Genomic DNA, 72,089 nt, shown 5'->3' with positions numbered 1-72,089 from the left:
ATTCAATGACATGTATAGAGTTTACTGATTATCAATCAGCTACACAACAGAAGGAACTGTAATATGTGACAAAATCACGAAGGAACAAACTATAGGGATGGAAAATTAACATAATAGATCAATCAGGAGAAAGCATCCACTGTCACCAACCCACCACACCTTAGACTCTAACCCACTTGTGACGTCAGCACCACAACAGGGATAAGAAGCAATATGCCCAGAGATCCCCAAACACATCCCTGAGGAAGGCTTGAAAGCCGAAATACATTGGATACACCAACTAACTACCACCAGGTTCAAAGAAAGAATCATCACGCACAATCTGTGGGAATAGAGACCAGACAGCCATCCAAGCATCACGAGACTCCAACCTGGAAGTCTTGCATGGTCACTGAGGCACCACACCAGTGAACGCATTCCACACTCACCAGAATCAAGAGCCTGGACATGGGAGTTTTACCTCCCAGGGACTCACCATCATCAGCAGGTTGGGTATGAATTGCCGGCGAATGGATTCCCAGCAGATGAAATCCCGATGGTGAAGTATCCCGCCAGGGGCCAGTAACCCTCCCCCCCTAACTCTTCCTTGGTGGTGCCTAACCCTAACCTCCCTCCAGTGGTGCCTAACCCCTCTGCACGCACCCTAAACCTAACCCTCCCTGGGGGAGGTGCCTAACCCTACCCCCCCAGTAGTGCCTAACACCCCCTCCCACACTCTAACCCTTCCTGGGGGGGTACCTAACCCTAAACCACCTGGGAAAGCTCCTAAACCTAACCCGCCATCCCCGGCATAAGCTAATACTTACCCGCAGCGTCCTCATTTGGGATGCTGGTGATCGGTATGCCAGACATCGCTACAGTATCCTGATATCTTCATTATGCCAGGCGACGGGATTCAGGCGTCGGTATATCGATGCCCGTGATCCCGTCCGCTGGCATATTCAGCGTATACCTCATCAGCACCCCTAGCACTCCCAGTGGAGAGAGGGGAAAAGACTCGCAGCGGCCCAATGACTCGCCATCATCAGCGCCCCCAGCACTCCTGGTGGAGAGTGAGGAAAAGACTTGCAGTGCCTCCAGCCATCAGGCAGGTAACAGAGAGAGGACCCAAAGGACAATCCACATAACAGCGGGCAAGAGAGTCAGTCATGGAGGGATGGACGCCAACCTCCTGACTACTCATATCATTCAGAAACAGTCACCACATATTAATTACTCTGCACCGACGGAGGTATCCACATTGGTGGAAGACTATCAGCACAAGAGACTGCATTCTCATTGTTGTGTTTGATATATGTAAATGATTCATTGTATTTTAACCCTTACCTCTACTCAGTATTTACATTTTTTTTCTTTTGTTCCTTTCCACATTGATATATAGGTATCAGGTTATACAGTTGTTGATATACTTTATTATTTCCACCAAACCCAATTCCTGCCTCAACACAGATAGCAGAGCGCAGTCAATCAAACCCTTTGAAAGACTGGCTGGAGTTCTAGAAGTTTATTAGGAAGATGGTAACATACATTACATACATTAGAACAGCTGATGTATTGCAATCTGCATTTACAGTCAATAAGATATATAACCAGAGGCAGAACTGCAATTGGTGCTAGGACACAGCACTAGTCTAAGGTGAGGTGAGGGGGTAAGAGCTAGGACACAGCACTAGCCTATGATGCAGTCAGGGGGGTACAGCCAGACAGACTGAGGTGCTCCTAGAGAAGTAGAGACTCCAGGAAGAAATACAAATCCAGCTGTGGAGGTCACACTTCCAGGGAAGAGAAGACAAAGTTTGTCTAAGAAAAGCCGGAGACTGAGCGACAACAACAGTTGTGATGGACAGGCTGCTCTGTTGTGACCGGAGATCTGTTGTTATGATAACCCAGGGAGAAGAAGAGCTGCCCTCCACCTGTTTCCAGGGTGGACCCAGATAAATAAATTGTAATATATGAAGCAGTCAGATATGTATGATCTACCACTCCGTTACCCACTGCTATAACTTCTCCCTGTCACCCACTACCTCTATCTGTCCTCTCCCCATCAACCTCTGTCCCTGTTACCCTCTACCTCTCCCCATCAGCCACTGTCCCTCCCTGTCCTCTCCCAGTCACCATCTATCCCCGTCACTCACTGCCTGCCTTCCTGTCACCCTCTGACTCTCCATGTCACCCATCTCTCCCCATCACCCACAGCCTCTCCCCATTACCCTCTGCCTGCCTCCCCATCACCCACTGCCTCTCCCAGACACCCACTACCTCTCCCTGTCACCCACTTCCATGTGGCATATTATGAACATGGATTAAGTGGAGAAGAGTGGCCCAAAGCATAGTTTTACACCTGGGCCCACCACTCACAAGTTCTGCCACTGTATATAACAAAAGTAGATTGGCAACTTGTAAAATGATCAATTGTAAATTTTCTTTTAGAACTTCGTAATAGAATTTGGAACACCTATGGTCATTATAAATGCAAGTTATGCAACTACTTTTGTCACATCTAAAATATCTCATTGTTACAGAATCCTGCACAGTTGTGTAAGACCTCTAGAGCCAAGTCGTGGATCTTCCATCAATAACAGCCACCCGCTGTTCCCTTAGTGATAGAAGTTCACACCAGTACTTAGGTGGCTGCCTGGAGTTAAGCCTCCAACAGTAGAGGTTTAAACAACTGACGAGAGACCACAGGACTGCTGGCGAAAACAAGGTAAAGCTGAGAAGTGGCAGTCCTTCCACTGAAAGAAATAGCTGGAATGAGGCTGCAGGCATATCGTAACTTGCACAGGAATTATGGAAAAGGTTCACTAGCAGTGACAAGTAGAAATGGTCTCAGGTACGTCTAGGGACTATGGTGCGACTGGGTCACCAGGCATGATGTGGCTAAGCACCGGGTGAGTAGTTGCTAGCTATGGAGCAGGACCGGGACTGTGGTACCGCAGAGTTTCAGGCTATGACAGGACTTACAATGAATTCTGGTGCAGCTGAACCAGGGGCTGTGGACTGGCTGGATCATAACCTGGAATGACCAAGCCGCAGTATTGAGGATGACTGGAGTGAGAACTATGATGCAGCTATGCTGCAGCTGAGGTATGACAGGCTGTCGCTGATGCTGCTTAGACTGCATCTCGGCCTCAGCCTCCAATAAAGCATCTGCGTAAAAAGTGACTGCATGAAGAATCTCTTGCTGGAGGCTGGTCCGTGGACTGTGATGCCGCGGACTGTGGAACAACAGAACTAGGCACAATAGTGTGACTGGGCCAGGGGCATATTTAGAGAGGCTGAGTCGATTGCTGATACGGCAGAAAACAAGAGATATGGTAAGAACTTACCTTTGTTATCTCTGTTTCTACGAAGTCCATAGGGTCCACAGGGTTGACCATGGGGTATAGCTGGATCTGGATCCACGGGCACCATGCAGTTAAAGCTTTAGCTGCTCCCAGGATGCACTTGTGTCTGTCCTCCTCTATATCCCGCCTCCGAGCCACAGGCACCTCAGTTGGTAAGCAGCCAAGGCCGGAGGAGGAGACTAAACAGAGAGAAGGAAGACTGGAACACACAAGAAACCATACTCACAGAAATGGGAGACGGAAAAACCGGTGACCAGCCACACAGCCCATATGAAGCCAGATGCGTCAGGGCGGGCACCCTGTGGACCCTATTGACTTCGTAGAAACAGAGATAACAAAGGTAAGTTCTTACCATATCTCTTGTTTTCTACTTCAGAGTCCATAGGGGGTCCACAGGGTTGACCTTGGGGATGTCCCAAAGCAGTTCAACTAAGGGCGGGGACGCTCCTGAGCAGAAAGGAGAATCCTGCGCCGAAGGATGCATCTTGAGAGGCAAACGTGTCAAACGCATTAAAACCTCAAAAATGTCTGAATTGAAGACCAAGTGGCAGCCTTACACAGCTGAACAGCGGAGGTACCATGTCTAGCAGCCCAAGAAGGACCCGCAGACCGAGTGGAATGAGCCTTAACAGAGGCTGGAACAGGTAAACGTTACTGTATATAAGCCTGACGAATAATGGAACAAAGCCAATGGGCTAAAGTTTGTTTGTTGGCAGGCCAACACCTCCTGTGAAAACCAAAGAGGACAAACAAAGAATCGGACCTTCTAACCGAAGCAGTCCAGTCCACATAAATTCTGAGAGCACGGACAACATCCAACGAAGCCTCACCAGCTGTAAAATCAGGAGACTGAAAAGCTGGCACCACAAGTTCCTGATTGATGTGGAACTTAGAGACTAAAAAAACTCAGGATGAGTGCGAAGCACCGCTCTGTCCTGGTAAAAAATTAAGAAGGGGGGACTACAGGAGAGCGCCCCCAACTCTGACACCCTCCTGGCTGAAGCAATCGCCAGGAGAAAAACAGTCTTAAGTGTTAACCACTTAAGGTCAACCGACTCAAGGGGTTCAAAAGGAGGTCCCTGTAGGACCCGAAGAACCACCGCCAAATCCCACGGAGCCACTGAAAGCACAAAGGGAGGCTGGATTCTAAGAACGCCCTGGCAAAAGGTGTGAACATCAGGCAGTGTAGCTATCCTACGTTGGAACCACGCCGACAGAGCCGACACATGAACCTTCAGGGAAGCTAGACGTAAGCCGTGTCAAGAACTGACTGAAGAAATGCTAAAATCCTAGAAACCCTGAACACCTGAGGATCAAAGTTTCTGGACTCACACCACTGAAAGTAAGTGTGCCACACTCTGTGGTAAATCCGTGCGGAGGCAGATTTGCGCGCCCTCAGCATGGTACCGATGACAGAGCCTGAAAATCCCCAGGACAATAAGAAGGCTGTCTCAAGAGCCACACCGTCAAAGACAGCCGACCCAGATCTGGGTAAAGGCAGGGCCCCTGAGACAGCAGGTCCGACGCTGAGGCAGAAGGTACGGAACGTCGATGGACAAGCACCTGAGATCGGAGTACCAAGGACGTCTGGGCCACGCTGGAGCCACCAGCAGAAACTTGCCTCCGTCCTGTTTGATTTTTCTTAGTACCCGAGGCAGCAGGGAGATCGGATGAAACAGGTACGCTAGGTGAAATGTCCATTTCACCGACAGCGCATCCACCAGACTTACGCCTGCGTCCCTTGTCCTTGAGCCGTACATGGGCAACTTGTAGTTGTGACGGGAGGCCATCAGGTCCAACTCTGGCAGTCCCCATTTGTCCACGAGAAGTTGAAACACCTCCGGGTGAAGCGACCATTCCCCTGGATGCACGTCGTGATGGCTGAGGAAGTCCGCCTCCCAATTGAGGACTCCCGGGATGAAGACTGCCAAGATTGCCGGAAGGTGGCACTCTGCCCAAGCCAGGATCCGAGACACTTCCAACATCGCCGCTTGACTGCGAGTTCCTCCCTGGTGATTGATGTACACAACTGTGGTGGCGTTGTCGGATTGCACCTGAACCACCCTTCCCTGAAGAGCGGTGCCTGATGACAGCAGAGCCCTCTACACGGCCCGCAGCTCCAGAACATTTATCGGAAGAGTTGCTTCCTCCGCAGATCAATGGCCCTGAAGAGACAACGAGCCGGTCACTGCCCCCCAACCCCGGAGTCTGGCATCTGTTGTGAGCAGAACCCAGTCCGGGATCCAAAAGGGGCGAACCTCAATGAGATGAGCTGTCTGAAGCCACCAAGCTAGAGACAGGTGCACTTCCGGAGACAACACCAGCGCCTGGGATCGGATCCGGTGAGGTAACCCTTTCCATTCGGATAGAATCTGCCCCTGCAGGGGTCTGGAATGGAACTGAGCAAATTCCACCATATTGAATGCCGACACCATGGACCCTAGGACTCTCGTTGCCAAGTGGACCGACACCCTGCAACTGCCCAGGCAACTGTGTATCCTCAGTTGTAGAGAGGAAACCTTTTCCGGAGTCAGGAAGAGCCGCTGTTGACGAGAATCCAGAAGGGCTCCCAAATGGAACATCCGTTGTGATGGGATCAGAGATGACTTCTTCCAATTTATCAACCACCCGTGTGCTTGAAGACAAGCTATGGTCAGGTGGAGATGTCAAAGCAGTACCTCCGGGGAGCTTGCCAGCAGAAGAAGATCGTCCAGATACGGCAGTAGCCGTATACCCTGGTTTCGAAGGTGGGCGGCCATAATTGCCATCACCTTGGTGAACACCCTCGGAGCCGTGGAAAGGCCAAAAGGCAACGCCCGAAACTGGTAGTGATGTTGTAGAATAGCAAAACTCAGATACCTCTGGTGTGCAGGTGCTATGGGTACATGGAGATAGGCGTCCTGGATATCCGGGGAGACCATGTAATCCCTGGGCTCCATTGCCAGAAAGATGGAACGTAATGTTTCCATCCTGAATTTGGGGACCCTGAGGTATTTGTTCAGGGACTTCAAATTGAGGATATGGCGATGAGAACCATTGGGCTTCTGCAACAGAAACAGAGTAGAATAGTACCCTGTCCCACATTGAGACTGTGGAACGGGAACAATTGGGCTTCTGCATCAGAAACAGAGTAGAATAGTACCCCATCCCACATTGAGACTGTGGAACGGGAACAATGACCCCTGCTTGCAGCAAGGACTCTATAGCTATCTGAATCTGTGAAGCTTTGGTCTTGTCCAGAGAAGGACTCGTGCAAAAAAACTGGTGGGGCGGTCTGAGCCGAAAAGTACCCCTTCTCGAACCCAGGCGTCCGTGGTGGTATTGTGCCAGCACTGGGCGAATTGAAGAAGTCAGCCTCCCCAAGAGGGAGGCCCGTCCCATCTGGCAGCAGGTTTATCCTCCTGCTTGGAAGAAGGGCACCTAGCACTCCATGCCTGCTTCTTGGGCTTGGAAGCGGCCTTGGTCGCCGAATTTCTCGGGAAGGACTGACCCTTGGCCTTACCCTGAACCCGAAAGGACTGAAAAGCAGAGCTCCTTACCTTAGCCGGCGCTGAAGTTGAAGGGAGGAAGGCCGACTTGGATTTAGCCAAGGTATCTACTATTTTGTCCAAGTCTGGACCAAATAGCAACTCTTCATTAAAAGGCAAGGCCTCCAGACCCTTTTCAGAGTCCGCATCTGCTCGCCAAGATCTCAGCCACAAGGACCGATGAGCAGACCCCGCGCGCAGCCAAAACCCTAGAGGTCAGCAGACTAGCATCCAACGACGCTTCCCCGATATAGGAAGCAGCATCCCTCATCTGTCCAATTAATGCTCTCTGGATATCCGGAGCATCCTCCGGAAAGGTATCCTTCAAAGCATTAGCCCAGCTCTCGATGGCCTTAGCCACCCATGACATGGCCATGGACGGGCGAGCTACCGCCCCCGAGAGGGAGTAAATGGACTTTAAACAGATCTTTACCTTCCTGTCCGTGGGATCCTTCAAAGAGGAGATAGACGGTAATGGTAGCGTAGCGCTCTTAATCAAGCGGGTGACATGGGAATCCACCGCTGGCGGGATTTCCCATTTCCTACAATGAGCTTCAGGAAAAGGATAATTAGACGCCAACCTCCTTTGTGGCTGGAATCTCTTACTGGGCAATTGCAAGGCCCCTGCCATATGATCCGTCAACTGGTCAGACAAGGGAAAGACACTCGAAGTCACCTTAGCTTTTTTAAAGTTAGGGTACTTAGACCTAGAGGCCGATGCATCAACCTCTATATGAAGGATAGCCTGCACCGCCCTAACCAATGCCGGCACATTTATGGAGGAAGAAATGGAGATTTGCCCCCCAGCACACTGCAGCAAAAACAATACTTAAATCCTACATGATAATAGCAATTCAGAGGTATTAGTTACATACATTTGCAAATATATGAATATGCGCTCAGATCAGCTTAATTGCATAATATACTTCACCATCACCTTTTTCCCTTTTCGTGTGATTCCCTGGGGATGGCCCTTGGTTGGAATTTTTTTGGGGTGCCTTGCTTCTCGGACGTGAACCCCTTAATGCTAGGGACGCCAGTATAGAGGAGCCTTGACGATTGGCCTGGCGCTTATTCATATATTTGCAAATGTATGTAACTAATACCTCTGAATCGCTATTATCATGTAGGATTTAAGTATTGTTTTTGCTGCAGTGTGCTGGGGGGCAAATCTCCTTTTTTCTGTGTTCAGAGTAAACCCCGCCCTTTACAAGCACCTGTGTTATGCAATTAAGCTGATCTGAGCAACTACCATTTCTTTTGCAAGTTTGGAGAGGCATGAAGGCAGTCAGCATTAGGAGGATGTGCTGATGCTTATAGTGCCATGTGGAGGTTTTTTGGGGTACCTCCAAGGTAAGTTAGCTCTCAGCTTTTATATGTACTGTTATCATGCAGTACATCAATTGTAATTATATGACCCAGAGTGGGTGCTACTATTATGTAGCAATAACTATTTTGGGGTGAGCGTTTGGGAGTGGGGCCCCCAGGGGGGTTCTGACTGGGCCGTTCTCATGGCATCACCACTTAATTCACATAGAATACTTTTATCACTTTTCTATTTGTTTGTATATTATTTATGTCATTTTAATTCTTTCTCATTTCATTAACACTTACTGATTTATACTTACACATCTTTTCTTTATACTTCACTATCACCTTTTTCCCTTTTCGTGTGATGCCCTGGGGATGGTCCTTGGTTGGAATTTTTTTGGGGTGCCTTGCTTCTCGGACGTGAACCCCTTAATGCTAGGGATGCCAGTATAGAGGAGCCTTGACGATTGGCCTGGCGCTTATTCATATATTTGCAAATGTATGTAACTAATACCTCTGAATCGCTATTATCATGTAGGATTTAAGTATTGTTTTTGCTGCAGTGTGCTGGGGGGCAAATCTCCTTTTTTTCTGTGTTCAGAGTAAACCCCGCCCTTTACAAGCACCTGTGTTATGCAATTAAGCTGATCTAAGCAACTACCATTTCTTTTGCACATTTATGGAGGACTTAGTCTCCGTTTCCTGGGCCATGGTAACCGAGTCAGTGTCCTCATGGACTTCTCCGTCATCTGAAGACACATCAGAGTCCGACAGCTGTGCCGTCAAATAACTCAAGACGTGACGCTTGGACGCCCTGGGGGGCAAGTCACTCTGCAACATTGACTGAAAAGCCAAAGATGAGGCAGCCAGACTCTGTACAGAGCTGGAGAGTACATCCACCCATGGTGGAGGAGCAGTCTGAGGAAACCCTGGAAAAGGCACCACCGACTGCTGCATCACAGGGAGAGACTGAACGTACACAGGCAACCCCGCATACGGACCCACAGTTTGAGACCCCGACGGAGACTGCAATAATTGCGGAATACCCGGGGAATAGGGGATGTTCGGCTGGGGCAACGTCCTGGAAGGGACCGATGTCGGGACCGCTAAATGGTCCGCAATCGACGCCAGCACCTGGGAAAACATCGCCCACGGAGGATCCTGTGATATAGGGGGTTTTGAGAGGCCAGGTGCCAGCTGGCACCGCCCGCACAGACCATCCTGAGATAAATCCTCCCTATCAGTTCCCGCAGAAAAGCGTCTGCAGGAAATCAACACAGGAGACATGGAGTGCTCAGTCTCCTCATCAGACATGTTACAGTAAATACTTAATGAATACGTATCACAATAAGAAGTATGGTGTTAACACCATATGGTACCGTGTTGCACACAACTGTATGTGACTGACCTCACAAATACTTGCTTTATATAAGTGAGGTCCCAGAAAACGCCCTTCCCCCACACCTGACGGGCCGCAGGAGAAGGAAAGGGATAGGTATAAGCTGACAGTAAGTAGAAAAAAGTCACAGACAGCAGCACTAGCAATAGTCACATACAATGTAGGAGAATTTTAATACTCACTGCACCTTTAGCTACAATCAACCTCCCCAGATTCAGTGTCTGGGAGGGCTATAGCGCTGTGAACACAGTCCTTTTTCAGGGGAGAGGTACACAGGGGGACGGGTCCGTGCACCGCCTGGGAGATCTATGTATGCCAGTAGAAGATGGCCGCCGGAGAGCTCTGAGAAGTGGCCGTAGTAGATGCAGCACAGCGACGCCAGCACGCATGAGAGAAGGCACGCTGAGCTGAGGGGAGGAGCCGCTAAACCAGGGAAGGCTGCCTCCCCTGGCTAGTTATTAACCCCAGGGACACTGGTTCCCTTCCAGCACTTACTCCCTAGCGGACGCGCGGGGTATGCTTGGAGAGGGGGAGCCCCGCCGCCGCTACTACCGCCGCCGGTCTGTCCCCAGAGACCGGCAGCTAGAGACTGCATTTATCCCCACAAGCAACGCTGATAGCGCTGCTCGCGGCTTACCTGATCCCCGTAGAGCCCGGCAGCAGTCTGAGGGAGGTCCCGGAGTCCCGCTAGTACTGGCTCCGGGGTCCCGCTGCGATCCCCAGATTAGTACTGGCGTGACAGCGCCAGCAGGGTTGTTGGAGCGGCAGCATGGACGTCCAGATGGACAGTCTGATGCTGCCGCTCTGAAGAGTAAAAAAGAAATAAATGAAATCTTCTTCATAAAAATGTAAAATAAGCTTAGGGGCTGCTTGTGCAGCCCCACTGCACTAGGGTGACCCGACTCCGGCCGGAGGTGCCTGTGGCTCGGGGGCGGGGTATAGAGGAGGATGGACCCAAGTGCATCCTGGGAGCAGCTAAAGTTTTAACTGCATGGTGCCCATGGATCCAGATCCAGCTATACCCCAAGGTCAACCCTGTGGACCCCCTATGGACCCTGAAGTAGAAACAAAGGTAATGCCATGGGCTGAGAACGGGAAGGCCGCAGCTGCAAGTGGAATCACAGCAGATGATACCAGGGTGACCTCACGCTAGGAAATCTGGTTCAGGAAACATTCAACAATGAGTTAGATCGCAGGAACTGCAGGACAAGGTAACGACCGGCAAAAACACAGGCTTCTGAGCATTAGGCACACACGTACTCCACAAGTCAGGCAATATCACCAGCAGGAAGTGTAGGGCTGGCTGTAACTTAACAGAAGCAGGGACCAATGAGAGCAATCCCTGCAGAGAGCCTCCATAATGACTAAATGATTTGCAGCTGTAAGCTGCACAGACTGACAGAAAGAAATGCAGCTATGAGCTGCACAGGCAGAGTTCCAGCTGCCGGCAACAGCCGGAACTGGAATGAAGGCATAATGCAGCATCCCAGTCGCCTAATACGGTCGGGACCTGCAACCAAGATGATCATAACACCCATTGGAGTATTGGGTATCGAAAAAGAAAAATTGTCAACATTCTTTGAGCCTTTTTTTTGGGGGGGGGATAAAGTATTCTTTATCAAATTTTTTTCAATTTTAAACATATACAAAAAAACATATACACAATAAACAAAAAGAACATTCCACATTCAGTATTCCTAAGCAACAAATAATGTAATAAAAAATAAAATAGGGAAATCATGTTATAAACCAAAATTAAGTCAACCATATAAATTATAGCTAAGTTTGAGGGGATGCATATCTCAACTCTATCCATCTTGTCCAAATACGGTCAAATTTAGACTCTGCTTTACAGGCAAGGTATAAATATCGCTCATGTTCCACAGTAGCGTTAACTAAAGAAACCCACTCCTAAAATTCAGGCCCGCTAGGAGCCAACCATGATTGAGCCAAACAGACTTTTGCCAGAGCACATAAATTAATCGCATATTGAGTGCTATAACAGTCCAGCTCATCATCTTCTCTAGCCCACAAACTACAGAATTTTGGCGTAAGTACTGTAATGGGAATACAGCTGTGAGACATAGCAGCCTTTACCTTAGTCCAAAAAACCTAAACCACCGAACATTCCCACAATAAATACCAAAATGTGCCCTGAATAATACCACATTTAGGACAGAGATCAGACTGATTACCTCCAAAACGTACCAATCTCACAGGGGTTAAATATGCTCTATGTAAAATAAATAATTGTATCTGCTGAAAACGTATAGACGCAGTAGCCTTGCATGGAAACCCTAAAGCGTATTTCCACTCCTCATCACTGAAAACACAGACTATAGATTCCCAACCACTACGCAGTTTGGCTAAACCATCCCCATGATGCGATGACATCATATAAGAATATAGAATTGACACTGACTTCCGAGGACCTAAAGATAACACATTCTTTTACTGAAGAATTAGAAATAGAAGGCGGAACATCCTGAAATTGTGCAGTTAGGGTATGTCTGAGTTGCAAAAACCTATAGAAATATGTAGCCGGAAGATTACATTTTTCCTTCAGTTGAGTAAAAGATTTCAAAACCCCATTTAAATATAACTGCCCCACTGTACCGATTTCTCATTTATTTCAAACCTGTCTAACAGAAAGAGTGTCCAATTCAGAGAAACAAAACGAACACAACAAGGTGTGTCCGGATCAATCCCATCAAACTGGATTAGTGTATGTACCTCTCGCCATTTTAATTGCTTGAACAAGTAGGGGAGGACAACTCTTGGAAATCTTACCACTTAGCAAGGCCTGCAGTGGGGTATGTCCCAGCGTTGCTCGCTACACAAAGAAAGTAAGGAGATAGCATGGCTGCCCTGCAACCAAGACCGAACATGAGCCAACTGTGCAGCATAGTAGTAGGATCGAAAATGCGGAAGGGCCATACCACCACTCACCCTGGATCTAGTGAGAACATCAATTTTCAATTGAGGCCTTTTAATTGCCCAAATAAGAGAAGAAAGCATACTATTTAATTCTGAAATATAGATGCAAGAATATATACTGGGGACTGTTGTAATATATAGAGACATTTAGGTTGCAACGCCATTTTTATCAGGTTCACTCTGCCCATAATTGTAAGAGGAAGCTTAGTCCAAGAACCAATCTTTTCCCCCTAAATAAGTGAACGGCATTAAATTCAAATCTATATAGTCTCCTGTTTGATTAGATATCCAGACCCCCAAATATTTAAATCTAGGAACCCAACAAAGAGGCAAAGGCATCTCAGGAGCAACAGGAGGAGCACCCCTCAATCGGAATATAAAAGACTTACCCCAATTAGTAACAAGGCCTGAATAGCCGCTAAACTATGCAATTACTTTGAGAACCACGGGCATGGCTTTCCTATAATCTTTAAGGAACAAAAGCAAATCATCTGCGTATAAAGCTATTGTATCAACTCTAGTCATCAGTCCACAACATCGGAGTGAGCCCGCAGAATACATGCCAAAAAGGGCAGGGGATAATGGACAACCCTGTCTCATACCGCAAAATAATGAAAATGGATTGGAAATAAAACCGTTAACAGATATTCTAGCACTGGGTCTATCATATATAGTTGTATCCATTTGAGGAAGACAGGCCCCACCCCCATACACCGCATAACCTCCCACAAATAGGACCATTCGACCGAGTCAAGAGTTTTTGCCGCATCTAATGAGACTGAAGCTGCTTCCTGCTCGTGAAATGCCTGCAAATGTGTGTAAAGACATCTAAGGTTTATTGAGGTAGAATAACCCGGCATGAAACCGGTCTGATTCGGATGCACTATAAAGGCAATAACCTGGTTAAGTCGAAGGGACAATATTTTTGCAAGTATTTTGGCATCGTTAGGGATCAGTGATATTGATCTATAGGCATCAGGTAATCTAAGATCCTTCTCAGGCTTTGGCAAGACAATAATGACAGCCTCTAACATAGAGGACGGAAATACACCTTCCTCATATAAATCATTAAATAACTGAAACAATCTAGGAATAAATATCTCAGCATGTTTTTTTATATAATTCAATCGGTATGCCGTCATTACCTGGGGCTTTGCCACCTGGGAAGGACTTGATAGCAACCTCTATTTCCTCCAGGGTGAATGGGCCATCAAGAAAGGCTTGTACATCAGGCGACAAAGAAGGTAACCTAATATTAGCCACATAAGACTGCAGTTTGGCCATGGAACAGGACAACCTAGTACTATATATATCCTTATAGAAAGTGAGGAAAAGGTCAGCTATATCCAGAGTAGTTGTAACAACGCACAAGCTCAGGAATGATTGGAGATGGACGATCAGCGTGTACTAGGTGTGCTAGAGTACTCCCTGTCCTATCTGCATTCACATAGTATGTATGCGATTTAAATAGACTACGTATATTCCTATCAGAGATATGAGCTCTTCATGCAGACTGAGCTGCCAACCAATTTTCTTGCAAATAGACCAGTTCCAATCAACGTGACTCTGATTCAAGTTCAGCTTCTCTCTTTCTGTAAAACAGCTTCAGTTCAGCAATACGCTTAATCAGAATACCTCGCATATATGCCTTAAAGGAGTCCCACACAACTGCCGCTGTGGCAGAGCCAATATTATCCGCAAAATACCCATCCCACAAAGCCTCTAACTCAGAACCAGCTTTCCTTTGAATAAGCCAGAAGGGATGTAACTTCCAAAATACTTGACCTCTAGGACTATCTACAGTACCTCCAAGGACATCTGGCTTTATAAGTAATGTGACATATTTTGGGGAGCAGACTGGGAGAAACCAAAGCCAAATCAATTCTAGAAAAAGAATGATAAGTCGCGGAGAAACATGAGAACTGCTGTAAACCCGGATGTTTAACCCTCCAGGCATCTACCCACCCCAGGCTCTCTATAAAGCTAGCAAAACCGGATTTCCCTCTAACCAACTGTGCATGAGAGGTAGCACGCCATTTGTCCATAGAGGGGTCTAGGAGATTGTTAAAGTCCCCTAAACAAATTATCGGAGTACTTGGAGATAGAGACACAAACTCAGCTGCACGCTTCAGCACCTCATTTGAAAAAGGATGGAGTATATATACAGCCAATATATATATATATATATATATATATATATACATATACACAGTCAGGTCCATATTGGGACATTGACAGAATTTTCATATTTTGGCCTCTATTTACCACCACAATGCATTTCACTTGATGAAGATAAAACTGAAGGGAAAATTCCCCAAGAACAAGCAGGAACTGAAGACATTTGCAGTAGAGGCCTGGCAGAGCATCACCAGGGATGAAACCCAGCGTCTGGTGATGTCTATGCGTTCCAGACTTCAGGCTGTAATTGCCTGCAAAGGATTTGCAACAAAGTATTAAAAAGTGAAAGTTTGATTTAGGATTGTTTAGTTTGTCCCATTACTTTTGGCCCCTTAAAAAGTGTGAGGCACATATAGAAACCGTTGTAATTCCTGCACCGTTCACCTGATTTGGATGTAATTACCCTCAAATTAAATCTGAAAGTCTGCAGTTAAAGTACATCTTGTTTGTTTCATTTCAAAGCCATTGTTGTGGTGAATAGAGGCCAAAATATGAAAATTCTGTCAATGTCCCAATATTTATGGACCTGACTGTGTGTATGTATATATATATATATATATATATATATATATATATATATATATATATATATATATATAAAGTAATACAAAGTATGAGAAACATATACAATTCAGGCACACAAGTGATATTAATGTCTCAATGTAATATTAAAAGGAAGCTGCTCCTAATCATGATCAATCTGTGGTTAACACCTAGTCTCTAAGTAAAAATGCCTGGATCTATAGCCGATAGTACAATAATGCCTTATTGGCCAATGTTAATACCTAAAGGTATGAACTATTCCAGACAAGGAGCGCTAATTAAAATGTGTAACAATTTATTACATATAATATCAAAAAAATATATATGACAATAAAATAAATAAATATAAAGTTGATAAAAACACACATACAATACAAACAAGTAATGCAAACTAGTTCCTGGTATTAATAAATTTAACTACACAAACATTGGGGATCCACCTCTGCAGAAGGTGTCTCCGATAACGTTGAATAGCATAGAACCAACTGATTCTTTGATAACTCAAAGCAGTCTCTAATGTCCGGGTAATTAATGGGTTAAATCACCAGTACTATATATAGTGCTTTTAGATTTAGCACTTGGTGTCCATAGATTGACCTACAGTATATCAAGTCGTGATTGTAGCAAGTAATCAATTGAATGTGTCTTAATGAGTCATGACACTAATTCAATCATCATTACAAATCACTAAGTGAGAGCCAGTATTAATCCTGTACATGGACTTTTATACAAGTACAGGTTGAGTCTCCCATATCCAAAATGCTTGGGACCCAGGGGTATTTTGGATAACGGAATATTCCGTATTTTAGAATAATTGCATACCATAATGAAATATCTAGGGAATAGGACCCAAATATACACACAGAATGCATTTATGTGTTATATACACCTTATACACACAGCCTGCATGTCATTTTATACAATATTTTCAATTATTTTGCGGCTCAAACAAAGTTTGTGTACAGAAATGAAATTAATTTATGTTTCATATACACCTTATACACACAGCCTGAAGGTAATTTTATACAATATTTTTAATAATTTGTGCCTTAGACAAAGTTTGTGTACATTGAACCATCAAAAATCAAAGGTTCTCTCAGTTTTGCTAAAAAAATTCCGTATTTCGGAATATTCCGTATTTCGGAATATTTGGATATGGGAGACTCAACCTGTATATCGGAGGTTAACCTTATTGCTGAATTAGTGTCATAGTTCATACCTTAGGTATTAACTTTAGCCAATAAGGCATTATTGTACTATCAATTATAGATCCAGGCATTTTTACTTAAATATATTATATATATATATATATATATATAGGCATGGAATGTATCTTACAGTCAAGAAACACATATCTTCCATAGGGATCTGACTTAACTGAATTTAACACAAAGGAGACAGATTTTTTAATTAAAATCGAGACCCCCCTGGACGATGACGTGTGGGAGGTGTGATATATGCCCAGCCCACCCACGGACGTTGAAGAGGAGTTTATTACCAACGAAATGGGTCTCTGTTAAACAAATAATATCAGCGTTATATTGTTTAAGCATCTTCTGTACCTGAGTGTGTTTAACTTTATCATTGATTCCAGGCAGGTCCGGCCCCCTCCAGAGTGCGCAACCAAAAATGGGGGATGTGGCCTAATTACCATAGGCCACACCCAGAGCAGTTTCTAGGGTCTGAGGCTCCCAGTGCGAGCAGTCAAAATGCCCCCCCCCTCCTCGAAGCAGTAATATTGTGGAGTGGGCGTGGCATCATCGTGAGGGGGTGTGGTATCACAGTAAGGGAGCGTGATCTAGAAAGACCACAGAATGTCAGCCACTGTGACTACTGAGTACAGGGGTGTCTAACCTGTTAGAGGCAAAGCGCTGAAAAATCTATGTAGCTAAACAAAAGGCAGACAGCATGCGCACGCCTGAGGTGCGCGCTCAAAAATTGGGGTGTGGCCTAGCTGTCACAAGCCCACGCCGCATTTCTGTGTGCATGCCTTTGGTGTAACATTTGCAGAAGTATGACCTTGCATCACACCCGATTTTAGTTGCGTTGGGAGCGAGCCCAGCACATTGAAAATACAAGCCAGATCCACATAAAATACACTGCAACAAACCACTTCCACATAAAATATATTGGAAAAGCCAGAGGCACATAAATTACATTTTAAAACCACATCCACCTCAAATACATTATTAAATCCAGAACCACATAAAACACATTGAAAAAACATGATTCACATAATACACACTTCATTCCAGCCCCCTCCCTTGCCATTCCATCCCGACAGGTCTTAGGCTTCCCCCCCACTGGCTCTCAGGCAAAAGTGCCCATTATGCAGTGCCCCCTGTAGTTGTCCCCATATGCAGTGTCCCCTGTATTTATGCCCCTTATGCAGTGCCCACAGTGGTAGTGTAACTTATGCAGAGCCCCCATTAGTAGTGCCCCCTGTAGGCATGTCCCCTGTAGTCATGCCCCCCATAGTAATGGTCCCTGTTGTAGTGCCCCAGTTGTATTGCCCCCTGTAGTAGTGTCCCCTTTATAAATTCACCAGTCTTAATGCCCCTGTATTAGTGCCCCCAATAGTAATGCTCCCTTTGTAGTAGTGCCCCCAGTAGAAGTGCCCCTGGCCCCTGAGTAATGTACCCAGTAGTGGTGCCTCCTAAGCAATGACCCCAGTAGAAGTGCCCCCCGAGTAATGTCCCCAGTAGTAGTGCCCGGGTGCTCCCAGTAGTAGTGTCTCCCCCAGCAGAAGTGCCCCCAGTAGTAGTGCCCGGGTGCCCCCAGTGGTAGTGCCTCCCCCCAAGTATTGTCCAGGCTGCCTGCACACAACAAAAAAAAAAACAGTAATACTTACCTTCAGCCCCGCTCTGGCGTCCGCTCCACTCGGCTGCTCCTCTCTCTGCACTATGGGAAAGACGTCATGACGTCCTCCCATAGTGCACATTGTGGGAGTCGGAGCCGGAAGCAGGAGCCTCCGTCTCCATCTCCGGCTGCTCTGCTCTGCCGGGCGCCCGCTGGTAACAATCTCAGCGGGCGCCCGGCAGTTAACAGGCTGTTTCTGCAGCAGGGGTAGGAGGCGGCGCTCCCCGTGCGATTGCACGGGTCGCCTGCCCCTAGAAACGGCCCTGGCCACATCCCCTTATGTGACGTTATTAGGTGTGTCCGCCTCCAAATAACGTCAGGCTGGGGGGAGCCTCACTAGCTGGGCTTCCCCCAGCCCTCTCCCGTCGCTGAAAGGATGGCGCGCATCCATTCAGAGTCTCCGGGGTCCGGCACCGCCGCACAGCTGTGGTAGTGGGGGGGTCCCCAACCTCCCGATTTAACCACCCACGGGCCACTTCGGCCCATGGGTGGAACAGTGGGACAGTAATGTCCCGCTGAAATCGGGATGTTAGGGAGGGGTGCACCCTCTATGGGTGGCGCACCTGTGCGACCGATCAGGTCGAACACCCCTAGAGCCAGCCCTGATTCCACGTACATTCCATGTAACAAAATTTACCTTAGTCATAGACCTTAGTCATAACTGCAAATTTCACCTTTCCCCCTTGAGCCCAGCATACAGAAACACTGAAAAATAACACCTAATATAGCACCAGGTATAAAAATAATAATAAAAAGAAAAAAAAAAAACCCCAATCCTCCCCCCCCATATACCACCCCCAACACCGGCATACTTATATCCCAAACACACAGAAATTATAAAATTAAACTGATATCAAACCCACAAAGGCGCAATAAAGTGTAGCAGCTACCATTGCAAGGGAGACCCACGGCAATAACAAAATAAATTAAAAAACAGTGCAATAGACACATAATTAAGTCTAAACCTCACACATCAAAGTTAGAAAAACAAAATATAGAATATTGGTAAATGACTTATATAGAACCTGCATCTTCAAAAAAAACAGAACTATTATATAACAGCAAGAAACACGTAGAAGTTCAGGTTGGAGCCAATTGATGTTTCCCTGGAGTGTAACAATCCAGCCACAGAGCCGCCTCCCATGGAGTTGAGAAAAATTTAGATTCCTCATCTCTCACAATCCACAGTTGGAATGGGAATAGCATAGCATATGATAAATTAAGGTTTCTGAGTCTACGCTTAATAGGAAGGAATTGGGCCCTATCTTTTTAGACCTCCAAATCTGGAAAAGTAGAAATCTTCACGCCATTTCTAGACAGAGGACCTTTAATGCCTCTGAGCCGTACCACTGCATCCCGGTCTTTATAATTTAGCAATTTTGCAATAAAGGTACAAGGTAGAGCACCAGGCAGAGGGAGGCGAGCAGGAACACGGTGTGCCCTTTCCACAGCAAATTGTAAGGTAAAAGAGTCCCTGCCATAGGATTCAACAAGCCATGTTTCCAGAAATGATTCTCACCCTCTGGCAGCCCAACAAATCGAACATTGTTCCGGCGTAGGCACCCTCCATATCCAGTAATTTGTTTTGAATAGCGGCCATTTGTTGACTCATAGAATACACCTTATCTTTCAGGGGACCATGCAAATCCTCTAGGGTAGATATGAGAGTTTCCACCTCACCCACCCGTTCCCTGACTTGTTTCACATCCTGTCGCAGGAGAGAAAGATCGCATTGCACCTTTTCAATTTTATCCGAAAGATGTTTCTCACTACCTGCAATGGCCTCCAGTACTTGCTGCAGAGTAACCAGAGGTGGGGCCCCAGTACTCAATCCCTGCGAGTCACCTGGAGCTTCTAGGTCAGAGGATTCACTTTATACCAGAGGATGTGGAGCCCGAGTGGAAGGCTGGCAAGCAAACTTTACCAGCTTAGCTGCTGCGGCAGCAGCCTGCCCAGACTTTCCCATAATAGCAACACTCAGTCCCACTGTGAGAAGATATAATATGCAGCTACTGTAGGGAGGAATAGAGAAAGAGCCAGTCACAAACCGTGTTATTATATAATATATTATCAAGACTCAGTCAATATAATATGCAGGCAGGGAGGGCTGGAGGAGGACAAAACCAGTCAGAAACTGTGAAGCTATATAATATATCAGCAACACTCAGAGAAAGCCAGGCAGGAGCTGCGGAAATATAATATGTAGGCAAGAAGGGCTATGATAGAGCTAGTCAAGGAGTGTAATATTATATAATATGGCAGCAACACTCAGACCCCCAATCAGGAATACTCAGTCTCACTCAGAGAAAGGCAGAAGGCATGCAGGGTAAAATGGAAGAGGAAGGGAAGATGGCCGCTGGACCCGAGAAGCCACGCCCACCTGTGTCTGGTGAATATAGCAAACAGGCAGCAGAGGGAAGGCAGGCTTAATAAAAATAGGGCAGGGCACCCCTGGGGAAACAGACTGGGGTCTCACCGCCCTCTCCACCGCTGACCAGATCCCGGCGTGCAGATGAAAAGGCTCCAGCCACGTCCAGGGCAGCACACAGTCACAGGCGCTCAGTGCAGAGGCAGAGCAGGATCTCAGCAGAGCAGTGGCTCACAACGGTAGCGGCAACCAGAGAGCGGTACTCTCTCAGGTACCCCGAACTCTTAGAGGTCCAATGTGACCTAAATACAGCCAGTCTACTGGGTCAGGATTGCCAAAAACGGATCTTGAGCCAGGGAGCCACGTTTCACTCCCTTGCCACCGTAGCCACGCCCATTCTTTGAGTCTTTAGTTTTGTTAAAAATACTCAATTAGTTTTCATCTAAGGAATATATTTGCTATGCGTTGATTTTGCTGTCAATTGCATAAACGGGCATCGATGGCTGATTGTAGTCTAAAACAGCTCAGTATTTAGGATGCATCTGTTTTAACTGTAATTTTTAATCCCATCAGATTTGAAGCCCCTATCCCACCCCACAAATTAACCAGCCCCGGGCCTCTAAACCTAGACTGGGGTGGCAAAAACAGCATGGGGTCCCCAACAATTTTCCAACAACCAGCACTAGGCTGAACCAGGCGAGGCAGCTAATGCTATAGCAGGGAGACACACAGCATGGGGTTACCTTGTCATAACAAAAAATAACCCTCAACTAGTCAACCCAGTGCTGTAATCCCTAGGGAAGTGGGACTCCCCAATAAAATGGTTCTTCCCTCCCCACAGACAACAAGCCCTGGGCTGAAAGGCTCTCTGCATATTGTGGCTTTAGGTGCAGAGATAATATTCATAATAACGTTTAAATACAACATTAGACAGCAACAGATATGTGCTCGAAAACACCACTGTTCAGGAACCACAGCTGGGAATCACATGACCACGACAGCAGTACCACTCACTGTAGCTGCAGGACCTGACAGGCACACACAGTTAAGTCTTCAGTGAGGATGCCTCAGGAGGGGAGGAGTGGACTCTGAGAACCTGTATCTCCCCAAGTACACTCTGTGGCAATAGACCTTGCAGGATACCTCATCAGGTGGGTCCCTAACATCTCTAATACTGACACTTTGTATAAATTTATCAAGGACTTACCTGTAATAGTGCAGTATTAGGGATGTTAGGACCTCTGATAATGTTGTAATTAGGTTGTGCAGCCCACCCCCCCTCTTTTTTTCCCATATAATAGACACTCCAAGCTATATTCTCTATACTTTATAGTAGGGAACTTTACTGTAGTTTCAATTGTTGCAACATTTGTTAAGCTGACCAACTGCGTTCCCCTCTTTCACCCATAGAAGCTATGTATCTTGTGGTCAGTTTGAGTTGCATAGATCTGTGCTACATACTGTAGCTGCTCAGACCTTCAGTTGCATAGACTACATGTGTGTATTCCAATGAAAACAAATCTGTGAATTAGCAGCGCTACCCAGTGGCGTACCTAGGGTCTTTGGAGCCCAGGGCAAGTTGAAAAATGGCAGCCCCCCCTCCCCCACACACATAGGAAAATATATATCGGTGCACGGCAAAAAAAATTGGCGTGGCCACTGAAAATGGGGCGTGCCAGCATGACACGCCACATATTTCTCATCACTCTGGGAACATTCTTTTCCATTCTATATGCACCTTACCTATACGGTAGTTTCTCACGTAGAACCTCTGAAGAAATGTATCCTCCCTGGGAAGACGACGTCTTCAGTCGGTATTCACTATTCGTGTAGGTCACATCATCTGGAAGATTTCTGTTTGTGTAGGAATATTAAGAAGGTCATCATCATACAACAGCGGTTTAACCAGACTTGTTTCCCCTGTGTAACTTCCTGCCCAGTGTCTCTCAGCCACACCATCGCCCTCCTCCGCGTTGTCTCTCAGCACACCATCGCCTCGCCCCGTACCTCGTCTCTCAGCCACACCATTGCCTCCCCCTGCATAGTCTCTCAGCACACCAATGCCTCCCCCCCATGTCGTCTCTCAGCCACACTATCGCCACCCCCCCGCTTCATCTCTCAGCCACACCATCGCCTCCCCCCGTGTCATCTCTCAGTCACACCATTGCCCCCCCTCTGTCATTTCAGCCACACCATCATCTCCCTGTGTTGTCTCAGCCACACCATTGCCTCCTCCCTTTGTCGTCTCTCAGCCACACCATCGCCTCCCCCATGTCGTCTCTGAGCCACACCTTCCCCTCCCACCTTTGTCATCTCAGTCACACCATTGCCTCCCCACGTGTCATCTCTCGGCCACACAATCACCTCCCCCTTTGTCATCTCTCAGCCACACCATCGCCTCCCCTGTGTCATCTCTCAGCCACACCATTACCTCCTCCCTCTTTGTCATCTCAGCCACACCATCACCTCCCCCCCTTTGTCGTCTCTAAGCCACACCACCACCTCTCAGCATACCATCACAGATACACACACACACACTGATAAAGATACACACACGACAACACAGATACATAGACTGACACACACACTCACAGACACTGATAAACACATACTAACACACACACACTGACAAAGATACAAAAACCTCTTTCAAATTCACACAAATGCCCCTCCTCCCCCCACCCACGGCAGTCCTCCCCTCCCTCGCAAAAAACTTAAGACAAACCTGGTGCTCCGGAGCTGAGAGCGCGCCAGGGAAGGAAGTCACCCAGCAGCTCTGAAGATGGGAATGACTGCCTGGTAGGGACTGCGCGCTTCTGCTGCGCTTCCCCCTACAGTCATCCCCAGCAGGCACAGTTGCCTGATCATTACAAGAAAAGTCATCTTCTTCGGCCCGGGTGCAATGGCGGGAGGGTACGATGCCCTGGCCGGCGGCGACCCCCTCTGCTGGGCCTGCCACTGCGCCCAGGGCACGTGCCCTGTTCGCCCTGCCCTAGTTACGCCACTGGCGCTACTGTACCATTTTGTGAGTGACAGCAATCTCACTGTATGATAGTACTTAATCCGCAGTTATCCACATGATGTTTGTATTGAGCAAGTAACAAGGGCTTCTGCCTTAATGGTATTATTACCAGTTATTTATATAGCGCACACACATATTCCACAGCTCTTTACAGAGCATATTTGGCCATTCACATCAGTTCCTGCCCTATTGGAGCTTACAATCTATATTACCTACATGCACACTAGGGTTAATTTTTTTTCAGGTGCCAATTAACCTACTAGTATATTTTTGGAGTGTTGCAGGAAACCAGAATACTTGGAGGAAACCCAGGCATTCACAGGGAAAATATACAAACTCTACACAGTTAGGGCCATGGTGGGAATCAAACCATACATGCCTACACGCCCGAAAGTCGCAGGAGGCTCCCGTTTTTCCGGGTAACCCCCCGCACTCCCGGCACTTCTCCCGCATCCTGCCCACTTCCTAGTGAAGTGGGCAGAATGGGGAGAAACTTACCTGAGATCCACGGTCTGGGGGTGGGGCTTAATGATGAGATTCTAGTAGAATTGCGTTATTTGGCTCCACCCCCTATTAAAATATGCGTAATTTGCAGTTTTGCCACGAGGGGCGGGGCCTAATGACGCGATTGGTCTGGCACTGCGCCCATCACTGCCCGACTGCTGCCGTTCCCCAGGCTTCTCCCGGGGGGCAGAGTAAAAGTATAAATCAAACTACTGATGCTAACCATTAAACCATCTGTGTATTATTATTTTTAATAACAATATTTACTTATTATTATTATTATTAAATATTCCGTTGCATATTCCGTTGCGCTAAACAATTGTGAACGTAACAGTAATAAAACAAAGTAGTAAAAGGTAATTTAATTGTTTTTTGGAGCTTGATTGGCGTTTTGATCACTTTCAGAAAATATGAACTTGTTAAACTGCATAGAGAAATATCATAGTTTTTGTAAAGTTGTTTTGGTATATTAGTTGTTTCTCAACTGTCTATTGAACAAACCCTGCATTTACCGTCCAGAACATGTCATGTGTTCTTATATTTATCTTCCCTCCTCTACCATCAAATATATCAATAGTTTTAGTTTTAGGCATTAAACTGTAGTTGCAACACTATTCACAATTTATCAGCCTACTGAGATCATGACGTGACTACATAGTGCAAAGCCGATGGGGTCGGCAGTGTCAGTAAGCAAAAACACTTTAAAAAAAAAATGCAGTTTGCTTGCTGGAACTCAGGCCCCCCTTAGCGGCGGACCCCATAGCAACTACACCCCCTGCACCCTCTCCAGTTACGCCACTGTCCATAGCTTTTAAGGTTGTAAGATACATCGGGCCTGATTCAGTACAGATCGCGGCTGCGATTACGCATGCAGTCTCACTGCGGTGTTATGCTAATCTGTTGCGATCGCTATGCCGTTGCAGCACAACACAAGGACGTCCACCTTACCTTACACACATCCGTAATATTTAGCAAGACTGCAAAACCATCAGTAACTTTGAGTACAATCGAAGCCTCATGCACACTTGTACAAGGTCTGACCTTACTCAGGAATTGCTAACCTTCCAGTACGCAGTGATAGCACATGCTGCGTAGGGCTTCGCAGTGCCTAATTTATGCACGCCCCTGCAACGGCATTCAAACGCACTGGCACGTCTGTGTTTCGCCAACTGCCCCCTCCCCTTCCCCGACACCATCATGCTAACGCAGTTGCGATCCGTACTGGATTAGGCCCATTGGATAGCATAACATATGTTTAACACTAATGTGATGGCAATTGCAGTGTTTAGAATTCTGAGTGATAGAGATGGATTGACCGGAAGGGAAGACTTTGGTACAGTTTATCAGCTTTAACAAATGTTGCAACAATTGAAACTAACAAGTAACACTGGAAGTGTAATTGCTAAATGAGGTGAGGAGAGTGGGAATGTGACACACTACTAGCCTGCATGGATAGGGAACTTGTTTCCAAAGCCTGCATGCAGTAATGGACTGTTAGAAAGAGCTACACCCGATTTAAACACAGCTTGTGAAGCTAGGACCCTGGGAGTTGGCTTGTGCTGGCTAGAGGCATGTTAGAAAGGGCAGTTGGTAGCTCAGCCGTTGGGGGATCAACTGCTCTGTTTAACGGAAGGACAGGGAGAGGCAAAAGGAGCACCTTTATTTAGGGGCAGAGATATCTCAAAACTGTATATCAAATAACCTCTCTCAAAAAGCAGTAATAGTGAAAAGGACATTGGGGGAAATTCTAATTAAAGGCTACCGAAAGTCAAGCAGCGAGAAAGAGAGAAGTAATGCTCAGGGAAGGAGAGACTACTTCATTACCTGTTATAGTTATTTACTATATATATCGAGCAGCAGGATTTCCACAAATTCTCAATGCCCCCCCCGATTGTAAGATAAAAAGAGAAGACTATACTTTTGTTGCAGAAACAAACTTAAGAATGCTAGTATGTAAAAACTCTGCTTGTTTGCAAACTATTGGGGTGATTCAGCATCGGACGGAATTGCAAAGCAAGCAGGCAGCCTTTCAATTCCGTCCTTCCTAATATGCAAATGCAGCAGGAGGTGTATGACACCCCCTGCTGCATTTGCGATCCCAGCTCTGCAGCCGAGGTCGCAGGCTGGGATCACCATCGAGACCATAGGTGGTCGTGATGGTGGATGGAGCTGGACCACCAGCCAGCTGAGTAAGCCTCAGGCTGGCCGGCTTGCAAGGCCAGGAAACTGCGCCCGGTGACACAGTCCCTGGCCTTGCCACTCCCAGAAAATGGGGCAGACAAGCACCCATTTCTGGGAATGCAGGCCTCCACTACACCGCCCTTTAAATGCTTCTTCCTGTCAATCAGGCAGAGGCATCGAAGGGGCTGCATGCGATTACGCAAGACCCATTCTGCATAATTGCAGAATGGGTCCTGCGCACATGTAGATTCCCGATAATCGTGAATCTGCGTTTAGCATTGTACTTGTGTGCAATGCTGAATCAGCCCCTAAGACCAGAAACACATTTTAAACCAAGAAAAAGACAACTTTGTTTTTTGGATTACTATGAGCCTAGATGTAGTCAAAATTGTCTTGTTAATTAGCTCCTTAGTCAAGTCCTTTGTATCCAACCAAAATGTAATGCTTGCTAGAAGAGTCTCTGTAGCCACTAAAAACAAAAGTTATCCCAAGAAATGACAGTAGAGACTGACTACATGAGTGAGTGGAGAGACCAGCAAGGCAGAAAGCACTGCATTCGACAATACGCATTTTGCTTGTAGATTTTTAATTGCTTAAAAAAAGCATCTATAAAAGAAACGTGCAATAGCAATACTGACATGGTTAAGGATATCTTTCACAGCTATTTGTATATGTATCCACACCACTCATGTATTGGGAATTGGAATGTAATGCCGGATCAAATACCAACAGCGACAGGACGGTGGGTCAAAATCCCGACAGGTACAGGGAAGTCTCTGCCCCCCTAACCCTCCTTTAGGGGTGCCTAACCCTAACCTCCTCCCAGGGGTGCCTAAACCTAACTCCCCTCCCCGCACCCTAAACCTAACCCTCCTGGGGGGTGTCAAACCCCCCCTTCCCCTAGCCTAACCCTCCCCAGGGGGGGTGCCTAACCCTAAACCCACCCGGGGGTCCCTAAACCTAATCCCCCCATCCCCAGGCTAAGTGTTATATTTACCCCTCCGAGGACGATCAGGATGGTGGGGGAGTTTCTTCCGGCATTGGGATTAAGATAGGCATAGGCATTTGGACGCCTATCTTAAGTCCCTTTTCGGGCAGGAGGAATCGGGATTTAGACCAGCGGCATCAAGTCCGCCGGTCTATTAACTACATACCATGTATTGCCTACTATACAAACGGCACAATTTCAGCAGTAAGTCTTTTTTACAGTAAAATATTATTTTATATATATATATTGTATTATGATCAGTTTATTACCTTTTAAGCATTATTCTTAGCCATCATCCTACACATCATTATCTCCTTTTCAATTCCAGTCAGAAATGTAATCATAAATCCCCCCTTCACTACCTCTGACCTCACCTACCAGATCCCTTTTTGAAGACAAAGAGAAGAATCACCAAATTACAATCAAACCATCTGTCCTACAACAGATATGATCTTCTGTACCCTGGAACACCTCAACACCAAAAAAAAAAAAAAAGAGGAAGAGAGTTAGATTTAGAGGTACAAGAGGAGGATGGTTCAAGATGACACAATAGTGAAAACAGTATTGAAAATAAAATCATCTTCCAAAACTGTCTTCAACCTATCCTCCTGTAAACCCAATGATTCAGAGATCCAATTCCTTTCTAAGGGGATGAACTTCACACCTTTAACAGTCCCCAATTTTTTTCAATAGTTCGAGTTAAATAGATACATAAGAGCATTAAGCCGCAAGCAATATTTTGCCCTTAAAAATCTAAAAAGAAAATGTCCTAGGATTTCTGATTCTATTAGATGAGGGAGATAGATAATGGCTCTTACACTTAACAGAACTATATCAACAGAACAATACCTTAGACCAGAGGTTCCCAAATGCGATCTTCAAGGCTCCACAACAGTTCAGGTTTTAGAGATATCCATGGTTAAGCACAGGTGACTTATTTAGTGCCTCAGTCAATTTGATTAACCACCATGGATATCTCTGAACCCTGAACTGTTGGTGAGTCTGGAGGACACCTCTGCCTTAGGCTCAGAAACTGATATTATTTTCTATTAATTAATCACTATCTAGAGCTAAGCAGATTATATTTATGAAAAAATCCCACATTTTCCTTTAAAATTCAAAAATGGATGCATTGATACCTTTTATAAAACGTCTTTGGAGCTATTTAAAACCATGTGTGATAATTTCAGGTCTCTCCCGGTCTGGAAGATTGTCACGCTGGGAGCAGGGACAGTCTGCAAAACATTTGACACTTACGTGTGTGTCCATTATACCTGTGACCGCAGGGGCAGTCTTCTCCCTATGCTTTATCTCTTGGATGGCTATGAAATTTCACTCACTGGGTCGTCCTATTTAGTGGTGTATTGTTTGACCAAGTTAACTAAACTAAATCGCTTTAATTGCTTCTGGAGAAGAAATATTGTAAAAAATATGTTTTACATAAACTTCATCGCTTATTCGCATTGTCTTTACTGCCTTGGTCTGTGCGGAGTACTGGTTCCCTTTCCCCATTACTATGTCTTGCAATATCTAACCTAGCATTTCCTTTAGGATGGGTTAGGGATGCTGGTGCTCAGGATCTTGGCGGTCACAATCCCAATGCCAGCATCCCAACAGGGTTAGAATACAGACACCTGTCGGTCAGTATCCTAACCCTCCCCCCTAGTGCTTAAATCTAACCTCCCCCTCCCCGCACCCTAATGCCGGGTACACACTAGACGATATGTACATATTGGGCATATCGGCCAGTGTGTACCAGCTATGTCGCTGACGATGCGCACTCCCACACTTCATCAGCAACATCGCGCGTCAGACCTGCATGCAGGACCGATAGGCAATATTGTCAGTTGGGGCCATGCTGCCAAATGCAGCATGGCACTCACCACTGGCTTTGACAAGTGTATGCACTTGCCGATGCCAGCACCCATGCCATTGCGCTTGGTACACATCGTTTAGTGTGTACACAGCTTAATCCTCAGCCTTAGTGCCTAACCCTCCCTCTAGTGCCTAACCCTAAACCCTAACCCTCCCCCTAATCCCACTACTTACTTACGGGATGCCGGCACCAGGGATCTGACAGGTGTCGGGATTCCGGCACCAGCATTCTAAGCGCCTGCATCCTGACTGTCAGGATACTGAACTCTTACTTTCCTTTAACTTGTTAACTCCTTCATTTTGCATATATAACATTACAATACACAAACATATGCTCTCCATTGAAACATGTGTAGGGATCCTGTTTTTTTTTTTTTTTCAAACAGAAAACTGGGGCATTCACAACATCTTTTAATCAGTCTATAAAAACCCTCACACTTTTTACTCCATGCAAAACATTTTATAGTGATGTGGTCCTATTAATTTAGGAGAATCAGCAGTTGGTTAAATGGAAATTGGACAAACCTAGTAAATTATGGGAGGATTTTGTTGTTTCCCCAGGGTGCAGTATGTAAAAATGAGAGTAATGGTAAAACTTACCTTTGTTAACTCTCTTTCTTCAAAGTCCATAGGGTCCACAGGGAGACACTGGGGTGTAGGTGGTGGTTGAGGACCGGGCACAATGCGGTTAAAGATTTCAGTTCCCAGGATGCATCCGTCAATCCACCTATACCCCGCCCCCGAGGCACCTCAGTTTGTGACAAGCCAAAGGCCGGAGAAGAGAGAAAGAAGACTGGTAAACAAAAGAATCACACTCTCACGTAGAAGGAGACGGGAAACTGGTGACCAGAAACATAGCCCATGTGAATCCAGGTGTGTCAGGGCGGGTGCCCTTTGGACCCTATGGACTTCGAAGAAAGAGTTAACAAAGGAAAGTTTTACCATAACTCTCATTTTCTACTTCAGGGTCCATAGGGCTCCACAGGGAGACCTTGGGGATGTCCCAAAGAAGTTATTCAAGGGTGGGGACACTCCTGCGCTGAGAGGAGAATCCAGCGTCCAAATGAAGCATCCTGAGAGGCAAATGTATCGAAGGCATGGAACCTCAGAAAGGTATGGACAGAGGACCACATGGCTGCCTTACAAAGCTGTTCAGCTGAGGCCCCACGGCGAGCTGCCCACAAGAGACCAACAAAGCGAATAGAATGAGAAGTAACAGTAACCGGTACAGGAAGGCCTGCCTGAGTGTAAGCCTGTGAGATAGTCATGCGAAGCCATCTAGCCAATGTCTGTTTGTTGGCTGGCCATCCCTTCTTGTGAAATCCATAGAGAACAAATAAGGAGTCTGATTTCCAAAAAAGAACTGGTACATCCATGTAGATCCTGAGGGCATGGACCACATCCAAGTGGCCTCACCTGCCGATAGGTCCGGTGATTGAAAGGCCGGGACTACAATTTCCTCATTAATGTGGAAACGAGTAAAAACTTTTCGAAGGAAACCAGGATGAGACCGAAGTACAGCCCTGTCCTCATGGAATATCGGAAATGGGGAACGACAGGAGAGCGCCCCTAAATCTGACACCCTTCTAGGCGGAGTCCAAGGTCCAATCCAGCTTGAAGGAAGGCCAGGACACTGGCTGCTGATACGACACCATTGGAAATATGGTATGCCACACTCTGTGCTAGATCCGAGCAGAGGCTGCTTACGCGCTCTGACCATAGTTTGGACCACAAAGCTAGAGAATCCTTTGGACCTCAGGAGGGATGTCTCAAGAGCCACACCGTCAAAGACAAATGACCCAGGTCTGGGTAAAGGCAAGGACCCTGAGACAACAGGTCCGGACGTTGAGGCAGTAGGAATGGAGTGTCGATTTAGAGCCTCCGAAGATCCGAGTACCAATGACGTCTGGGCCAAGCTGGAGCCACCAGGACAGTGCTTCAGTCTTGTTTGAACTTCTGAAGAACTCGAGGAAGAAGGTAGACTGGAGGGAATAGTGATGCTAACTGGAAGGTCCACTTCACTGAAAATGCATCTACGAAGGTTGCCTTGGCATCCCTTATTCTGGACCCGTACAGCGGAAATTTGTGATTGTGTAGGGAGGTCATGAGGTCCACCTCTGGTAGGCCCCATCTGATAACTAGGAGTTGAAAAACCTCTGGGTGAAGAGACCATTCCCCGGTATGCACATCGTGATGGTTGAGGAAGTCTGCTTCCCAATTAAAAACTCCCGGAATGAACACTGCAGAGATGGCCGGAAGGTGACCCTCGACTTATGTCAGAGTGCGTGACACTTCGGTCATTGCTGCCTAACTTCGAGTGCCTCCTTGATGGTTGATGTAAGCCACTGTCGAAGTCCTTGAAGTATGTCCTGGGCCAGTATGAGGGCCCTGTAGAAAGCTCAAATTTCCAATACGTTGATGCGGCAGGGTTGATTCGACCGATGTCCAATGGCCCTGGAAGGAGGGTTGACCAGTCACTGCACCCCAGCCCCCAAGACTGGCGTCCGTTGTTAGGAGTACCCAGTCCGGGATCCAAAAGGGGCAACCCTTGGTTATATGAGATGACTGTAGCCACCAAGATAGGAACAGACGAGCCTCTGGAGAGAGCACCATCGTCTGAGCTCTGATCCGATGGGGCAACCCATTCCACCTGGAGAATATTAGCCTTTGCAGAGGCCTGGAGTGGAACTGAGCAAACTCCACCATGTCGAAGGTGGATACCATGGACCCAAAACCTGCATTGATGAGTGGACTGACACTCAGTGACTGTGGAGGAATCTGCGCACTTGTAGTTGAAGTGTAGAGATCTTGTCTGTTGTCAGAAATATTCTCTTATCCTGAGAATCTAGCTGGGCTCCCAGATGAACCATTTTTTGTTATAGATTCAGGGAGGACTTTTCCAGTTGCTTAACCATCCATGCTTTTGAAGGAAAGCGATGGGTAGCACCAGATGACGTTGAAGCACCTCTGAGGATCCTGCTAAGAGCAGGTGGTCATCCAGATATGGTAGCAGGCCCACCTGCTATTGATAGCAATAATTTTGGTAAATACCTGTGGAGCTGTGGATAGTCCAAATGGCAGAGCCTGAAATTGGAAGTGTTGCTGTAGTATAGCAAACCGGAAATATCGCTGAGAGGGTGTTATTAGTACATGTAGGTTAGCGTCCTGAATATCCAGAGATACCATAAAGTCCCCGGGGTTCATCGCTAGGATAGAGCTTAGGGTTTCCATGCTGAACCTGGGTAACCTAAGGAATTTGTTCAGGATTTAAATTTGAAGACAGGCCGATGAGACCCATTCGGCTTTTGAACCAGAGAGTAGAATAATAATCGGGGCCTCGTTGAGATAGCGGTACTGGCAAAATTACCCCTGCTTGCAGCAAGGACTGTATGACTTTCTGGATTTGCAGGGCCTTGTTTGGGTCTGAAAGAGGGCCTGTGTACAAAAATTGGTGGGGTGGCCATCTTAGAAATGAGAGGGCATACCCGTGATAGACCACTTCTCTTACCCAAGATCCCGTGGTGGTTTGACACATAGCACTTGGCAAACTGAAGAAGTCGGCCTCCTATTCTGGGGTCCCCCAGGGGGAGGCCTGTCCCTTCAGGCTAAGGGCTTGTTCTCGGATTTTGAAGCAGGGAGACTGGCCTGCTTGGTCCTGGGCTTGGCAGCCCTGGTGGAAGTCGACTTCCTAGGAAAGGACTGACCTTTAGACTTTCCTTGAGGACGAAATGACCTAAAAGATGTATTCCAAGGCTTTGTAGTAGTCGCTGAAGGAAGAAATGCAGTTTTTGATGCTGCCAATGTGCTTACAATCTTGTCCGGGCCAAACAATATCTCCCCGTTGTAGGGCAATTCTTCTAAGCCCTTCTTAGAATCCGCATCAGCCTTCCATGTAGATGGGTGTACCTGGGTCCCACTGGTTTCTGCCAGTTCTAAGCTGATGGCACTGCTGGACATCTTCCGATCTCGAAAGGAAGTAATGTGTCTTTCATCTGATGCACTAAGTATTCTTGCCAGACCACCGCGTCTACGGTCCTCAACGTTGCCAGTTTCTTTGTGCTTCTTCAAAACAGCTTGGACAGCATATCTTGAAAACCCAGTCTGCTTTGGAATCTTTGCCTGGGAGAGACCTTGCTGATGCAGTATAACTACCTTGTGTCTAGTTGCTGTGCTCTGTCTTGCCATGGTGTATGACCTATGACATGAACTGATGTTCCACCACCTCACTTTTGTAGCAGTTTGGCTGTTCCTTTCCCAGTTTTAAGCCTCCTACACAGCTGTTTCTATTTCAGTTGTTTCAACCGACATATGAAATGATCATTATCACCTGTTTAGTATGATTGGTTAATCATATACCTGATTATAATCCTACATAACCCCTGACTTTGTGTAAGTGTACCTAGAAAAATTTATGTGGTTTTGAAGGTAAATGGTGGTCACACCAAATATTGATTATATTTCTCTTCTGTTTATTCACTTTGCATTATGTTAATTGATAAACTATTAACACTTCTATCTTTTAAAGCATTCTTACTTTTTTTTTTTAAGTACCTGCCTTAAACTTTTGCACAGTATTGCATATCCAATATGTGTAATTCAACTAGGGATGTGCAGGCTCGGTTCTACTCGGTTCCGTTCGGTTTATTTTACCGAATCTTATTGGCTATCCAAAACTCGTGACAGCTGAAACCCAATAAGATTCGGAAAAAAAATCCGAACGGAACCGAGTAGAACCGAGCCTGCACATCCCTAATTTCAACTTCTAGAAGGAAATAATTCCAATTGAAATCCTTCGTTAAATTAACTTTATTATATATTTACTACAGTGTAGCTGTGGATTATAGTACATAGGACATACCATTAGGCCACTTAAACAGACATTTTTAGAATGTTGTCGAAATATTCTCCATATGATGACTACACAGTGTACCTTGCCATTTCAGAGATGTTAATATTGGTGATCCTTCTTGCTTGATACTTTGGGGACTACAGCACATCAAATGTAAAACGAGAGGTGGAGATCACTATAGGAGATTGCATCCTCTGTCTAGGACTCAATGAAACCGTGGATCTAGAGTTCATCTAACATACACTTCTCTATTTAGTATGTGGCACTAAGGCTGGGTACACACTTGACCAGTGGTAGCCAACCCTGGTCCTCGAGAGCTACCAACGGTCATATCTTCCAGGTCTCCTCACAGAATTAAGTGATATAATTAGCTCCACCTGTGGATCTTTTCAAATGTGTTAGTGAGTAATAACTAGGTGGTCTGGAAAACGTGAACTGTTAGTAGCTCTCAAGGACCGAGGTTGGCTACCCCTGCACTAGACGATGTGTACCAGCCCGACCACAGCAGCGACAGGACTCAGCGTTGGCAAGTGCATACATACTTGCTGATGCGGGCAACTATGGAACGACGGTGGGAGCCATGCTGCATTTGGCATCATGGCCCTCGCTAACGACATCCCCGTCAGCCCTGCGTGTAGGGCCGAAGGAGGATGTCGGTGACAATGCATGGGAGCGTGCATTGTCAACGACGATGTACCCGATATGTCGCTCAGATCTGCTGGATCGGACAACACATCGTCTAGTGTGTATGCTGGATGAGATAGATAATATTGTATGTAGAACACAGGGATTTCTGGATCAAGATTATGTACTGTAGGTTCCCCTAGCTCAGAGGTTCTCACACTCGGTTCTCAGGACCCCACACAGGTCACATTTTGCAGGTCACCCAGGTGCAAAGGTGTATTTATTACTCCCTGACACATTTTATAGGATCCACATATGGAGCTAATTATTTCACCTGTGATTCTGTGAGGAGACATGGAAAAGATGCACTGTTTGGGGTCCTGAGGACAGAGTTTGAGAATTGTGCCCTAGCTATATATAAACACTTTTAATGCTTACGTGGTCAATACTAGTTTTTGATTTAATAGATTCATTGATTTGCTATTAATAACATCTATTTTTTTGTCATAAACACACGAGCACCTGGTCACTCAATCTTCCTAATAACAATAGTAGTCTGTTCTCATTATATTTGCTTTTTACAATATAGATGCAACAATGAATTACGATGTCCGGATTTTGCGCAAATGGGGCACTAGCACAAATCAACCTCAAGAGTGTCACCTGGCACTCAACAATATATAGTCACAAGAAAAAATATAGGTGCTCAGAGCATAAATAAAGGAAAATTCCAACCGTGAAAGTCCCAGAGAGTCCGTTCTTAATTTTTCATATGGCTTTTATCCATCAGATGCCTGTAGTCTAACAGTGAATCCGGTTATAATTAATGATCTCCCAAATATTCCCATTAGGAAGTCACGCTCCCAATGAGTGTATGGAATAGAAGAGGAGAATGATATAGTGTAAAACCTTTTTATTTGATAATTATAATACCCACTGGGCAGTGGGTGCAGGGATAATGGTGTGAATAAAAGATAGTTACTATTGTTTTTTACAGTGAACTATAGGTGACAGCGTGCCTGCCAGCAGGCAACCGGCACCCATACCCCCACTGTAAAAAAAAAAAAAAATAGTAAAATAAGCAGTGTGCACACACACTGTTAAAAGTACAGTTTTATTACAAACAAAAACACACTCACACATACTTCCCTTCTGTCAGGTGATCGTCCACTTCTCCAGTAGAATTCCCACGGGTTTCCTAAAATCCAATACTCACACACCTCTTTGCGTAGCTCGGTCCCCTTGTCCAGTAGACTGCCCGTTACTTGGCAAACTAAAATAATTATTTGCACAGACCCCTCGGACATGTAGAGATATATGTGTTAACATATATATCTCTACCCCGGTAAAGACCAGGTGGCTTCCATCATTTGCTGGGCCGCAGATTGGCTGAGAACCGCATGGCTGTCAATCAACAGCCACGAGGGTCACAGCCAATCAGTGGCTCAGGAGCCCAGGGCAGGTTATGCTTTGGGTGGGGACCCAAGCCATTTTTTTTTAAATTAACCCTTAAGTTTAAGAGTAGAGGCAGAAACATACACGGATCACACTGCCCAATACGCTGGTCAGGAGGGGGTCTTTTTGACACTTCTTTTTTTAAACTGTGCTTGCTTAGAGTACACTTGTGATTATAATCACGATTCTTGGTAAATTCCTGTGTTGTATTCCTGTTTATGGAAAGTACTGCCGTGTTCAGACGATTGTGTATTTAGTTGTAATAATATGCGGCTTTAAATACTAAGGACCTGATTCAGACCCGCTCGCTGCAGACGATGTTCGCTAATGTGCGCATGCGTGTAGTTCGCAGTGCGCGTGCGCAAACTAGTACAAGCTATCGGATTTTGCTCGCTCTGCAAAGACAGTCCAGTGGAATGAGTGACAGGAGAGGCAGTTTGTGAGTGGTAACAGGGGCAGGGCAGTAGTAATGGAGGAGTGGAGTTACGGATGCAGGCGTACCAGAGTGTTTGCACGCCGTTTCTGGTGCGTACATAATTAACATGGAGTGTCATAGCACACATCACGTGGTTGAATAATACACTGAAGGGCTCGCAGTGCTTGCGGTAGGGTACAGTCAACCGCAAGCGCTGCGGTCAGATTCGATGGTACCCGATGTACCGATGGTTGTATATACTTTCTGGAGATGACGTACGCAAGCGGATGGCTAAAGACAGGCTGATGGGCATCTGTAAACAAAAAGTGATCGCTCGCCAAGACGAGCGAGCAGCTGCCTTGATGTCACTTTGCAAAATTTACATATGCAGGGAGCGAGAGGCCGCATCTAGCGAGCGGGTCTGAATCAGGTCCTAAGTATCAAAACTACCATGTTCACCATTGAAAATACAGAAAATACCCGTTTTTGCCATAGTAAATTTCAGGTCTGTAAAAATGACAAAATAATTCTGTGAATGCTAAATCAGACCAACACGTTCTTAGTAAATGTAACCCCATACCTCTCTTCTCTTGAATAGTGTTAAATGAAATTACTGTATGAAAAGTCCTTGTTTTATAATTTATTTTATATAGGACTTTTTGCTCTGTCTGTTTATTCTAATACATACTATATTTTTTACACTTATGTATAGGTTTATATTTATATATTTTTATTAATATATGAATACAGACTCCAAATTAATTTGCTATCATGTATATTATATTACTGAAGCATTTTTGCAGATTTTTTTCAACAATTGGAATTTTAAAACCATATGTATATGTGTAACTAACCAGATGTTGAATTAACAATGAACCATTGTGGTTGGTCAATATACCTTTAAATATAGAACCCTTACCACGTTTTATCCTTCTGATGAAAGTATGATAGAGAAACGCGTCAAGGTCACCTGCTGTCCTGCTACCACCCTTTCCGGAGCATGACGTTCCTGACTGAGATTGGGACTTGAGTACAGAGCTACACCTGCTTACCACTTCCAGCATTACACCCGGCACAGAGGGGGCTGCTGGATCCTGCTGCACACCTTCATATATTGCTGGTGCACAGAGGAGGCCGCTTCACCGTACAGCTATCTGCTCGAGCTTCCCCCAGGCCAAGGGAAATGTAAGTACCACCGTTTTCTCCTTAAAATGCACCATTCTTCTGTAGCTTTGCGCTAATTCAACTCACCACTCTGAGCTAGTTTACAAGTGCACAGAAAAACCACTGCACAATCAGAGCTCTCAGCCACCTGAGCGCCTCCCGGCTGGGGGCCTTATTTCAGCCCCACCATCTTCCTCTAACAAGCAGCACCACTCTTCTCCCGCTTAGTCGATGCTCAGTACATGGCATAAAAGCTAAGAACAGGTCTGTAACTAGTACTCCCATTTAATGCACTTTACAATCGGTGAGCATAATTAGCTAATTCCTCATTGACTTGTGGACATTTGCTCACTCTGGGCCTGATTCAGCAAGGAACGCTATTCTGCGTATACACACGCACCATGCACGTATACTGTGCTATTTAAATGTGTGCATTCACATTGCGTAAGCAGCCTGACATAAGGACGCCCACTTCCCCTTACCGACATCCATATACTAGGGCAACATAGCGAAACAGTCGGTAACATCGGACCCATGTGCACAGTTAAGTAAGCCCGGACCTCACTCAGGAATTTGCTGTGTGTCCTCAGGCTGCGTCTGGTATCACAGAGGCTAAGTTATGCATGCCCCTGCAACAACGTTGAGACGCATTGGCACGCCTGCATTCCCTCTGTGCCCCCCCCACCCCCACATTACAACCCACAAACAGCACTTCCTGTCAATCACTCTGAAAAGAGCCTGCGTAGCCTCTGCGTAAGCAGTTCTGACTGGAGCATCTGGCTCGCCCACTGCGATGCATACACATGCGCAGTGCAAATTAATCGACCAACTGCATGTGTATACGCAACTGCGTTCCTTGCTGAATCAGGCCCTCAGACATTATGAAATTAGTTCAGCTATTACACTGCACCTATTAAGGCAGCAGTTATTAGGCTGTAATAGATTTTATGGATTATGTTGTACAAAATTATAGATATGTTAAGAACTTACCTTTGTTATCTTTCTACAAAGTCCATAGGGTCCACAGGGAGACCTTGGGGTATAGGCGATGATTGAGTCATCCGGGCACCACGCAGTTAAAATTTTCTCCCAGGATGCACTGGGTCTCCATCCTATACTCCACCCCCGGGCCAGAGGCACCTCAGTTTCGTAGCAAGCCAAAGGCTGGAGAAGGAGAAAAGAGAGAGAAGAAAGTCTGGAACACTCAATCACAATCTCACACGGAAAACAGATGACCAGACCGAAGCCCATCTGAGGCACAGGTGCGTCAGGGTGGATGCCCTGTGGACTGCATAGAAAGAGAGATAAAAGGTAAGTTCTTACCCTCTCTCTCATTTTCTACTTCAGGGTCCATAGGCTCCACATGGAGACCTGGGGATGTCCCAAAGCAGTCCCTTTAATGGTGGGGACACTCCTGTGCAGAAAGGAGAATCCACAGCCCAAAGGAAACATCCTGAGAGGCAAAGGTGTAATGCATAATACCTCAGAAAGGTCTGGATAGAAGACCACGTAGCCGCCTTACAAAGCTGAACAGCCGAGGCGCCGCGGCGAGCTGCCCACGAAGGACCCACAGACCGAGTAAAATGAGCAGTAACAGAGGGCGGCACTGGAAGGTCCTCACAAGTGTAAGCCTCAGATCCGCGAGCGAAGCCATCTAGCATCTGGAACCACACTGGAAAAGCAGATACATGCACCTTCAGTGAGGCAAGGTGGAGAAGAAGATCCAAACCCACCTGCAGGAAAGTCAAAACACTGGATATCCAAAATACCCAGGGGTCGTAACCTCTGGGACGACACCATTGAAAACAGGTGTGCCACACCTGTGGAAAATCCAGTTAACAGGTCCGGACGTTTAGGCAACAGCCATGGAATGTCAATGGAGAGACTCTGAAGAGCTGAGTACCAGTGACATCTGGGCCACGCTGGAGCCACCAACAGGACAGTGCCTCCTTGTTTGAACTTCCTAAGTACTTGAGGAAGAAGGGAGATTGGAGGAAACAGGTACGCAAACTGGAAGGTCCACTTGACTGACAGAGCGTCTACCAAGAAAGCCTTGGTGTCTCTTGTCCTGAACCCGTACACTGGCAATGTGATTGTGTCGAGAGGCCATGAGGTCCACGTCTGGAAGGTCCACTTGTCCACTAGGAGCTGAAACACTTCTTGGTGAAGAGACCATTCCCCGGGATGCATGTCGTAACGGCTGAGGAAGTCCACTTCCTAATTGAGAACTCCTGGAATGAACACTGCCCATATGGCTGGGAGATGACCTTCCACTCATGTCAGAAAGCGTGACTCCTCTGTCATTACCGCCTGACTTAGAGTTCCTCCTTGATGTTGTGGCGTTGTCTACCTGAACATGTACGGGCTGTCAGTGTAGTACGAGTCCGGCTTGCTGTAGGGCCCTCAAGACTGCCCTGCCAATCAACATATTGGAACTTCGGGCGGACTCCTCTGCTGTCCACCATCTGGAATAAGTGTGGACCTGTCACTGCGCCCCAGCCCCGGAGACTGGCGTCCGTCGTCAGAAGGACCCAGACCGGAATCCAAAAGGTCCGCCCCCTGATGAGGTGGCCAGTCTGCAGCTACCAAGCAAGAGACAGACGCACCTCCGGAGAGAGAACCATCGTTTGCTTTATCCAATGGGGTAACCCGTCCCACCTGGAGAGGATCAATTTCTGCAGAGACCTGGAATGAAACTGTGCATATTTCACCATGTCTAACGTCGACACTAAGGAACCCAGTCACAGCATTGCTGAGTGGATGGACACTTGGCGACTGTGGAGACATATGCATACTTGCGTCAGCAAAGTGGAGATCTTTTCCATAGACAGAAAGATCTACTGCAGTTGTGAATCAAACAGAGCTCCCAGATGTAGCATCCTTTAGGGATGGGATCAGGGTAGGACTTCTTCCAATTGATTAACCACCTGTGCATCTGTAGCATAGATATAGGCAGCTGTAGGTGGTGGTAGTAAAGTCCCTCTGGAGACCCTGCCAACAGTAAAATGTCATCCAGGAATGGTAACAGACGGACCCCCTGCTGCCGCAGATGGGCTGCCATTACCGCAATAATTTTGGTAAACACCCGAGGTGTAGTAGATAGGCCAAACGGCAGAGCACGTTTAATGTTAATGTTATTGCAGTACAGCAAACCGAACAAAAAGCTGGTGAGCTGAAGCAAGTGGAATATGCAGTCATGCATACGGAATATCCAGAGAAACCATAAAATCCCCAGATTCCATAGTCAGCATGATTGAGCGCAGGGTTTCCAACCTGAACCGAGACACCCTTAGGAATTTGTTCAAGGACTTAAGATGGTGGATAGGCTGGGATCCTCTGGATCTTAAACCAGAAAGAGTTTGGAATAACAACCCGTTCCCCTCTGGGGCAACGGGACCAGTACTTTGACTTCTGCTTGAAGCAAGGATCGTACGGCTTTCTGGATTTGTAAAGCCATGTCATCCCGTGAGAGACTACTTCTCTTACCCAGGTGTCTACGGTGGTCCAACACCAACACTGGTGGACCAGAAGAAGGGCCTCCCCCTGGTATCCCCCAGAGGGAGGCCCATCCCATTAGACTTAGGGTTTATCCTCCGACTTGGAAGGAGGACATCTTGTACTCCAAGCCTGTTTCGTAGGTTTGACAGCCCTACTGGAAGCTGACGGCCTTGAGAAGATCTGACCTGTGGGCTAACCTTGAGGACGTAAGGATCGAAAGGAGAAGGTGCAAGGCTTCGCTGAAGCCTCAGCCGAAGGAAGAAACGCAGAGTTAACCACTGCCAACATGTCCACATCAGGACCGGACAATACTTCTCCAGTGTATGGGAAGCATTGTAAGACTTTCTTGGAATCAGCATCTGCCCTCCAAGAATGCCACCACAGGAAATGGCGAGCCACCACAGCTGCCGCCGAGACACTAGAAGTCAGGAGAGTGATATCCAGAACAGCCTTCCCAATATGTGTGGCTGCATCTCTGATGTTACCAACCAAAAAACCTCTGAGGCCTAGAAGCATTTTACGGAAAGTATATAGACTTTCGGCAAACCTCCACCTTCCTAACCTTCAGGGAAGAAATGGAAGGCATAGGTAATGTAGCACTTGTAATTAACCATATTACATGTGAAGCCACTGCAGGGGATGATTTCCATTTTGTGCAAGTAACTTCAGAAAATGGAAAACACACAGCCAAACGTCCCTGAGGTTGATACTTCTTACCGGGCTTTTGCCAGGCTGTAGCCCTGCGATCTGGTAAAGGGAATTCCGCAGAAGTACAGTAGCCCTTTATTTGTACAAACAGAGCCTGCTTGAATAGAGGAGCTGGTTCGTTATCCTCTATGACCCAGACGGCTCTGACAGTTCACACCAAAGCAGGAGTAGTAAGCCCCAACAGAGTCTCCATCTCCAATGGAGGGCACTCGGGGATAGAGACATCCGCAATCTCTCCGTCATCAGATGACATCTCAGAGAGTTGTGGGGACTATGATGACACCAGAGGATGCCTAGATGGCTTAACGGCTTTCTCCTCCTGCAGCAAGTCTGTAGAGCAGTAGAGGTAGCTGCCATCTACCCCTGGCGGGGGCACAGGCGGAAACTGCATAGCAATAATCTGTAGGGGCAATCCCCGAGAGCGAAGAACAAACAGACTGCTGTTGTAACCCCATAGAGGGGAAAACAGCTGGCACCGCTAAGTGGCATGCAATAGTAGCCAGGACATGAGATAAAAGGAAGCCCAAGGGGGTTCCTGCAAAGGGCCTGGTGGATTATACCACCTAATCCATCCTGCACCATCTCCTCCTCTCATAAATCTGCAGCACCTGACTTGCAAAATAGCAGAGTGGGTGCACAGTATTCTTTCCCCCAGACGTAGCTGTAGAGCAATATCGCACACAATACGGCATTGAGTATTAGCGCCACCACTTAGTGTGTGTGAAATAAAATATATATATATTTTAATCCAAAAAGATTCTGCACTCGCACCTTTATCACAAATTTGTTCAGGGTGCACTTCAAGACCAGAAGTCCATAATATAGAAAAATCGTATCATCCAATATCGTTGAATGAAGGCACTCACTTAAAAAAAAATTTTCATTTTATTAAGTCATAATAGACAGAGAAGATCCAATATGTTTGTTAATGTCAGACACCACTTCATTTGTGTCGACGTTTCGGTCTAATGACAGACCTTTATCAAGACAAGTGTCTGTAACAGTACATCGCACAAAATAATCTAGAAAAAAAACACAAAAATAGAAACAAATCACTATCTTATGACAAAGTCTATCTGGCCCCATTCTATTAAACACCCCAGATGGACATATATAGCCAACATACAACAGGAAAGTCACTGGAAATCGGTCTCTATAAAAAACAAAAAAATTACTGATATACAATCCTCTAATAGAGACTAGAATACATATTAACAATGTGCCTAATAACAGATAGATCAGTCTAGTAAAGGAAAACAACATAAAAGCATCTCAAACTAATGGATCATAACAAATACCCCTATACTAAATGTGAAGTGGTTAAAGGCATAGAGACAATAGGGGGAGCATATATCTACATCTATAATAACCCATTGTACATGTTAAAATCAATTCTGATGGATGGCTGATATCCCATAGCCCCTGGATGTTGAATCAGTAAACTAAAATAAGCACATAAATCGAGTCTTTCCTATATCAAAGGTAAGAAATACCTGTATCAACAAGGTTCCAGTCAATCATAGTGCCCGCATATATCACGTTGCCCAATAATGACGATCACCTGGAGAACCACATTAAATTGTATAAGGACCAATGCAAGAAACACATATGTTTAGATTTACTGCCACCTAATCCCTTCACCAACTACAAATGGCAGGATCAACAACATATTTGGACAACTGCCCATAGCCTATGACTAACTAACACAAAAACAATCAATGGACAGACAGAAAACTGTCCTAATCAGGGGTAACAGTTACCTCTATAAACGCTGTTCCACTCATACAAGCTGTCGGCACAGATGACACTGTCCGATCATTACGATCACCAAGAGACCAGTCAATCCCCTGACCTGAATCCGATTGAGCATGCATTTCACTTGATGAAGACAAAACTGAAGGGAAAATGCCCCAAGAACAAGCAGGAACTGAAGACATTTGCAGTTGATGCCTGGCAGAGCATCACCAGGGATGAAACCCAGCGTCTGGTGATGTCTATGCGTTCCAGACTTCAGGCTGTAATTGCCTGCAAAGGATTTGCAACAAAGTATTAAAAAGTGAAAGTTAGATTTAGGATTGTTTAGTTTGTCCCATTACTTTTGGCCCCTTAAAAAGTGGGAGGCACATATAGAAACCGTTGTAATTCCTACACCGTTCACCTGATTTGGATGTAATTACCCTCAAATTAAATCTGAAAGTCTGCAGTTAAAGCACATCTTGTTTGTTTCATTTCAAAGCCATTGTGGTGGTGAATAGAGGCCAAAAAATGAAAATTCTGTCAATGTTCCAATATTTATGCACCTGACTGTATATGTGAGATATTAGAAACACCCTGACTACATTTGTAAACAGGGCATTGAAACAGAGATAGAAATGACAGTTTGGTACCGACAGTTTGTGACTTATGCTAGCTTTGTCTGTCTATTTTTTTTCCGCAAACAATGCTGAAATTAACCTGCACCATGGCACTATAATCAACTATGCAGACTCAGTGTCTGGTAGGCAATAGTGCTGCATACACTGACCCAAAAGGAAGAGGTATGCAGGGGGACCGGGCGCACGCTGGCCAGAGAGAACTGAGACATTGCCACCAAGAAAATGGCCACCGGAAACCTCAGAGGTGGCTTGGCCCGAGAAGGAGAGCAGCTCAGCGTAGCCAGACTGCCGTGGAAAGGCGCACGGAGCTGAAGAGCTGGATCTTAGACAGGGAAGGCAGCCTCCCCTGGCCGGTGATTAAACCCCGGGAAGCTGGACTCGCGACCTTACTAAGCCAGCACGTGTCCCTGGTGGTCTAGTGGAAGCGCAGGACAGTGCCTGGCTCCACCCACCGTCATCCCCAGGGAGTCCCACAGCCCTGGAGGAAAGGACTGCATCTCAGCGGGTCACCGTGTGCGCTTACCTGCTCCCCGCAGCGCCCGGCCGCAGTCCAGGAATCCTCCAGGGTCCCTGCTAGACAAAACCCCAGAGGCCCGCCGAGATCCCCGGATCTGTACCGGCGTCTTGGCGCCGGCGGGGTGACGGAGCAGCAGTAAACTTCTTTAAAAATAATAAAATCTTCAGGGGCTGTTTTAACAGCCCCACCACGTGCAGCGACCCAACTCCAGCCGGGCACCCAACAAAACTCTGGCCCGGGGAGCGGGGTATAGGAGGGAGACCTAGTGCATCCTGGGAGAAAAATGTAACTGCGTGGTGCTCGGATGACTCCATCATCACCTATACCCCAAGGTCTCCCTGTGGAGCCTATGGACCCTGAAGTAGAAAAATATATATTAAATTAATATTCATTGCATAATTAAATGTATAATTGATTATATAAATATTGATTTTCTTGATATGAGAGTAATAATTGTCACAACCAGTCACATACAGATTTTCATTACCCAGCTGCTGACTGACTTCTTTTATGAATAAGGCTGCCTCTGATTCATAGCTTTCAGCATGCCAGGCGATGGCTGAGGAGGAAAAAGCCATCAGTGGATCATGCTACAGTGAAAACAGAGCTGAGAGGGGCATTCCTCTGCTCACATGGAGATTTACATTAAAAAGACACCTAATTTTTTCTCATGGGACTGCTGCATTTAAAAGACTTAACAATGGGAATGGGGAAGAGGGAAAATAAATCTCTTGTGGGTGCACTCAGGTAATGTAAAAAATATATATTCTAAAACGTAACTTTTAATAATGAATTGAATTAAAAAAAATTGTAATCCTATCCAGTATAAGGCATATGAGAAGCAAGCAAAATCATCATAAAAAGTGCGCAAGAAAATAAAGATGTGATTTAAAAACGGTTTGCCAGTGTCTAATTATTTATGATAATAGATTATTAAAGCTCAACATACATCATTAATATTGCTCCGTTGTTTTGTTAAGGGGATATCAATCCACTTTGAGCATAAGAAGCAACAGAAATTTTTGATTCATATGTGTCCCGTTGATTCTATGTCATATATTAGCTACATAAGTAACTCTTTAGTTAACCACAACAATTTAAAAGGGATACAAATGGTTTGCAAAGTAATACACTTTAGATCCCTTATTGAGGTTACTATCTTATAATTGTTGAATCCTGACAGTGTTATTGTCACAAATGCCTACAATAACTTGTGTCTAATGATATCTGTAAAACAGAAATGACTCCTATAGACACCTTATATATTGTTAAATCGTCGATACATAAATTGCATTTCTTAAATGTCAGTTTGCCACATATAGCACCTGTCTCACCAGTGCTGATAGTATTGACGTGCCAGGATTAATTAAGAATTTAAAACAATATATCACTAGAATATATAAATGATAAATTTTCCTTGGAAGGGAAGGGTAATGCAATAATTACAGTACAATTTACATGTATACACTTGTGCAGTGGACACATTTAAAAGCCGAAAACAGACCATGCACTTTGACCTTTTTTTATTTTTTTTAAAGCAATGCTCTATGTAAGAAAACAGTGCTAAAAATACTGCAGGTTTTTTTTACCCATTTCAATTAATATGTTTACATAACATATTTTAATCAGTAAGGTACACAAATCAAGCAAACGCTCATCTATAAAAGGAAAACAGCCCAAAAAACACACACAATCATAATTTATTAAGTATAGAAAATGAAAAGCAGGTTAAATAATGGAGTTTGCTATTTCACATTTCTATTATTCTTGGGTAACCACACTTCACCTCTCCCAGCCTTTTCCACCAGGTTGTTGTGGTACCTTGTAGCCCACAAGACCAGCCACCTCTTCAAGAGAACGCTCTCCTTTGCCATGGTACTCCTCATGGTAGATGAGGTGATTCCTAACACTTTGCAGAAGGCATAGGTAAGTGGAGGCATGGAAATGTAGCTCTTGGTGGGCCAAGCAAAGCTTCTCACTGGTTACCTGTGAAGTTATAAGAAAATATTAATCCAGGTTTTATATAATTTTCAATAATCTCTCTCTCTATCTATATCTATATATACACATATACACACACAAAAAGTGAGAAGGAGCGCCTTATAATGTATATTATGATTATGGGCACACTTATATAAATTACAAAGCGTACTGTGTGTGCCTAACAGTTAGGCATATAGTGATATGTCCTCGGTCAGCAACCTTGCGCTCCTTTATAGTATAGGATAAACACTCCACTCCAGGTAGGATGATAAATGGGGAGAAAAAAAGTGCTTTCATAGCATTGTATATTAAAAAAAAAATAATAATAATTACAAACTGAAAGTAATTTTGAAAGCTTATGTGAAATAGTATAGCAGTCCCAAATTTTCATATTTTGGCCTCTATTCACCACCACAATGGCTTTGAAATGAAACAAACAAGATGTGATTTAACTGCAGACTTTCAGATTTAATTTGAGGGTAATTGCATCCAAATCAGGTGAACGGTGTAGAAATTACAACGGTTTCTATATGTGCCTCCCACTTTTTAAGGGGCCAAAAGTAATGGGACAAAAGAAACAATCCTAAATCTAACTTTCACTTTTTAATACTTTGTTGCAAATCCTTTGCAGGCAATTACAGCCTGAAGTCTGGAACGCATAGACATCACCAGACGCTGGGTTTCATCCCTGGTGATGCTCTGCCAGGCATCAACTGCAAATGTCTTCAGTTCCTGCTTGTTCTTGGGGCATTTTCCCTTCAGTTTTGTCTTCATCAAGTGAAATGCATGCTCAAATCGGATTCAGCAAAAAAATATGGTAGTTGCTCAAATCAGCTTAATTGCATAACACAGGTGCTTGTAAAGGGCGGGGTTTACACTGAACACAGAAAAAAAGAGATTTGCCCCCAGCACACTGCAGCGAAAATACTAAAATCCTACATGATAATAGAGATTCAGAGGTATTAGTTACATACATTTGCAAATATATGAATAAGCGCCAGGCCAATCATCAAGGCTCCTCTATACTGGCGTCCCTAACATTAAGGGGTTCACGTCCGAGAAACAAGGCACCCCAAAAAAATTCCAGCCAAGGGCCATCCCCAGGGCATCACACGAAAAAGGGAAAAAGGTGATAGTGAAGTGTAAAGAAAAGATGTGTAAGGATAAATCAATAAGTGTTAATGAAATGAGAAAGAATTAAAATGACAAATAGAATACTTTTATCACTTCTCTATTTGTATATTATGTGAATTAAGTGGTGATCCCATGAGAAAGGCCCAGTCAGAACCCCCCCCGGAGGCCCCACTCCCAAATGCTCACCCCAAAATAATTATTGCTACATAATGGTAGCACCCACTCTGGGTCATATAATTACAATTGGTGTACTGCATGATAACAGTACATATATAAGCTGAGAGCTAACTTACCTTGGAGGTACCCCAAAAACATCCACATGGCACTATAAGGATCAGCACATCCTCCTAATGCTGACTCCCTTCATGCCTCTCCAAACTGCAAAAAAATATGGTAGTTGCTCAAATCAGCTTAATTGCATAACACAGGTGCTTGTAAAGGGCGGGGTTCACACTGAACACAGAAAAAAAGAGATTTGCCCCCCAGCACACTGCAGCAAAAACAATACTTAAATCCCACATGATAATAGAGATTCAGAGGTATTAGTTACATACATTTGCAAATATATGAATAAGCGCCAGGCTAATCATCAAGGCTTGGATTCAGGTCAGGGGATTGACTTGGCCATTGCAAAACATTCCACTTTTTAGGCTTAAAAAACTCTTTGGTTGCTTTTGCAGTATGCTTCGGGTCATTGTCCATCTGCACTGTGGAGCGCCGTCCAATGAGTTCTGAAGCATTTGACTGAATATGAGCATATAATATTGCCCGAAATACTTCAGAATTCATTCTGCTGCTATTGTCAGCAATCACATCATCAATAAATACAAGGGAACTAGTTCCATTGTATGCCCACACCATGACACTACCACCACCATGTTTCACTGATGAGGTGGTATGTTTTGGATCATGAGCAGTTCCTTTCCTTCTCCATACTCTTCTCTTCCCTTCACTCTGGTACAAGTTGATCTTTGTCTCATCTGTCCATAGGATGTTGTTCCAGAACTGTAATGGCTTTTTTAGATGTTGTTTGGCAAACTCTAATCTGGTCTTCCTGTTTTTGAGGTTTACATCTTGTGGTGAACCCTCTATATTCACTCTTGTGAAGTCTTCTCTTGATTGTTGACTTTGACACATATACACCTACCTCCTGGAGAGTGTTCTTGATTTGGCCAACTGTTGTGAAGGGGTTTTTCTTCACCAGGGAAATAATTCTTCTGTCATCCACCACAGTTGTTTTCTGTGGTCTTCCGGGTCTTTTGGTGTTGCTGAGCTCTTCGGTGCGTTCTTTCTTTTTAAGAATGTTCCAAACAGTTGATTTGGCCACACCTAATGTTTTTGCTATCTCTCTGATGGGTTTGTTTTGATTGTTCAGCCTAATGATGGCTTGCTTCACCGATAGTGACAGCTCTTTGGATCTCATATTGAGAGTCCACAGCAACCGATTCCAAATGCAAATGTCACACCTAGAATCAACTCCAGACAGACCTTTTACCTGCTTAATTGATAATGAAATAACGAGAAAATAGCCCACACCTGTCCATGAAATGGCTTTTGAGTTGATAGTCCCATTACTTTTGGCCCCTTAAAAAGAGGGAGGCACATATAGAAACCGTTGTAATTCCTACACCGTTCACCTGATTTGGATGTAATTACCCTGAAAATAAATCTGAAAGCCTGCAGTTAAAGCACATCTTGTTTGTTTCATTTCAAAGCCATTGTGGTGGTGAATAGAGGCCAAAATATGAAATTCTGTCAATGTACCAATATTTATTCACAATATATATATATATATATATATATATACACACACACATATATACCAACGAACTGTCTCTCCTATATGAGGTATAGCAACCCCCAGGAAAAAAACAAAACACAGGAGGCACTCCCTTAGAAAAATTAAAAATTTTTATATACTTATATCATAGTGAACAAACAGTGCAGCAGCATGTCGACGTTTCAAGGTCCGCAGACCTTTTCATCAGGACTGTATAACTGGTGACAAAATTCCTGATGAAAAGGTCTGCGGACCTTGAAACATCGACATGCTGCTGTACTGTTTGTTCACTATGATATAAGTATATTACATTTTTTTCATCTTTCTAAGGGAGTGCCTCCCTATACCTCATATAGGAGAGACAGGTCATATATATATATATATATATATATATATATATATATATATATATATATATATATATATATATATATATTACACACATACACGCACACACACAAAATCAGGCAATTCCTTGTTTGGATAGTATGAATGGATCTCAGATTACCAAAATCAGTTTGACCAGCTAGTGACCTGTGATTGAAAGTGATTTGAAGGCACATTTGTGAATCTAGATGACATTAATCAGAATTTTTTTCCAGGAAAACGAATCATGTTGCACTTACATATACTGCAGTGGTTTGTTGAAAGACATCCAAGTATTCAATGAAGTGAGACAAATCGGGAGCAGAGTCCAATAAACACTTAGGGGTCTATGTACGGACCAGTCGCGATTATTATCTACCTTACTCGCCATGGATATTTTCACTTTTAATAAATATATATACCCGCTATGTACAGATGTAGCCGGCTACATAGTAGCCGCAATGTGTGCGCATGGGCACACGCATCGCAGTATAGTGGGCTCTTCTTATGCAAGTTCTATCGCTGAGCCTCACAGTCTGATTGACAGGCTGCGGCGTTTAGGAGGCGGAGCGGGAGCGTTCCTGGGCAGCGCTCTTTTCCGGGAGGGATGAAGTCAGGGTCTGCATGGGTGCATACAGAGTTCCTGGTCTCGCAAGCTGCCAGGACCCGGTCAGGCTGCAGAAAACTTCAGCTACCGCAGTCTGGCCGATGGGACAACAATGTTGTTTTTCCGATGGTGGTCATAACGCTGCAATCATGCAAATGCAGCAAGGTGTTCGAAACCTCCTACTGCATTTGCATTTTAAATGGACGGAATTGCACAGCCACTTGTGTGTCGCTGTGCAATTCCGTCCATCTCTGAATCGGGCGCAGTGTCAGCTTCCGGAGCAGGCCGGGGGCTGCGGGGGAGAGATCGAAAGATCTTTCTCTTGCCCCTGGAGCCCCCATAAGCTTACAGTAGTTTATACCATTGGAAGATGGTGTAAACTACTGGGGATAAACTCCAAAAAGCTTTGCTGTAGTTTAGTACATAGGGGTCAGATCGTAGTCCCCATTGATAATAATGGGGACTGCGATCTGCACTTAGCCAGAGATTTCTATGAAATCTCATACTTTGTACTTTTAGTAAATAGGTTCACTGCATAAAATCATGCAGAAACTGCATAATTGTACGTAAAAATAGGATTTTGGTACTTACCGATAAATCCCTTTCTCCAATTCCACAGGGGACACTGGAGCCTCAGTACAATGGGTATAGGAGTGTGTTAACCGGGAGCTGGCACCTTTAAATAAAAAACTACTGGTAGCTAGCTCCTCCCCCTCTATACCCCTCCAGGTCAGTCTAAAAACAACTGTGCTCGAGGGGAGCTGAAAAGTAAGGCAAAGGAGACAGAAAAGCTACATTAATCACATATACATAAGAAAACAACATATACATGAAAAAACAAGAACAGGTCAGTCAGACAACATTAAACGCAAACCAGCGTCTGAACCTGTAAAACAGTAACAATGCAGGTAGAACAGCGTAGGGAGGGTGTCCAGTGTCCCCTGTGGAATCGGAGAAAGGGATTTATCGGTAAATACCAAAATCCTATTTTCTCCATCCACCAGGGGACACTGGAGCCTCAGTACAATGGGGACGTCCCAGAGCTTACATCCCGGGTGGGAGAGCGCCGAGAGCCCTGCATCTCCAGGCCGCAAAAGTATCAAAACGATAGAATCGTAGGAAGGTATGCGTGCCTGACCAAGTGGCTGCTGTACAAAGCTGGTTTAAGGAAACCCCGCGAGCAGCCGCCCATGAAGGACCTACCGAGCGCGTAGAATGCGCCGTAATAGGACCTGGTGGTTGTTTGGAGGCCACCACGTATGCTTGCCTGATAGTGAAGCGTATCCATCTAGAAATGGTCTGTTTTGAGGCCGGCCAACCTGGACGGGCCACATCAAACCGAATAAACACAGTATCTGATTTACGGAGGGAGGCAGTCCTGACAACGTAAATCCGGAGTGCTCCGACTACAACCAAGGATCTTGAATTGGAAGAGTCATCCTTAAACACCGGAACCACGATAGGCTGGTTTATATGAAAAGCTGTCACCACTTTGGGAAGAAAAGCCCTTTGAGTACACAGCTCCACCCGATCTTCATGGAAAATAAGATAAGGAGGGCGGCAGGATAAAGTACTGAGTTCTGACACACGCCTTGCCGAAGCGAGTGTCAAAAGCAGAACCACCTTCCAGGTTAAGTACTTTATCTCCACTCTCTGTAATGGCTCAAAGGTATCAGACTGGAGGAAGGCCAACACCAAATCCAAATCCCATGGTGCCGTGGGAGGCACAAAAGGAGGTTGAATCCTCACAACTCCTTGGAGAAAAAAGTCTATATATCCGGGAGCAAAGCCAATTTTCTCTGAAAGAAAATGGACAACGCGGATACCTGTGCCTTTAAAGAACCAAGACGAAGGCCTGCTGAGAGACCAGCCTGAAGAAAAAGAAGGAAACGTGATACCTTAAAGACTGACGGAGGAGAATGACGCCTCTCACACTAAGCCACATATGTCTTCCATATGCGGTAGTAATGTTGAGAAGTGACTTCCTTCCTAGCCCGAATCATTGTGGGAATCACACTAGACGGAATACCCTTTTTTCTGAGGATGGCCCTTTCAGTAGCCAGGCCGTCAAACGAAGCCGTCTTAAGTCGCGGTAAACAAATGGGCCCTGAAGGAGGTCGTCCTGAAGAGGCAGTGGCCACGGCTCGTCTATTAACAGATTCTGTATCTGGGAATACCACGCTCGTCTGGGCCAATCTGGTGCTATCAGAAGCACCTTGATCCCTTTTCGCTTGATTCTTTGAAGCAGGCGCGGAATGAGCGGAAACGGAGGGAATAGGTAGACGTAATGAAACTTCCACGGAGCCGTCAGTGTGTCCACTGCAGCTGCTCGTGGGTAGTAAACCGGTAGTTGGTTTAACCTTGACGCCATAAGGTCGGCTTGAGGACAGCCCCACCTCAGAGTTAGTTGCTGGAACACCTGAGGATTGAGTGACCATTCCCCTGGATGAACATCCTGCCGACTGAGATAGTCGGCCTCCCAGCTTTCTACTCCTGGGATGAAGATTGCAGAAATCGCTACTGCAAATTCCTCTGCCCAAAGTAGAATCCTTGTTACCTCCCTCATGGCGGCTCTGCTTTTTGTGCCGCCCTTCCTGTTTATATGCGCCACTGCAGTGGCATTGTCCGACTGGACTCTGATTGCCTGCCCCTCCAGCAGCGGATGCGCCAGCTGTAGAGCATAAAATATCGCTCTCAATTCTAGAATATTTATGGGCAATCTGGCTTTTTGCTGCGTCCAGTGCCCCTGAAAATGCTTTCCCAGAGTCACTGCTCCCCAGCCCCTCAGGCTTGCGTCCGTGGTGAGGAGGGTCCAATCCCACACCGCAAACCTTTTCCCCGCCAGCAGGTGGGAAAGGTTCAGCCACCAAATGAGAGATGTTCGAGTCTGAGGCATCAGAAGAACTCACTGATGGAGAAAGAGGTAGGATCCTGACCACTGGGCGAGGAGATCCAGTTGAAAAGTACGGGCGTGAAATCTGGCATACTGAATCGCCTCGAAAGCCGCTACCATCTTCCCAATAAGGTGGATACAGAGATGTACAGACACTCGGCGATGTTTTAAGACCAGGCTCACCATATGCTGAATGGAGGCAGCTTTGTCTTGAGGCAGGAAAACTCTTTACTGCACTGTGTCCAGTATTATTCCCAGGAATAGTAAACGCTGTGTAGGGATCAGGGAGGACTTTTTTAAATTTAGTATCGAACCGTGTTGCAAGAGGATGCTCCGAGTTAAGCGAATGTCCCTTAACAGCCGAGCTTCCGAAGAGGCCTTTATCAATAGATCGTCTAAGTATGGAACAATGACGACCCCCTGACCATGCAGTAAGGCCATCATTGTCGCCATAACTTTTGTGAATACTCTTGGGGCCGACGAAAGTCCGAAAGGTAGGGCCTGGAAATGAAAATGCGACTCTAGGACTGCAAAACGATGAAAATCCTGATGGGGGGGCCAGATTGGGATGTGGAGATAAGCGTCCTTTATGTCTAAGGACACCAGAAACTCGTTCCTGTTGAGACCCGCTATAACGGATTGGAGAGATTCCATCTTGAATTTGAAAACTCGAAGATGAGTGTTTAAATCCTTGAGATTGAGTATGGGTCTCATGGAGCCGTCCAGCTTGGGCACCACAAACAGGCTGGAATAAAACCCTTGACCTCTCTGGTGGGTCGGAACATTCACTATTACTTGAGACAATAACAGTTTTTGTATTGTCTCCTGAATTCTCCTCGTTTTTCTGCAACCAGAGGTAAACCGGTTTTGAAAAAACGAGAAGGAGGTTGGACCCTGAAGTCCAATTTCAGGCCGTGAATAATGATGTCCCTGACCCAGGCGTCCTGGCAAGACTGAATCCAAATGTCCTTGAAGCGTAAAAGGCACGCCCCGACCCTGGGATCCCCCAAATGAGAAGGGCGTCATGCGGCAGGCTTGGCAGCTGCCTTGTCCTGCTGAGTGTTGGAGGCGGCTGATGCTGAAGCTCTACCTCGGCCTCTGGAACCTCTTGAGAAGGCTGGACCTCCTCTGGAACGCCTTCTAAATCTTCCAGAGGCACGAAAGGATCGAAAGGAGGGACCTGTCAAAGGTCTTCTAGTAGGAGGAGGAACTGCAGATGGTAGGTAAGTGGATTTCCCACCTGTAGATGGTGAGATCCACTTATCTAACTCTGATCCGAAAAGTACCTCCCTAGTAAACGGAAGGGCCTCCACCGCTCTCTTGGACTCTGCATCTGCCTGCCATTGACGCAGCCACAGAGCCCTTCTAGCAGATATAGCTAATGCTGAAGATCTGGCGGATAGATTACAAATGTCCTTAGACGCTTCTCCAAGGAAAGCAGCCGACTCTGTAATCTGTTCGGCTAACTGAATTAAGTCTTCATTTGCGTACCTGTCTTAATCCCCTCAGCCAGCTGCAGCGCCCAGGCTTCAATGGCCTTATTTACCCAACAACTAACTAGTGCTGGACGCATCAAAACCCCTGCAACTGTATACAAGGATTTTAATGTGTGTTCCATCTTCCTATCCGAGGTTTCCTTTAGGGAAACCGCGCCAGGCACCGAAAGCACGGTTTTCTTAGAAAGACGGGCTACTGACGGGTCCACTGCTGGAGGAGTTTCACATAATCTCCTACTGTCAGGTGGGAAAGGGTAATAAGACAGATATTTCTTAGAGATTTGAAATTTTTTGTCGGAAGAGAGAATCTCATTTAGCTCTTCTGATGCTGGAAAGGTAACAGACTGTTTAAATCTTTTACCGAAAATAGATGGTTTTTCAGTAACCTCTAAATCCTCTACATGCAACACCTGGCGTACTGCTGAAATTAAAGCATCCACGCCCTGAGATGCAGGTTCGGGGTCCTCAGGAATGTAAGTTTCCTCTTCCTGAACCTCCCCCTCTTCAGTGTCCTGCAACTCCTCATCTGACTCATCCCAGTGCAAGGGATTATGAATCAATCTATTACTAAGGACCTGAGCAGGAGAAGAAGAAGCAGGTGGAGCCTGGGACATTGCTTTTGTAAGTCCCTCAACAGATCTGGCCAGAGAGCGAGCCCAATCTGTCTCAGCCTCTCCCTGTCCTTACGAGCTGATTCCAGCTCTGATGACAGATTTGATATAACTGCAGTCAATTGTTCAGACCACCTAGGCTGGATTTCAAGATCAGTATCTTGAGGTAAAGACACACATTTATCACACAGTAAGGAAGCATTAGATTGTCCCTGTGTGAATTTTCCACCACAAGTCTTGCATGAAAAAGACTTTTGTGAAGCTTTAGACCCCTTGGTAGACATGTCTACAGTACAGACACCACACCCACACAGAGAAAAGGACAGTAATGTAATAAAAGATTTTTCAATCACACTACACAGAGACCCTGCTGAAAGGGGCACAGAGGGAGATAAAGTATAATGCTTGCAGCGCTAACAGAATAGTGCTGATAACAAGAATAAAAATGCAAGTGCTGATACACAGAGTACTAGCCTGACTCCTGACACAGTTCTCTCTCCACCCTGTAGTGCGTGTAAAATGGCCACCTGCGCCCTTCAGGAAGTGCTGAGGCTGCTGGGAGGCAGGAGCAGAAGGGAAACTTAGGCTCCGCCCCCCCCCCCCGCTATGGCGCTCTCAGCGCTAGCGGAGCGCACTGTGAATGCCCGCCTAAATACTTGTCCTGGCTCCTCTGCTAACCAGGGAGCACTAACCTTAGCCCTGCCTGTGCTGCCAGCGGCGGGCATATGCTACTGGGTTCCGCGACGTGCACTGCATGCAGCGCATGTTTGGGTACCCTAGAGACTGACGTCTCTGTAGCAGGAGACCTCAGCGCAAACCGCATGCAGCAGCGGTGTGGATCTCCCCGGCAGCTCCCTCGTCGCAGACAGGGGCAGTAGGCTGCCTGTCTGTCCTCATGCTGTAGAGTATATTTCTGGAGCCCTAAGGAGGCTTACGTCCAGCTCCCAGGGCACATTTTTTAGACTGACCTGGGGGAGTATAGAGGGGGAGGAGCTAGCTACCAGTAGTTTTTTATTTATATGTGCCAGCTCCCGGTTAACACAGTCCTATACCCATTGTACTGAGGCTCCAGTGTCCCCTGGTGGATGAAGGAGAAATGTAAGATGCGACAAACAGTCTGTCATCTAACACAGTGAACACATACTGTATATGGCCACCATTACTTGCCCGCTTTCATAACTATAAATTAACCTCTTGATATTGAAAAATATTATTTAAAACCCCTAAATGATGCCACATGGTGACTGGAGCATGTCTACTTATCTGCTTATCAAACTTGTCAATTTCATCATTGCTAAAGATTTTCCCTTTCTTCACAGAAAAAAAAAACCTTGTTAAAAATGTAATCTCCTGCCAGATCTTAAGGTTTTCATAACCAGAAGTAGGTTGCACCTTCGGGATGTAATTTTATCATTTTGTGGTCTATTGGCATTGAATATATTATAGATTTGTAAAAATATATATTAGTCCATATATGTCGGCACTGCCAATAATAAGCTGTGATGCCATGGTGCAGCCTAATAAACAATGCAAAGTATTCCAGTACGGCGGGGCACAGCACTTTTTAAAAAAAATAACACCACCAATTCAGCTTTTCAATGTTTTGGGTTTATTCCAACCCATTGGCAGGACTTACGGGCACTTCCGGCAAGCATGTCCCGGGCACAGTCTCCATTGCCGCGGTAATCAGACGTAACTTTCACCAAGCAACCCACCATATGTGACCCCATTGCAAGTAATAGTCCCCATTGAAGTAAAAATAATTTCTATACAAAAGAGAGAAGGGATAAACTACATTGGGAAAGGAGGTATACTAACTCTCATTAAGTTGGTGAGAAGACTAAACTATTATAAAGGGAGATGAAGACCTGCAAAATCTGAAACAGATAAAAATGATGTCTTGCTTGAAAAGAGAAAGAAATTTAAGAGACTGGCTTGCATGATGTGATATAACAGAACAAATTAAACCATTATGCCTATACGGACCAAAGTAGGAGGATGCTACAAATGCATTGGATGTACGACGTGTCGACACATGACAGATGGGAAACCTTTTTTTCATCCACATACAGGACAACGGTAGAACATCAGATTTCCACTCACATATACAAGTACCTATGTGGTATATATGGTCAAATGACCAACGCCGCCTGTGCTACATAGATAAACCCATGCGTTCCTTTAGGGAGCGCATGGCGTTGCACAGGTCTGCGATTAGGACAGCATTAAATGGAAAACCCTCTGAGCAACCAATTGCAAGACACTTTGCTTAACAGAGGCATAGTCCATCTAGTTTTAAACATGATTATAAACCATGTACCTGATAATCCGAGGGGGGGTGATAGTCATAAAAGATTTCTACAATTTAAGAGAAATGAATCTTTCTGCTGGACACTGTAAAACCAAGGGGTCTGAACAACCATCTAAGGTGTAATGGGGATATAGCTAGTATGCCAGTGTACGGGATGCTGGAATCTTGTCAGCCGCCATCCCGAACGAAGGTACACTGGGGCGTCTTAGCTGATAGCCGCACGCTAGGGGCACGGGGGTGGGTTAGGCACCACGGGGTGGTTAGGGTTAGGTTTTGGAGGTGGGGGTTAGGGACCACTTGGGGTGGGAGATTGTTAGGTTTAGGCACTAACGGGGAGGGTTAGGGTGCAAGAAAGGAGGGTCAGGGTTAGGGGGAGAAGGGGGCGGGTTAAAATACTGACCCGACCCCTGTCAGCATACAGGGCATCGGGATGCCGCCATCTTTTTTTCTTTTACAACAGGTATCCCGACTGCTGGTATTTCATACCCAACCCGTTTAATGTATTTCTTTGAAGTGATGGTATAGTCAAGATTTTGGACCTCGAGATACTTAGGTAGATAAAGTCAGACAACATATGTCATGCCTAGACTATATGTACATTTAATAGGCAATAGGTTTTATATGTGATTTATACATTTCTAGATTGACCTATAATATTGGGAAATTATAATAATGTAGATGTAATTTACCATAGGTGCATCATGTGCAGTTTTTTTTTTACATAGCGGAACCAGTATATGATTATTAGATTTCAATAAGATAGTTTGAAATAGATTGGTGCATATTCAGTTTACATGCGCTTGCTCTGTTGTTTTAATTCACACATGATTAAGGCCTCATATATATGTACTAACTTATATGTTTTGATAGGTTTGGTGTGAAGGGTTGTTTGGTGAAAGGTGCGCCAGGTTACCGTGGCAACAGGTGGTTCCCGGGACATGCTTGCAGGAAGTGACCGAAAGTCCTGCTGATGCTCACAGGGTTGCTATTTAATAAGGTACAATGTTTGATTTCATTTATGTTTCATGTACCCTGATGACAGGTTGAAATAAACCTGAAATGCTGAAAAACTTGATTGGTGTTGCTATTTTTTTTTAAAAAGGACCGACGAGTGCCGCTGTACTGGAATACTAATTATATACAATATATGGACAAAAGTATTTGGACGCCTGACCATTACACCAACAGGGACAGTAATGACATTGTATTCAAATTCATATACTTTAATATGGAGCTAGTCCACCTTTTGTAGTTAGAACAGCTTCCACTCTTCTTGGAAGGCTTTCCACAAGATTTTGGAGTTTTTCTGTGGGAATTTGTGCCCATTCATTCTGTAGAGCATTTATGAGGTCAGGCACTGATTTTGGACAAAAAGGCCTGGCTCGTAATCTCCGTTCCTGTTCATCCCAAAGGTGCTTGACGGGGTTGAGGCTAGGGCTCTGTGTGGGCCAGTCAAGTTCTTCCACACCAAACTCATCAAACCATGTCTTTATAGTCCTTGCTTTGTGCACTGGGACACAGTCATGTTGGACTAGAAAAGGGCCTTCCCTAAACTGTTGCCACAAAGTTGGAAGCATAGCATTGTGAAAAATGTCTTGGTATGCTGAAGTATTAAGATTGCCCTTCACTACACCACTCCACCCAACGCTTGGCATTGGACTCGGTGATGCATGCAGCCTGCTGGGCCATGGAAACCCATTCCATTAAGCTGGAATCAGCAGAGCGTTGTGACTTTTACACACCATACGCCTTAGCTGTCGTAAAGCGGGGTCAACGTGCTCTTTCGCTTCGCAGCCGAGTTTCTGTTGTTACTAAACACTTCTAATTTCTAATCAATATCAGTTACAGTTGACTGTGGAAGATTCAGCATGGATGAAATTTCACTAACCATCCTATTACAAAAGTGGCATCCTATCATAGTACCACGCTTGAAGTCACTGAGCTCTTCATAACGACCCATTATGTTTCACAAATATTTGCAAATGGAGACGGTATGGCTAGGTTTGATTTTATACACCTGTGGCAACGGGTCTGATTGAAACACCTCAATTCAATATTTAGCAAGTGTGGCCAAATACTTTTGTCCATTGTGTGTGTATATTTTTTTATTTTTTTTTTATTTTTTTTTTAGATATGCTTTCAATTAGCTGGACAGAATATTATATTGTATGTGCTTGTAGAGAAAAACATCAAAACAGTTAAAAAAAAAAAATAGGGAAGAAAAAAAAAAAAAAAAAAAAGGAGTAATACTCTAATTGTTAGGATTTACTATAAAAAACAATGTTGAGTGCAGAGCTTTTAGTTAAAATTGTTGGATGTACTGTATACTTCTTAAACCACTTAACTGTTACATTTATTTTTCTAAAAACCGTTCAGAAATTGTCAGGGTTTTTTTACGAGTGAATTAGGTGAAGAAAATTTATTTAAATTTATCCAAAATGATTTCTTTTCTTCAGGCACCAGGTACACTTTAGGGGGAAGGGGCGTTAATTTACTTTTTCCCAGCGGCTGTTAATCTCTGCAGCCGCTGGATGGGGGGCTCCTGCTGGGCTGACCGATCAGCAGTGATCGGCAGCACAGCAGACACTTGGGGAGGATGCAGGCAACAGTGACAAAATATGTGTGTCCCAGGGACCTACCTGAACATTTCTGGGTCCAATCATAATTTATGCTTTAGAGCTTCCCATATGCCTCTCAGACCTCCCCACATGCCACCAGACATCCCCACATGCCCCTAAAATGCCCATCTGATGACCGAAACAGCATCAGATATCCCCACATGCCACTTAAAAGCATATTTAATGCCTCTATGATCTTACAGGTGATATGACTTGCCTGTACACAAAACCCATAGTGAATAAGTAGGCTTACCATATCATCCCTTTAAAATGGGACACTCATGGATTACACAGGTTCTGTGGCTCATTAACACCAGGTGAAATCCAGACGTGAAGTCAGCCAGCCACAGAACCTGTGTAATTAATTAATGAGTTTCCCGTTTTAAAGCGATAGTATGGTTAGCCTATGAATTACGCTTTAGGTAATACGAGGCATATTTATCAAAGGATATATGTGTATATCTTAGAAGGCAACCATTTTCTGAGGTGGTATATAAATATTAAAAACGACCGGGAAGTATGTACAGGAGTCCACCGCAGATATTCCAGATATCTGCTGCAATACCCTAGTCATATTGTTAGAGAAGACAGGGGGCGCCTTTCAGAAAGGGACACTCCGTGGTGTGGTCATTTAGAAAAGAGGACGTGTCCTTGAGATGCGTCCCCTTTTCATCACTGTAGGGGGCCTGCCCAGCACTCAAGGATATGCTGGGCTGCCCTCAAGGCAAACTCTTCCTGCAGTGTGAATACAGGCCATGCCATGCCATGCCGGTCATTGTGGCCCACGAGTTGGGATGGCTGTTTTAGCTTTTCATCGTATAGTAGGCCTTATTCACGTTATGGCACACAGTAGTGCCCCTTATAAACACATTTATGCAACGCAGTAATGCCTTTTACACATTTATGCCATGCAGTAATACCCATTACAAATGTCACACAGTCATGCCTGGTCTTTACAAATTATGCCGCACATTAATGCCCTTTACACATTATGCCTCACAGCAGTGCTCGGCCTTTACACATTATGCCACGCAGTAATACCCCTTATACATTAAGCATCCCACCTCCCTACCAGCTTCTTACCTGTATCCCTCTAGCAGACCTGACCTGCTGCCTGGCCCCCCGCATCAGCAGGCAGCCACACCAGCCCGCGGTACTCTGTGCAGTACTTGAAGATAGCGCTGCTGTCATACAAGTCTGGCGCCGCGTGCCAATAAGAGCTCGCGGACCAGCAGCCGCTGCTGATTGGCTGCCGGTCCATGAAGTCCAATTGCCTCATGACCGGCACCTATTTGATTGACAGCGGGGCTTTTAGTGTTGCGTGCAGGGCGGCTGGGCAGTGTCACCGGAGATGCGATGTGCCACGGCCGATCCTTGACAGGGTTTGTTAGCGACACAGCGCATCCCCGGCTCTTTTTTAAAAGCGAGTCCCCAGTCCCTAATACGAGCTAAAATATGCGCTATAGTGCGCATTTGAGATCACTGAGGCAAGCAGAGGTACCGGAAGGTCCCTCTGAGACAACAGCTGCAGGAAGATTCTCTTCCTGCAGCCGCCCACACTTTATCTGACTAGTCGAAATATTGCGACTAGATCAGATAAAGCACTGCCTGGTGTGGTTGTAAAAATGCAACAATTCCAGGTAAGTGGTTAAACCATGTCATATCCGTGGTAAAATGCAAAACCAAACACTCCAAGTGTGAAATATAAATGAATCCCACTAATATTCAAATTATAGTATTTATGCTTACATCGGTGTACAATTAATTTATCGCTACAGTGAAATGAGATTATGGATCTTATCGCCAGCTCACCAGGTATCTGTAGTACCAAAGTAAATGTAGAGCTAGGTACACACTATAATATCGGTCCAATCTGGCTGGTTGGAACAAAAATCTGGTAATGTATGTGAGCAAATGACAAACCATTTATTCCCAAACCCAGGAAAACAGACAATAATGGCTGTTCAGACAAATTGGTTGAAGCTGTTTGATTTAATAAATTTGTCCTAACAACCTTTTTTGTCCGTTGTAAAGGAGGGGTGTACACATGTATATTGGGGGTATGTGTATATACAGGAGGGGTATATATATGCATTTGGGGAGATATGTGTATATACAGGGTTTATGTGTATATGCACAGAAAATTGGGGTGGGGTTTTTTGTGGGTACATTATATATACATACATACACACAGTATTAGTGGTGAGGGGATATGTGCATGGACCCCAGCCCTATGTGACCGGGGGAGGTGCCCAGCAGGCTCCGGGCTGCTGCAAGAAGGGAGACACTGGTCAGGGAACACAGGACACAGTCGGGGCTCTGGTATCTGGACTTGATACTGGACACTAGGGGCAGCAGGGACTTTGCCAGGGTAGTGAAAGTAATGGCCCTAGCTTTGCAAGGATGCAGAGATACTAGTTATAGACTTGGCCTCAGCCAACCGCTCACTGCCCACCCCCGTCTTCTCTGCTCTATACACAGCAGAGGCAGGACACCTCCAAAACTTGTGTACATGTGCCCGCCAAAACAGCCAGAATCACAACCGGCAGACATACATATAAATAAGACAGACGGAGGCACTCTATGCATAAATAAAGACACTACAGGCAAGGTTCATTACCAACGTTTCAATACGCATAGCATTTTCGTCAGGGTGCAAGTCTTGTACCCTGATAAAAATGCTACGTGCATTGAAACGTTGGTAACGAACCTTGCCTGCAGTGTCTTTATTTATGCATAAAGTGCCACCGTCTTCTGTCATAAGTGTGTGTGTGTGTGTGTGTTTGAGATATGTATCCTTTTTTAATATCCTATTTACTTTTATGATGCTGGTGAAAAGTCTTTATTTTGCTTACTAAATACACCCATCTATCATTAAGGGGTCTATATACTAATAATCGCAGAACTGCTGCGATTATTAGGTATCCATATCGCAGGGGATATTTTAATTTTTAATGGCTTATCTTCCTCGCTAAATGTTCATTGTCTGCATCTCCGTTCTATCAATCGCTCCGTTGGTTACCTGTATTCTACCAAATTCAATATAAAATACTCTTACTTACACATAAGGCTGTAAACCAAACTATAATAACATAGATAGCTTTGCTTATCTCAAAATATCTTCCAACCCGACCTCTCCAATCAACACAAGATCTGCATCTGTCATCCACATGCATCACCTGCTCACATTCACAATTACAGTACTTTTTTCAGGGTGCAGCCACCTTGTAGAATGCCCTCCCACACAAAATAAAAACTTTCCTCTAGTCTTCAAACCTTCCCAGAAAACTCACCTTTTCAGACAAGAGTATCAAATGCCAGAACCACCCTCTAAACGATATCCTACCACATAATTTTACATATTCCCTTTCTTCACTTTCACATGCTCCTGACCCCAGGTCAACAAACATTCCTGTGTGACTGGATCATACAGCCAGGCTTGGACTGGGCTGCCGGGGAATCGGGCAATTCCCTGGTGGATCCCTCCGTGTTTTGCCACGCCCCTTTTGGTGAGGGGGCGGGGCTTAGCAGGCCGCAAAAAGGTGGGGTGGAAGAGGGTTTGCGCTGCCATCAAGCCTGGCTGGATTAACATGTCTGGAATAAAAATCGGGCCAGTGGAGCTTTACTGCTCCAGACCAAAGCCCATTCAGCCCCCGGCCAGCAACAACATGGACAACGAAGCTCCGCCTACCCGCGGGCTGCCGAAGTTCCGCCCACCTGCAGGCTGCCGAAGTTCTGACCATTTACCCCCCAGGAAGATGTGTGTCTGCATGTCAGTCAGAGGCCAAGATCCCACTCTTGCAGCAAATCATGTCTCCACCCAACCCACTTCACTCCATCCGTGAGGGTGCCCTATCTGCCAGAGTAACCTGTTCGACCTGGGAATTTGATATTCAGGAGTCTCCTGGACACCCCAGGAGAGTATACAATTATGACATACAGTGACAGTTACCTTACAGTATATTACACACGTTATGTACATAGGGAGTTCTGATGTCATCACATCAGAGATCATTAGGAAAAGTTGTGTATTACACAAGGTCTGCTGCAGCCCCTTCTAGAAATTATTCTGGATATTTGATGTCCAGACTAAACAGCTGGTGTTATATGTTCCTCTTAAACTTGTAATACCTATATCATTGAAGGGAGTGTACTTTCCCATACATTAGGAGGACAACTCAGTGAGTTTATAGTGAGTTTTCATTGACACTTACTGAGCCACAGTAATCAAATACAAGGGTAGCCGGATAGAAAAGACAATAAAAAGGTCGACAGTCAATCGGTCAACACCAAATGGTCGACATGCAATAGGTTGACCGGTACAAAGGGTTGACAGGTTTAAAATGTAGACAGGTTCAAATGGTCGACACATTTTTGTAAAGGGTTTTTTCAAAATTTTTAGGGTTACGGTTATGCACTTTTGGGAGGGTTAGGCTGCCAGAGGGAACACAGTGTTCTCCCCAGGCTATTTTTTGCAGGTGTACCACCCGGCAAAAGTCAGCCACCACCCGGCACTTTGGGAACCTGCAAGTGGAGCCAGTATCTGGGAGCTGTATAAAAAAGGGAACAGATCCTACAGTCTTTGCAGCTTTTTCATAATCAGACGACTGGACCTCTAATAAGAAGAGAATTAACATATAAAATGTTATTTCAAGTTTAAATTATAATGTCAGGGTTTAAAACATTTTATTATTGCGAAGGCCCTCACCCGGCTACTTCTTGATGCCACCCGGCTGGAAACATTTTCTGGGGAGAACACTAGAACAGTTAGAGTTAGAAACTCGGGGGAGGATTAGGGTTAGACTAGGGCTAGGTTTAGGCCATGGGTCTTCAACCTTTGGCCCTCCAGCTGCTGTGGAAATACAGATCGCAGGATGCCCTGCCAGTTTTAGCATTCTGTTATATCAAAACGGTGGCAGGGCATGCTGGGATGTGTAGTTCCACAGGAGCAGGAGGGCCAAAGGTTGAAGACCCCTAGTTTAGGCACTAGAGGGTGGCTTAGGGTTAGGCAGTAGGGGGAGGGTTAGCGTTAAATAAAAAAAAAAAAAAAAAGTGTCAACCATTTGTGTGTTGACCATTTAAACCTGTCGACCAATTGTTGACCTATTGACTTTAGACCTTGTTACTGTCGATGTTCTATACCACACCTAAATACAAGTGGATTGTCATAACGGCCCACAACCAAATTGGCCTAATTGTTTCAAGCTATTCCATTCTACTACTAAAAATAACTTAGAGGGAAACGTTTATCAAACTGGTACACAGGAAAAAAGGTTCTGTACTGTCACTAATCAGAAACATAGAATTTCACGGCAGATAAGAACCACTTGGCCCATCTAGTCTGCCCCTTTTAATTTATCCTTTTGGCGACTTAAACGCTATTTGCTTCTTAGGTCTCTCTAATATGTCAGTCAGATCCCAGCTTTAATTTTTCTATAAAATATAGTACATATCTGATAAAACCAATTTTCATAAATGTCCAGTGGAGTCACATGGGTCATGACTTCACTATGGAAATTTCATCAAGAGTATAAATAAATATATTTTATATATTTTATTAATATTATATAGATACTTGTTCTGAATTATAGTAGGGAAGATTTTGAGTGACATATCATTGATGAGTGCAGTTTCCGCTGACAACCTGCAACCTAAACTATTCTAGCACTCAAGAAAAGGCAGAGTATACAGTACATACATGATCGTTATGATATCCCGACACTTGGGATGCCGGCTGTCAATAGACTTAACAGCGGCATCCTGATGCGTACAATCCCAACAGCCCTATTCACACTCCTTTACTGTACCCTAACACTAACCTTGCCTGTATTGCCTAAACCTAACTTTCCCCCTTTAGTGCCTAACCTCCCCTTAGTGCCTAACCCTAACCCCCCTGTCCAGAGCCTAACGCTAAACTCCATCCTCCCGCAGCCTAGTCCTAACCCCCCCCCGGGGTGCCTAAACCTGACCCACCTGCTTCTAACAGCTAAGGGTGCCACCTGTACTTAGGATCGGGATGCCGGCTGTCGGAATTCCGGTGTCAGCATCTCCAGTCATGGGGCATATTCAATTAGGTGCGAAAAGTCCCGTACTTTTCGCATGCCGCACCTTACTGGCTTCGTGTGTTTTAGCCGCGGAAACTTTTACTGCGCGTCCCCGCTATTTGCCTTACTCAATGCCAAAGGACGCAAAAACGCGTCCAGGATAAATTCAAAAAGGCAAAAAGTGCTGCCAGTTTTGGGGAAATCAGCCTGACACCCCCTAAAAGATGCACTAACATTGGGGATGTGTATAGATGTCCCCGATAAGCTGCCCTGGAGCTATTTGGGGTACCTAAGTGCTTTCAATTCCCTCTATATAGCGTCTTTGCATAAGTGGTGAATATATAGCATATAAGAATAGCATTCAGCAGCTTTTTTTGGAGAAAATAACTAGTTCCAGGAAATTTGGGGTACATGAAAATGGGTGCAAGAATGGTTAAAAACACAAAAGTGAAGGGTTAAAAAGGCACCTTCAGCAAGCACCTGCAATCAAAAAAAACACCTCCTCCATATTTGTAGATCCCCAAAAAGCTTATTTCGCTAGTTTTTAAATTTGTACCCAAACATTGTACTTTTACATCCCCTTTTTCAAAGTATTTTTTTGGGGTGTTCCTCTTTTTTGTTGCTGCTTTTTTTGACGCAGTTGTCCTTTGGGGGGCTGTCCAAAGGGTGCAGAGTGGTTTCCGCACCCTTGCACCCCAAAACCGCAATTCTGCACTTTTGTCCGCCGGGTATTCATAGGCGAAACTTTTTCGCCTATTACATTGCATTGACTTTCCGCGTACGAGAAAAGTCTTTGCAATTGAATACGGCGGAAAGTTTCCGCCTGGCGAAATGACATAATTCGCGATACTTTTTCGCAGGTTACGGCTTTTCGCCGCTAATTGAATACGGCCCCATGTAGGGATTCTAGCGGCGGTCTTCTACCGCTGATCGGGATTCTGGCAGACCGCATCCCGGCTGTAGGTATATTAACTGTATCCTGTACATACCCGTTCACAAAAAAAATGTTTTGTTATAGCTTCAGTAAGGGGCAGATTCAATAAGCTGCGGGGTTTACCCTTTGGCTACAGCTCTGAACTGAGCTATTCAATTAAGGGTCACTACCCTGCATGTTAAGTCCCAGAGGGTGCACTTAATACAGAAAAATCTGTGTTAAATGCACCCTTTGGGGCTTATCGCAAGGGTAACCCAAAGATGCCAGACAATTAACGCAGAATCTATGGGTTAACAACATAAAATAGTCACAGGTTTGCCCCCCATAAAACTAACCACACCCCATGGCAAACTCACCTGTGTTGGCCATACCCACACAGTACTGGTCACACCCCCTGTAGTGGCACACAATGGGCCCTTAATAAATTTCAGCTCCAGGCCCACGTGGACTTAATCTGGCACTGATCAGGAGAATACTTTCTCTGGCATTTTGGAGGTCTATCACTAGTTACCTCCTCCTTCATCTGTTTGCCCATATTATTGCCACGCCTTTCTATTTACTGGGTACACCCACTTTGGCATATTGTTACGCCCCTTCAGCGGGCCCCTACTATTTCAATCCTCTGGTGGGCCCTTCATGCCCCTGTCTGACAATGCATACAGCCCACCAAGAACCTCTGCAATCTAGCTGGACCAATATGCAATACATTGAACCTATCCTTGTGTATTAATGCCTATTTCCCTATAGAACGTAAGCTTGTAAGCAGGGCCCTCTTACCTCCATGTCTGTTTGTTATTACCAAGTCTTGTTTTATTACTCTTTGTTCCCAATTGTAAAGCGCAACAGAATATTGAGGCGCTATACAAGTGATAAATAAAATAAATAGGGGTCAGATTAGTCCCCACTGATAATAATATGAACTGACATGCTAGCACTTTGCTGGAGCTTTCTGTGAAATCTCCTGCATTGTGCCATTAGTACATAGCTACTGCAGAGACTGCAATTTGTACGTAATTATATATATATATAAAAAATTTAAAATATATAGGTTGATACATAGGGCTGTATTCAATCAGCGGCAATAATATTGGCCGATTTCCCGTTTGGCATGCGCGCTCCAATTTTTCGCCAAAAAACAGGCAAAAACGGGTAGGTGCGATAAATTATCAGGCAAAAACAGATGAAAATTTTCAGGACTTCTAGGACAAGAAGTCTGTACCCAAAAAAAGGCTAACTACAATTTATTTCAACGTGTATTAGTGGCCGTAATAAAAGTATTTAGGGTACTTAAATTGCGTCGGTTGGCTGTAATTTGCGTACATGGAAAATGACAAAAAATTATAGAGAACCATTTTTTCTGGGAATTTACTGCTGCACATAAATTGTGGGGTACGTAAAAATGGGTGCAAGTATATTTTGTAGTAGTAAAAGCGCACTTAAAAAAAAAACCACGCCTGCTGCAACCACATGCAATGTTTAACCACTTAACTGACGCATTTTTTTTTCCAAAAACCGCTCCAAAATTGTCGGTTTTTTTTTTAAGAGTGAATTAGGTCAAGAACACCTTTTTAAAACTTATCCAACACTATTTTGTAAAAAAAAATATATTTTTTTTAAACGCCGTGTACCATATAAATGGCAATTTTTATGGTATATAGTAGTGATGGCCATCGATAGAAACAATCGATGGTAACATCAATTGATACCACAGCTGGCGATGCTTCCTTAACATCAGTTGGGGGGCTGCCGTCTATATACGTGTATGTGTGTGTATATATATATATATATATATATATATATATATATACATACATACACACACACATATATACATAAACACACACAACTTATACAGTACACACATATATATATATATATATATATATATATATATATATATATCTATACGTAGATATAGATAAATATATATATATATATATCTATATATATATATTTATCTATATCTACGTATAGATATATATATATGTGTGTACTGTATAAGTTGTGTGTGTGTTTATGTATATATGTGTGTGTGTGTGTATATATATATATATATATTTAATTTTGTTCTTTTTTTTTTTTATTTTGAAGGCATGGCATGGTATCGTATTAGGGGTGGAGCTAGAAGTTCCACCTCACTCTAGCAGGGCTGGGGGAGGGAGAGGACTGGAGGACCGCAGGCTGATCCTTGCAGTGGGGGGGGTGCCATCGGGCTGCAGCTCGCAGCAGGGCAGGGCGGGGCGGGGGAGGGACTCGGACAGCGCTGAGCGCTATTATTTATTTTCCCGGCGGCTGCTCTGACCTTTGCCGGGCTGCCGCTCGTAGCAGGGCAGGGCAGGGGGAGGGAGGGAGCCTGACAGCGCCGAGCGCTTTTTATTTTCTCGAGATCAGAGCAGCCGCCGGGTTTGGGGAGTCCCGCTGTGCTGCCGCTCGCAGCAGGGCAGGGGGAGGGAGACTATGACAGCGCCGAAAGCGCGCTGTTAGGGTGTGGGAGTTGCGGGCGCCGGGCTCTAGCAGGGCTGAGGTAGGGAGAGGAGGCTCACGGGGATTATTGAAAAGTGCGGAGGGACCGGGAGGTCCCTCCTAGCTAGGCGGCTGCTAGAAGATCATCTTCCAGCAGCCGCCCACTGAGCTTTTCTGACTGGTCGTATCAGATACGACCATGTCAGTGAAAGCCCAGTCTGGTATGGTTGTATCTGATACGACCATGCCAGGCAAGTGGTTAAAACACCGGTCACATCCATACAGCCCCCCGAAATACCAGACCGAATACATTAAACCCATTTTCAACTATTTTTTTTTTTCACCCAAAACTTGACAGGTAATTTTTGGCCAAATTACACAAATTACAAACAACTTTTGGGAGATTTATCATTAGGAAGGGGGGGTTCCAAAGTGTTCTGAAAGAAATCCCCAAATTTTTGCCAAAAATAGGGATTTTGCTTTTTTTTTTTTTTCACCTAGTCGGAGATGGTGAAAACTTTTAGCCTATTTCACACTATCCGATTATCGTGGGTGTGATAATATTGCGCACATATAGTCGATGACAGTCCGATATGATCACCGCTAATTGAATATGGCCCATAGTAGCCTAAAGCTGGGTACACACTACACGGTGTGTGCCCTGCAATGCGATCCATGACCCCCCCCTGCCGACAAGCCGACATATAGGGCGGTCTGTACACACTGGACGATGCCCGACCGCCCATTATGCCAGCCCCTGCTGCATAGCATCGTCAAACGCATCGCCTGATTTGACTGCATGTACAAAAGATCAGGCAATGCGGCTGACAACCCCATGGGAGCGCGCACTACACAATGGACGATTTTAATGGTTGTTTGTTCCGATTCATCGGAATCGGCCAAACCGTTAATAAAATCGTCTAGTGTGAGAAGAGAAAACTTAGCCCATCCACTAGCAGACCATATAAACGACAGCACGATTACGAAATTGTAATCGTGCAGTTGTTTCTATGTCTGTGATAAGCCTACACTGAACGAGCAGTCGTTCAGTGCAGGCTCATCAATCATCTGGCAACATGCTGAACCTGACATTATCGTCAGGTTGACCAGCATGTTTCCACGATGATAGATGTCTAAACGACCAGCCGGCACGCGCATCGCTGGTCGTTTTAGCCATTTTTGCAAACTATTGAACAATCGTTATCGTTCAACCACTCAACTTAATAGTCTAGTGGATGGGCAGCATTAGTTAAATCGTCGATTGTCTTCTAAAAACAGGGAGATTAAAAAAACGTATTTTCTACAGCAGAAATGCTTACTAAATAGAGCCCCTACTTCGTTAACTACACTCATATATACAAAGTAGGGTGTATTGAGCCACTTGGCACTCCAACTACCTGTAAGTGGATAGTAGGCAGTTCGAATCCAGAGACTGGCAGGTGAAATGGAAAATAGGTCCTCTGTGCCATACCCTTTGCAAAAGATTAATCGGGCCGAGGCTATGGAAGCTCGCTATCCCGGGATGCGAGAGACACGGCGGGGATGTACTCCTCCATGCTAGATGGTATAGTTGCAGACGGTAGCCCTAGCTCTATCAGAGTAGCGACTCCATGGCTGCTAGGTAAAGGCGACTGGGGCTGTAAAAGTGCATTACCTGATTGTTCCTGAACTGTTGCCGAACGTAAGTATACACTGCGGTTGTCCTGTAATGTTCTGTACCGCTTAAATGACGTAGCTCCCGTAGGAGAGTACGAAATGTTTGGAGCGGACTTCCAAGAATCGCCATCTTTTCCCTTAGCTGACAAATGCGCCGCAGAGTAAAGTCACAGGGTGGTGTGGTGTCGTTTCCTTTCCCTACATTTTTGTATACATGGTGTCACTCGGCGCTCGATTCCTCAACCCTGAGCCAGACCTGAGAGTCTGTGTTCTGCAGCCGAGTGTGTATGTAGTACAGTCATGTGAAGTCGTTGAAGTATGGGACATCGAAAGAAAACATTGGAAATACCGATGTTTACATAACATTGTTTAGTCCTAAACATTAGTTCTGTAACATCGATGTTAACCGATGATTCTATTTTTTTTAAGTAAACTAGCTACTTAAACATATATTACGCTTAATAAACTTCTGAAATCCTCCTTATTTTATGTTTATTTGATTGAGGCTTACATTATACATAGTTCAGCGGTTCAAAAAAACTCAGGATT

The 72,089-nt window shown here is 45.2% G+C and overlaps 1 protein-coding gene across 1 annotated transcript; it reads right to left on the bottom strand.

Annotated features, from left to right (window-relative positions):
* Positions 1–46,323: 46,323 nt before the first annotated feature.
* On the bottom strand, positions 46,324–71,848 carry FMC1 (formation of mitochondrial complex V assembly factor 1). Its single transcript, XM_088481221.1, has 2 exons — positions 71,539–71,848; positions 46,324–46,630 (listed from the first exon to the last, which is right to left on the bottom strand). Exons 1-2 carry the CDS (start codon positions 71,668–71,670, stop codon positions 46,427–46,429), a joined length of 336 nt encoding a protein of 111 aa, XP_088337347.1. The 5' UTR covers positions 71,671–71,848; the 3' UTR covers positions 46,324–46,426.
* Between the last annotated feature and the right edge of the window lie 241 nt (positions 71,849–72,089).

This window comes from Taudactylus pleione, unplaced genomic scaffold, assembly GCF_031769625.1.
Source record: "Taudactylus pleione unplaced genomic scaffold, aTauple2 ptg000266l, whole genome shotgun sequence".
In the NCBI taxonomy this organism is placed as follows: domain Eukaryota; kingdom Metazoa; phylum Chordata; class Amphibia; order Anura; family Myobatrachidae; genus Taudactylus; species Taudactylus pleione.
The sequence above is the reverse complement of the archived record's forward strand: the minus strand, read 5'-3'. Positions and strand labels throughout refer to the sequence as shown.

Bases quoted from the DNA above. Each gene is read 5' to 3' on its own strand.
- FMC1 (XM_088481221.1), bottom strand. From the start codon at position 71,670: ATGGCGATTCTTGGAAGTCCGCTCCAAACATTTCGTACTCTCCTACGG. The intron at 46,631-71,538 runs GTAATGCACTTT...ATAACTTCACAG, and splicing joins AACAGTTCAGGAACAATCAG to GTAACCAGTGAGAAGCTTTG.